A 72,089-nucleotide genomic window follows, 5' to 3' on the forward strand; every position below is an offset into this window, starting at 1 on the left:
CCCAGCCACAGGATTGGAAGGTGGGGAGGATCAAGCAGAGCCCCTGGGGGACTGATGTTGACTCCTGTCTTGCTTCCATGTTCCTATAGGCCCTGTGTCACCATTTGGCAAAAAAGGATGGAAATTAGGAGTAGAGGTCAAGAAACCTTATTCAAAGGATCAGATTTCCAGCATCTTACTCTTTTCATTTTTTACTTTTATTTTATTTTAAAGTAAACTGTACCAATGTGAGGCTTGAATTCACAACCCCAAAATCAAGATCTGCATGCCCTACTGATTGGACCAGCCAGGTGCCTCTACTCTTCAAATTTTTAAAATCCTTTCAACAAAAGTAATCGAAAATTTTCAGATGTCAGATATTTCAACTAAATTATATATTTAAATTTTATTATCAAATTTTCTTATAGAAGTTCACTGAAATTCAAAAGAGAAAGGCAAAAGATGCATAGCAAGAGGGGAAATTGAGTTAAGCATTTGAGGAGGTAATTTAAAAAATTTTTTATTTTGTGTTTGTGTGTGTATGTTTACATTTAAATTTTAGTTAAGTTAACATACCATGCAATATTGGTTTCTGGAGTATAAATCAGTGACTTGTCATTTACCTATAACACCCAGTGTTCATAACAAGGGCCCTCTTTAATACCCTACACCCATCTAGCCCATCCCCCTCCACTTCCGTTCCACCAACCCCGAGTTTGTTCTCTATCATTAAGAATTTCTTATGGCTTCTTTCGCTCTTTTCTTTTTCCCCTTCCCATATGTTCATCTGTTTTCTTTCTGAAATTCCACCTATGAGCAAGATGATATGGAATTTATCTTTCTCTGACTTACTTATTTCACACTTAGCATAATACATAATATACTTATCAGAATACACATAATCATAGCAAATGGCAAAATTTCATTCTTTGTGATGGCTGAATAATATTCCATTACATATATGCATGTGTGTGTGTGTGTACATACCAAATCTTCTTCATTCATTCAGTTATCAGTCAATGGACATTTGGGCTTTCTCCATAGTTTGGCTATTTTTGATAATGCTGCTATAAACATTAGGGTGCTTATACTCCTTCAAATCTGTATTTTTGTATCCTTTGGGAAAATACTTTGTAGTGCAACTGCTAGATTTCAAGGTAGTTCTATTTTTAACTTTTGGAGGAAACTCCAAACTGTTCTCCACAGTGGCTGCCCAGTTTGCATTCCCACCAACAGTGCAACAGGGTTCCCCTTTCTCTGCATCTTCACTAACACCTGTTGTTTCTTGTGTTGTTAATTTTGAGAAGCTAATTAAAAAAAAAATGCATGTACTTGTTATTGTAGCTTTTGTTTTGTCATCGTTTTAACTGCTGTCCTGGCATGTTAATTCTTACAATATCTTGACACAGATTTCTAACACATCTCACACAGGACAAAGCATAGGGCCTACATATAGTAGGTACTTGATAAATATTTTTGTTTTGATTTGGTTTTAAAAATCAGAGGGAATCAACACATGATATTTCTTTACAGTACTTTGAATGGGCTTGTTAGCCTTTTTCTACCTCCTTGGGAGTGCATTTTCTGGCAAAAAGATTATGCGTGATTATAAGAGGTAACATTTGTTGAGCATTTACTATGTGACAATTACTGTTCTAAAAACTTTACTTGTATTAATTCATTTAATATTCACAGCAACTAGATGTAGAAGCAGAGTATTACATGCCACATATTTCAGTTGTTAAAAATGCATATATTTTACAATTTTAAAGAGGCGGTTTTTTTTATACTTTCCACTAAATGCCAACAAAAATAATCCCTATATTTGGCCTTTAAAATAGCAAGACATCCTAGTGAACAACCATGAGTAAAAGGAATTTATAGAGATAAAGAAGAGAGAATTGTTCTTTTAGAGGCTGCAGAGTTAACAGAATTCCAAACAATGAAGCTAGTTTAAGCTGCCTATTCTAATAAGGCAGCAAGTTGAGAACATTCTGAAGAATACCTGTCTTTGCCTAATATAAAGATGCAATCGTGAATTTTTATTTAAAACCTACCTGTTCATTTTTCTGGTACTTTAAAAATATCCTATTGAGAGGTGCCTGGGTGGCTCAGTTGGTTAATCAGCTGATTCTTGATCTCAGCTCAGGTCATGATCTCAAGGTCATGAAATCAAGCCCTGCTTCAGACTCAGCACTGGGCATGGCCCTGCTTAAGATTTTAATTCTTTCCCTCTCCTTCTGTCCCTCCTCCTTCATTCACAGGCACCCATACACTCTCTCTCAAATAAATAAATAAATAAATAAATAAATAAAAATATCCTTTTGATATTAAAAGGAAAATATGTTATATAATATACCTGCACTTCAAAGATTGTAACTTTATCATGTGAAATGTATCCTATATTCTCTAAAGAGTTTTGGTTATTGAACTGCTTATTTCACTTATGAACTGGTTGTTTCCAGTAATAGTATTCAGATGAACATCTCTGATCTCTAGTAGAATGAACACTGATCCTCTTGGTTTTTTAGACAGAGGAGTTTGTAATTTATCTGTTTCCTTCTGTGCATAAAGGTAAAGGAAATCTATGGCTTTGACAGGTCCTTTATTTTAAATTGATGTGTTAGAATCTTTGTTACAGCATCTATTGTGTCGAGATAAGTAATAGTGCTTGTGTTTTTATAATTGGAGCTATTCAGGAATATTCCTACCCTCACAGAACTATCAAGGAATAGAACTAGAATTTTAATTCAAGCATGTTAATTCTAGACTTCAGTAACTCAACCACTATTTCATATATCCAGTCTCCTTAAGAGCAAGATTCTTACTATTCCCCCACAAACAGCCATAAAGTGAGTGCAATTATTATGACCTGAAAATCTCTCTACATCCTAAGAGGATCTCCAAAACTTAGCTACTCTGACGAAAAGGGTTGCTGCCTTTGTTTCTCCTCTAGGAATTTGATGGATTCTTTTATCCATTTTGAATTTGTCTTTGTGTATAGTGCAAGAGAATGGTCCAGTTTAAGTCTTTTGCATGTGGCTGGTCAATTTTCCCACCACCATTTATTGAAGAAATTGTTCTTTTTCCATTAGAAATGCTTTCTTTCCTTGTTGAAGATTAGTTGACCATAGTGTTGAGGGTTCATTCCTGGGTTCTCTTTTCTATTCCACTGACCTATGTGTCTATTTTTGTGCCAGTACCATGCTGTCTTGATGATCACGGCTTTGTAATTAGCTTGAAGTCAGGTATTCTGATGCCGCCATCAATAGCTTTCTTTTTCAACATTCCTCTGAATATTTGGTTTTTTTTCTGGCTGGATACAAATTTTAGGATTATTAGTTTCAGGTCTGTGAAAAATGTCAATGGTATTTTGATAGGGATTGCACTGAATGTATAGATTCCTCTGGGTAGCTTAGATATTTCAACAATGTTTGTTCTTCTAATCCATGGGCTGTTTTTCCTTCTCTTTGTGTCTTCCTCGATTTCTTTCATAGGTGTTCTGTAATTTTTAGAGTACAGATTCTTTACTTCTTTGGTTAAGTATATTCCTAGGTATCATGGTTTTTGGTGCAATTGTAAAATGAGATTGATTCCTCAATTCCTCTTTCTTTAGTCTCATTGTTAATGTATAGAAATGCAACGGCCTGCTTTGCATTGATTTTGTATCCTGCCACATTGCAGAATTGCTGTATGAGTTCTAGCAAAAGTTCTAGCAATTTGGGGGTAAAGTCTTTGGGTTTTCCCCATAAAGTATCATGTCATCTGCAACGAGTTTCTGAGAGTTTGACTTGTTCTTTGCCAATTTGAATGCCTTTTATTTCTTTTTGCTGTCTGATTGCTGAGGCTAGGACTTGTAGTATGATGTTGAACAATAATCGTGTTCCTGACTTTAAGGAAAAAGCCCTCAGTTCCTCCCCACTGAGAATATTTGTTGTGGGCTTTTTGTAGATGGCTTCTATGGTATTGCAATATGTTTCCTCTATTCTTATACCTTGAAGAGTTTTTAAAAAAATGATATTTTATTTTGTCAAGTGCTTTTTCTGCATTGGTTGAGAGGATCATATGATTGTTGTTCTTTCTTTATTAATGTTATATATCATGTTTATTGTTTTGTGAATGTTGAACCACCCTTGCAGCCCAGGAATAAATCCCACTTGGTCGTGGTGAAGAGTCCTTTTAATGTACTGTTGGATCTTATTGGCTAGTGTCTTGGTGAGAATTTTGGTATCCATGTTCATTAGGGATATTGCTCTAAAATTCTCCTTTTTGATGGGGTCTTTGATTTTGGAATCAAGGTAATGCTGGCCTCATAGAACGAATTTGGAAGTTTCCCTTCCATTTCTATTTTTTGAAACAGCTTTAGTAGAGTAGGTCTTATTTCTTCTTTAACTATTTGGTAGAATTCCCCTGAGAAGCCATCCAGTCCTGGACTCCTATTTTCTGGGAGGTTTTTGATTACTGCTTCAATTTCTTTGCTGGCTATGGGTTTGTTCAGATTCTGATTTCTTCCTGTTTCAGTTTTGTAGTTTATAAGTTTCTAGGAACACATCCATTTCTTCTAAATTGTCCAATTTGTTGGCATATAGTTGCTCATAATGTTTCTCAAAATTGTTTGTATTTCCTTGGTGTTCGTTGTGATCTCTCCTCTTCCATTCATGATTTTATTCATTGGGTCTTCTCTCTTTTCTTTTTGACAAGTCTGGCTAGGGGTTTATCGATCTTATCAATTCTTTCAAAGAACCAGCTCCTAGTTTCGTTGAACTGTTCTACTGTTCTTTTGGTTTGTATTTCATTGATTTCTACTCTAATCTTTATTATTTCTCTTCTCTTGCTTGGTTTATGCTATATTTGCTGTTCTTTCTTCAGCTTCTTTAGATGTTAGCTTGTGTATTTGAGATTTTTCTAATTTTTTGGGACAGGCTTGTATTGTACTTCCCTCTTAGGACTGCCTTTGCTGTAGTTCAAAGGTTTTGAACAGTTGTGTTTTCCTTTTCATTAGTTTCCTTGAATTTTTAAAAATATTTTATTTATTTATTTTGACAGAGAGAGACACAATGAGAGAAGGAACAGAAGCAGGGGGTGTGGGAGCTTCCCACCTAGCAGGGAGCCTGAAGAGGGGTTCAATCCCAAGACCCTGGGATCATGACCTGAGCCAAAGGCTGACACTAAACAACTGAGCCACCCAGGTGCTCTTCCATGAATTTTTTAAATTCCTCTTTAATTTCCAGGTTGACCCATTCGTTCTTTTGTAGGATGTTCTTTAACCTCCAAGTGTTAGAGTTCCTTCTAAATTTCCTCTTATGATTGAGTTTGGTTTAGCCTTGTGGTCTGAAAATACGCAAGGAGTAATCTCTGTCTCTTGGTATCAGTTGAGACCTGATTTATGACCCAGTATGTGATCCATTTTGGAGAAAGTTCCATGTGCAGTCAAGAAGAATGTGTATACTGTTGTTTTAGGATCCAATGTGTCATTCAAAGCCCTTTTCCTTGTTGATCTTCTGCTTAGATGATCTGTCCATTGCTGTGAGTGGGGTGTTGAAGTCCCCTACTTTTGTTGTATTTTTTTCTATCTATTAATTTGGTTATTAATTGGTGGATATAATTGGCTGCTCTTAAATTGGGAGCATAAATATTTATAACTGTTAGATCTTCTAGTTGGGTAGACCCTTTAAGTATGATTTAGTGTCCCTCTTCATCTCTTACTACAGTCTTTGGCTTAAAATCTAATTTGTATGATATGAGGATTGCTACCCCAACTTTCTTTTGAAGTCCATTAACATGATAAATCATCCTTCACCTGCTCACTTTCAGTCTGGAGGTGTCTTTAGGTCTAAAGTGAGACTCGGGTAGATAGCATATTGATGGGTCTTGCTTTTTTATCCAATCTGGTACCCTGTGTCTTTTGATTGGAGCATTTAGCCCATTTACATTCAGAGCAACTCCTGAAAGATATGAATAAGTGACATTGTATTATCTGTAAAGTCCATGTTTCTGTAGATTGTCTCTGTTTCTTTCCGGTTTATGTTACTCTTGGGCTCTCTTTGCTTACAAGATCCTCCTCAGTATTTCTTGCAGGGCTGGATTGGTGCTCGCACATTCTTTCAGTTTCTGTCTGTCCTGGAAGTTCTTTATCTCTCCTTCCATTCTGAATGACAGCCTTGCTGGATAAAGTATTCTTGGCTGCATGTTTTTTTCATTTAGTATCCTGACTATATCATGCCAGTCCTTTCTGGCCTGCACAGTCTCTGTGGATAAGTCTGATGTAAGTCTAATGTTCCTACCTCTGTAGGTTAGGAACCTCTTGTTTCAAGCTGCTTTCAGGATTTCTTTTTGTCTCTGAAATTTCCAAGCTTCACTATTATATATTGGGGTGTTGATCTATCTTTATTGATTTTGGGTCACCCTATTATTGCCCTTTACAGAGCTCCTGCCCTGAGAGTTGTTGCTACAGTCATGCATGCACCTGCTCGCCCCTCCCAGGGGAAGGCAGAGGGGCTTGTGTTCCTGTCTTTTGTGTGGGCCCCACATGGACAGCTGTCACCTGATGGAGCTGTGGTTTGCAGTTATGGCAGACAGAGCTGAGAGCCCCCTCCCAGGCTCATGGGCTGCAACCACTTTCAATGTTCCAATGCTTGGGAATTCTACCAGTTCAGGCACCCCCGATGTGTCTGTCACTCTAGGGATCCAGGCACCACACTGCCCCATTTAGAATGTTGCCCCTTTTCACCACGTGAGCACCTTTCAGGCAGGGATGTCTTCCTGAAGCAGATTTCTAAGGGTTCTGATTTTGCACCCCCAGGACTATTTCACTATCCAGTAGCTGGCTTAAGGAGCCCCCTCCCCAGTACCATTTATCTTCCAATATCTTCCCACAGATTCACTTCTCTGCACCTTCTCCCTTGCAGAAAGTGATCGCTTTTCTACTTGTAGAGTTTCAGATAGTCTCTTCTTACATCTCAGGTTGAATTCATGGGTGTCAGAATGATTTGATAGTTACCTAGCTAAATTCAACAGACCAGCTCAAACAAGGTCCCCTACTCTTTCACCATCTTGTTTCCCTCACCCATATTCATTTCTTTATATGACCATATTTGTACTTTAGAAAAATCACTCCAACAGACAACAAAGGGTCTATAGATATATCTAAAGATTTCTTATAATTGGCTGTTTATAGTTCATTTGGGAAAAAATTTGCTTTATAACGAAGTTAGTTTCATTTAATACAAGTAAACAACACAGTAAGTAGTGTGGCAATACTGGTGTGCTTCCACTATTTACTTTTTTAGACCTTTTGTGGACAAATATTGAGTGTTGCTATTCCCTTGATTGCTTAGTACTTATTTAGTTATTTAACAAATATTTATTAAGCATTTTCTGTATGCCAGAAACAGAGGTGAGTACTGGTGATACTAGGGTAAGATATTGCTCCCTTCCTTCCAGGAACATATAATTTAGCAAAAGACATTTAAACAAGCAATTTCAAGGTACCTGGGTGGCCCAGTCAGTTAAGCATCTGCCTTTGGCTCAGGTCATGATCCCAGGATCCTGGAATAGAGCCCTGCACTGGGCTTTCTGCTCAGCAGGGAGCCTGCTACTCGTCTCCCTCTGCCTGTCGCTCTGCCCACTTGTGCTCTCTCTCTCTCTCTCTCTCTCTGTCAAATAAATAAATAAACAAATAAATAAAATCTTAAAAATTATATATAAGCAATTTCAATTAAAAACAATAAGAACTATTATAGAACCCATTTATGTGAGAAGGAAATTAACTCAGGATAGTAACATCAGATAGATTTTGCCAGAAGAGGACAAGCTAGACCTGAGACATATATATGAATTCACTCATCTGGTGAGGCAGTGGGGGAAAAGCCCCAGGATAACAATATGTATAAAGACCCATAATCATGAAAGGAACACTGACACATTCAAGGAACTAGATGTAGTTGGTATGGCTGGAGAGGGGTAGGGATGTGTTGGTTTGCAACCCTGTTGAAAGTTTCCCTGGTGTAATCTGAAACTAGCCCCTATACTCAGAGGACAGGGAGAGACCAGAAGAAAGAGGCAGAGCACTATAGGTGGGTAGTAGCAGTTTTAATAAGCAAAGGGAACCTACATATGAGGCTTGACTTGGGTGGCAGCAAGATGATTAGATCCCTGCACACACCCACCAAATCTTAAAAGTTCATAGAAGCCTTAACTGGGCTTAGTCACATATACTATGTAGGTGTTCTCAATACCACATCACTACCTCAAGGCTATATCCTTGCGGCAACCTCTGGGAGTGGGGAAGCCAAGTGGAACCCACATTCCAAGGGCAGGGCAGGGGGTAAGGAACCTCCAAGTGCTGGGGACCAACTCACAGCCCAAACAGCAGTCCTATCTTTTTAATTACATTCAATGACATATCTTGATGGGCAAGATAACCAAGGATTTGGGATGTCGGAGAAAGGACTTTAAAATTTTTGTAGACAGGGCATATCATGGGCAGTTTTGCACCTTAACTTTGAACATTCTTTCTGGTAGAATGCAGGCCTTATGGATAGTCCAGATGACAGGTAACTTGAGGTAACAAGGCAACTTGAGACAAGACAAAGCACTATGATTACATATGACTGGCAATGAATAGCTGTTTGTTGAATGAATAAATTAATGAAGAATGAATATAGCTTAATGTTGGTAATTGGCCACACACACATATATACAGCTCTACAGACAAAGTCCTTTCTTTTTTTCTTTTCTTTTCTTTTTTTTTAATTAACACATAATGTATTGTTTGCCCCAGGGGTACAGTTCTGTGAATTATCAGGCTTACACATTTCACAGCACTCACCATAGCACATACCCTCTCAAAGTCCTTTCTTGAGAGGAGGGACTTGAGTGCTGACATGATCAAAACTACACTTTAGATGAATGATTCTGCTTGTAATGTGTAAGGTCAGCTGAAAAGGGAACAGACTGAAGTACACAGCAGCACCTGATCAAGGAAGCTACAATGGGCACAAGGAACTGAAAATATATTTAAAAGATACGTTGATTATGAAAAGATTAAGAGAATTTGGGTTGTTGCTAGAGAAGGATGAAGAAGTTCAGGATTTTTTTTTTTTTTTTTTTTTTTTTTTTTTAAGTAGGAGAATCTTGAGCATGGTTGCGTCCTAAGGAAAGGAATTGGATGGGAGGATATATTAAAAATGTAGAACAAGGTAGGATCTGGAATTTTAGAGTCTTCATTCACCAATTCTGTGACTGGAGCAAGTTACATCAACTCTTTGAACTTCATTTTATTCACTTATAAAATCAAGGTAATTCCTATCTTCTGGGATTGTTCTAAGCATTAGAAACTACAGTTGATCCTTAAATGGCACAGGTTTGAACTACATGGGTTTACATATATGCAGCTTTTGCATCCTACAGTAATATAAATGCATTTTCTCTTCCTTGTGATTTTCTTGATAATAGCTTCTTTTCTCTAGCTTACTTGATTGTAGGAATAGAATATACGGTATATATAACATACAAAATATATATTCATCAACTGTTTATGTTCTCAGTAAGGCTTTGGGTCAACAGTAGGCCATTAGTATTTCAGTTTGAGGGGAGTCAAAAGTTATATGCAGATTTTTAACAGCACATTTTTTTTTTTATTAAATTTTTTTTTTAAAGATTTTATTTATTTATTTGACAGGCAGAGATCACAAGTAGGCAGAGAGGCAGGCAGAGAGAGAGGAGGAAGCAGGCTCCCTGCTGAGCATAGAGCCCGATACGGGGCTCGATCCCAGGACCCTGGGATCATGACCTGAGCCGAAGGCAGAGGCTTTAACCCACTGAGCCACCGAGGCGCCCATTAACAGCACATTTTTGATAGCATGGGGTGCAGCTATCAGCCCTTCTAACTCCTGCATTATTCAAAGGTCAGCTCTAATTATGTAGGACACTTGAATAAGTAGCCATTCAACAAAAGGTTAGTGTTATAACTATTGTTATTGTTAAGAATGTGCGTTTCAGATAAGACAAAAGACAATAAAGGAGCAGTAAAAGTTAGGGAGCAGAAGGGAAAATTAAGTGAGTTCATACCTATTTTTCTGTGAAGTTGCCAAGAAGAGAAAGAGGAAGAGAGTCCTGGGGTTGGGGTTTGAAAGAATGGGGAACTCTCACAATAGCTTTAGTGGCCATTCAGAAAAGAAATTGACCAGTTGTGGACATCCACGGAAATTTGTGATTGGTTTAAAGGATTAGAAGAGAGAATTTTAAAGTACGAACATTCCTTTTACATAAAATAAAAATAGTGGAAGAGATGGAATTTCTCTACTAACTTCTTGACTTCTCTTATTATTTTATATCTTTTCTTAAATATTTTAAACCAGTGCAGAGAAGCTGATTTCAAATTGTTAACAGAACACCGTTAAAGCAGAAACGGGGAAAGAACCACAGGAAGAGAACATATTAAGAGGTATATGCAGGAAAGAGTTTTCCTTTAGAAATATTTCATACTTGGTTTCTTACTGTAAGATTTCTCTGTCCATTTATCATGCTAATAGTGGGTATTAGGAATCTAAAGATGGCTGAATATATGGCATTTTCCAAACATTTTTGGCCACAGAACCATTTCTTTTGTATAAATATTCCTTGGGCCACAGTTTGGGAAAGTTTGGTCTAGTATGTGTTATATATATGTCTTTCATTTTCCTAGATACCATAATCTTCAAGATAATAAGTCATTTTTTCCCAAAGTTCTCCATATGTCCCCATTCTCCTTGTTGGAAAGACTAAATTCAGTATGGTCCTTCAGTTCCTCTATCCATGGTTCCCAACTGGAGTTAGTGGAAATATATGGGGGTATGCCACTGGCCACCAGGAAGGTTAACAGCTCTGCAGTAAGCCAAATAGTCCTACAACATGGAGAATTACTTCCTTTAAAATGTTTTCTCTATGTCAAGAGCTTTTCAATTTTTATATTACCAGTTGAAAAAGGCTTCTACATGTCTGGATAGTAAAAGTCACCTTATCTTATATCTCAAATCTTATCTCTGTGGTAGTTTATGAACTGTGCAAAAAAACCCTCATCCCCTTTCTCCATTGGACCACATGGACTAAGTACAGTATACCTCTGCAAAGATACTTAAATAGCAAACATATAAAACAAAGTAGCTTTCTGGCCTAAGTGCTATTCATTCAGTCTACTTGCCCCATGAGCTTCTAAAGACTTATTTTTTTGAGAACTGTCAAGTATTACTATTTTCCTCATTTTGCAGAGAAGGACACTGAGACTTACAGAGGTAAGTTAGTTGACTGCTCAAGGTCACAGAGATAGCAGGTGCTAGGGTTGAGTTTCAAACCCAAGCATTCTGACTCCAAAACTCAGCTGCTTTACTGTTATTCAAAAGTTCCCGAGTCAGTACCTCATTACATTTTCCAGTCATATTTGGCTCCTTTTATATCATTGTGAAATGCATTCTAATGATTTCTGTTTTTTTTCCCCCTTTTCCCAAGTACCTGAAACTCTTCTATTCTCAGAATAAGATACTTACTATATATGTTAGCATGAGCAAGTCACTTCTATTTTCTGCATCCCATCACTAAAACAAAGTAATTGTGCTAGAAACTCATTCTCCAACATCTCTTTTGATATTAAATTTAGTAATTCCATTAACAGTGCTAAGACTTTTATTCTCAAGATATGTCACTTTCAATTATGTCATATCAAAACCAGATTGTTTCTTTTTGTTGTTATTTTTAAAACTTGTTTCCACAGGCAGGTGAAAGTGTGTGGCATAAGTGTGGGGCAGGATGCCTGGGTGGTTCGGTGGGTTAAGCCGCTGCCTTTGGCTCAGGTCATTATCCTAGGGTCCTGGGATCAAGTCCTGCATCAGGCTCCTTGCTTGGCCAAGAGCCTGCTTCTCCCTCTGCCTGCTCTGCCTGCTGTTCCCCTTGCTTGTGCTCTTTCTCTGAAAATAAATAAAACCTTTAAATTATTATTTTTTTTTAAACAAGTGATATCTGGAGGGCATTGGCCCACTGCAGTGATCTACAAACCCATAAACTAAGGACTTACACACCACTCCTTAGAACTATTCCCTGGGCCCCAAATTCCCTTCTAATAATTTCATTGGCAAAAACCTAAGGAAGAGCAAAACTTTTTTCCTTTGAGGTAAAACAAAACGGATCTAATAATTTCCTACATGTATACTGACAATAATAACATAGTATGTAGACATCCCTCACAGGTCCTTACTGTGTTGTTTTTGCTATGCCGTCACAACATCATTATCCACAGCCTGCCTTTAATGAGAGTAGTTTACGTCTTTCTATACACATGCAAGAAGTACAGTGACATTTTCATAGTTTTTAAAGAGTTTATATAATAAAATTAATAATAAACTTCTTGTTGTATAAGAGGATTAATGAGTAAAAAAATATAAAAAATAAGAAGTCTTCCATTTCCTCTAAAACACATGCCTTGCTGAATCCCAAGCTCGAGGGAAATTAATAGTTTTTCTGTAGGTATTATGATGCTATATTGTTGTTTACAAGCTAATTTACATGAAAAACAAGCACACATCCCAAACTGTATAGCATTTACTACAAAGCGGCTATCTTTTTTTTCTCTTTTTTTTTTTTAGAAAGCTTTTTGCTAAGTAACTTGCTTAACTGCAATTTCTAAATTAGGAGTTTTGTTATTATTATTGTTGAAAAGGTAAAATATCCCCATGGTATAAAACTTGAACACAAAAGTAAATAAATATAAAAAAAATTACCTTTCCACTACAGATCCAAGGTCTCTACTGCCAGAATGATTCTTTTTTTTTTTTTTTAAGATTTTATTTATTTGTTTGACAGAGAGAGATCACAAGCTGACGGAGAGGCAGGCAGAGAGGGAGATAGAGGGAAGCAGGCTCCCCGCTGAGCAGAGAGCCCGATCCCAGGACCCCGAGATCATGACCTGAGCCGAAGGCAGCGGCTTAATCCACTGAGCCACCCAGGCACCCCCAGAATGATTTCTATGCCTATTAAATCATGTATCTATCTAAAAATAATGCGACATGGTATGCTCCTTTGAAAAAAGGTAAAGCATTAACATGTACTTTGCTTTGCACCTTTGTTCACTGTCTCAGAAATTAGAGATCACGACATACCAGCTCATATTATTTTCTTCTTGCTTCTCTGCCATACTGTAGCCATCACAGAACTATACCATAACTGACTGACCAGTTTCCTATGGATGGACAGTTAAGCCGTTTTCCATTCTTTTGGAAATTCTTTTCCATTCTTTCCGTTTTCCATCTCTCTGCTTGTCCCTTGCCCTGCTTGTGCTCTCTCTGTCAAATAAGAAAATAAAGTCTTAAAAAACAAAACAAAACAAAACCAACAAACACCAACAAACAAGAACCTACTGGCTCATCTTCACCCAAATGTAGGAATACATGGGAAAGATAAACTCCTATGAGCAAAATTGCTGAGTCATAGGAATCCTCAACATGTAATACTAAGCTGCCATCTAATAAAGTCTCAATTTATAAGAGTAGAAAAGGGTATAATTTAGAGGATTCATATTGGTGCTATCTTTTAAAGAATCCTTTATTACAGTAACACTAAATAAAATATCCATATTTATATAACTCAGGTTTTAGTCACAAATATTAGGAGGTACTGTTTTAGACCCTCCCAGTCCCTAAACATGTCACATAAAAACATACATATGTACAGTTACATATACCTCGAGATGAGTTGCAGTTGACATGTTATATTTTAAACAGAAAAAATTTAAATATGTATTAATATCTATCAGTGTTTGGGAGTCTATCCATTTCTTCCCCCAGCCATAGAAATTTTGGTAGGCGTCTAAAAGCTCACAAGCCCTTTGTTAGGCACCGCTTCTCTAGTGCTTAATGGCTAAGTGTCCCTGAAGCCAATTTGAAAAGCAAAAGCCACAGTCCTTAAATTTTAAGAACTGATCATTCTGTATTCTCCTCTTTCTTAACTGGTTCAATAGTTTCAGATCTTTAGCTTATAGTTTGCAAGAACAGAAATGTTCCTAAATTCGCTAGTCCTAGAAAATAGTCACAATAGTAAGTAGGTCAAATCTGTATTGTTTAGGGAACAAGGAGATTTTTGTTGTTTGTTTTAAAGAAGTGATCCTTGAAAGTAGGTCTCTGGGTGCAGGTGAGAGGGAAATCGACACACGGATTGTTTCCCTTTTCCTACAAAAAGGGAAATTGTTGCTGCCAATTGTGCAACAATATAGGCATTTTGTTGAAGGATTTGAGGCTCCAATAAGGTTGTGTGTGTGTGTGTGTGTGTGTGTGTGTGTGTGTGTGTGGTGGTTTTTTGTTTTTTGTTTTTGTTTTTGTTTTTTTTTTTTTTTTGCCATAACAATCTTTTTCATCACGGAAAGCTTCTCCGGGTACTTCGAAAGATAATGATGCGTGAAAAAGCTCAAATTTGAACGGCTCTTACGCTGCCAGGGTTCTGATTCGAGATCTTCACCACAGTCGCTTCGCCATTAAGAAAAATACGACCCTCACTCCGGTTTCCATGACCGCAAGCGCTGGGTCATTCCAGATTTCAGTTTACCTTAAAAGGCAGGCCGCCGCAGTTCCTGAGAATCCAAGCTGCAGGTCTGGCAGGTTGGGCCATGGGTTTCCTACAAATCGCCTCTTGGTTGCTTGCGTCGGTCAGCACCGCCCTCAGGACAAAGGGGGTTGGGGGCAGGGGTCAGGGACACTGGCTCCAGTAAGAGCAGGCTATTTGTGTGGCCTGTTTACAAGGTTACTCGGTTTCAACACCAAGCCCGCGGTTCTCCGTGTCTCAGGCGAACCTCCGGCCTGAGGTCACCCAGACGCCGGGGTGGCCCCCCGGAGCGAGCACGGCAGCCTTCCCCTCCCCCGCCCGCCGGGACTCGGGAATTTCGCCTGCGGGGACCCACGCCCCGTGGACCCACCGACTCGCGCTTCACTCCACGGTCCGCACCGGGAAGGGCGGTCCCAGCGACGCTCCAGGCAACGCCTCCGCTTCCGGCCAATGAGGAACGGGGGCCGCGTCGGGGCCGTCGCTCATTGGGTCTCGCTGGTTCCGCCCGCGGCGAACGCCAACCAGCCGGCCGGCTACTAAAGTGGGAGCCACTGAGTCCCGGGGTCCGGCTTTTGTCCGCGCTGCCGGCAGGGTGGCGTGTCTTTAGCGCCCGTGCTCTGGGTTCTTGTGTCCCTTTTCAGGCCCTGTCGCATCAGTTTCTAGTTTTCTCTTCCTCGCTCTTTTCTCTTTCCCTCCTTCGCAGCTCAGCATGCAGGAACAAGACGCCTCCCCGTATGGTTTCCAGCCTCGCTTCCCACATTTCGCCACGCAGGCCATCCACGTGGGCCAGGAACCCGAGCAATGGACCTCCCAGGCTGTAGTGCCCCCCATCTCACTGTCCACCACGTTCAAGCAAGAGGCTCCCGGCCAGCACTCGGTGAGCTGGGGCAGGCCGGGAAGGTGGGGGCTGGGGCCGGTTTGGGCGGGTAGAGAGAGATGGCTTATACAAAATAAGGCATGCGAGTCCTTTGTAAGGTGGTTTATACATCAGGAAGGCACCCCAAACGGTTATTTACTACACCCGTAATGTTTTCTTGTACTTAATCTTCGTATTCTCTGGTCCAGTGATCACATTTCTTTTGATAAGCAGAACTGGAAGGAACAGTTTGTCCAACTTGCCATATAGATTTGGAACTGCAATTCATGTAATTTTGGCAAAGTTGCGGTTCAAAACTGAGGGTCATAACTTTGTTGAATTTTCTTTAGCAGCAAAAATTATAAAGACATGTCAAATAAAAAAAAAAATCCTCAGGGTCTTTTAACTTACCTAGAATCAAGGATAATCAAGATAACTTACCTAGAATCAAGATCAAGCCCAGTGGCTCACGGAAAGCTTCTCCGGGTACTTCCAAAGATAATGATGCTCGGAAAAGCTCAAATTTGAACGGCTCTTAAGCTGCCAGGGTTCTGATTCGAGATCTTGTTATTAATAGTGATTTACTTGCTATGGGCTAGATACAGACTTACATGAGGTATGTCAGATAAATGTGTACACGCTGGGATTCCAGCCTGCTCTAGAACCCTCCTCTTAGGCATTAGACTACACTCTGCTATACTCCAATAATACCAGTAATAGTCTAACCCATTGCATCATTTAAGCAGTGTGGCTTGGTGATTAAGAGCACAAATCACCTCGTCAGTGGGGCTAGGTTTGAATTCTGACACCACCTCCTCTGATCTGGGTGACCTTGAGCAAGTTGCTTAACCTATCCAAGCCTCAGGTTGATCCTGAGTAAATGGGGTTAATCAGTACCTACTACATAAATTGTTGATGTATATGTTAAGCTTTATGGTACATTGTCATTGCTCAGTAGTTCGGTATTTCACAGTGTTCCCATTTACATTTTTTCCCATTTGATCCTCACAACAACCAGGTCAGAGGGCAGGACTGGTATTAGACACTTTTTATACAAAAGGAACTGACCTTGAGTTGTAGATAAATGACTTCTAAGGTTTTGATAGAGCAGTTTTTGTTAATCCCTTTTGGCAACACACTAATGGGATCTTGGAGTACTTAAAAGTTGCTAGCTTTCAAGGAAATCAGTTCAAGAAACTTTGTAGGTCTAAAGCTTTGATTATACTTCAAAAACCTCTTTAGTTTGTTGTTACATAAGTCAAGGAAGATTCTTTCAAATGTAGCCCTTTGTTTTGTGAGGTACAGCTCTAAAGGGCTGGTTTAGGAATTCTAAGGGCTTCTAAGTTACTGCATTTTGGAATAAAAATGTATACACAGCCTGTTTTCCAAGCTTGCGGTCTGTTGCTGGTGTAGGGTTTTGTGAACGTGTGACTGTCCAAGCTTTAGCTCTTGGTACAAAAGTTAACCATTTAACCAGACATTAGTAATTAAATATTTTCAGAGAAAAAAAAAAAAACATTTTCAGAGAGCCAACAGGGTTGGTAAAATCTGCAAGTACGAGACACCCCTTAGTACCTTTAAAAACTCAGTGAAGAGCACTAAAGAGAATCTGAGGAGCTGAAGAGAAGCATCTGTTTCTCCTATTCCATTTGGAAAGCCATTGAATGGGCAAGAGGTGGGAATTTGCCACTGAAATACGCCTCTCCCCGACCCCAAAGTTAAATCTCTGCAGTCAATAATTACGGAAACATGGGTGCCGTTCAGTGGCCATAGCCACATGAATCCAAACAGATTTTCTCTGTCTGGGGAGTATAGGTCATATCAAGGAGGTGATGGTGAGGGAGGAATGAGGATATCCTGGAACCCTATAAAATATGTCTACTAAGTTTGTCAAAAACAAGGAAACAAAGCAACCCAACTTTAAATATACATATTTGAGTCAAATATATATATATATATATATATATATATATATATATATATATATAATATATGAATAATATAACATAATAATAAATAATATATAATATATATCATTTGTTTATACACACACACACATATCTATGGGGGCATGTGTGTGTGTGTATAATACTAGGAGCTCCCAAATTAGAACCAATGTGTAAAAAGTGGTTGTTGTGTTTTGTTATGTGCTATATGAGACATGGGGAGAAATCTATAGCATTTTCAGTCAATGTTTAAATCCTAGGTTTGACTACTGGTTCTGATGTTCCCTATAATCTTTTGCTTCACTTTCCTGAAAGCTGACTATGAGTATTAAATAAAATGACTGACTGAATACTCCTAGTATGGTAAATGTAGAGAGCAAAGTTTAAAAAATTGTGTATAGCCACTTTGCCAAGAATTACTGTCTATGTTTTGTTGCTTTTGTAGAGCCGAGATCTGAACTTTGAGCATTTGTAGGATCTGTTCATAGTTTCCTGTAGGGTGTTAAACAGGACTTGTATCATTTATTTCTTAGGAAATGAAATACAGGTTTGAAGTAAGTTCACTTTGTAGGTGCTAGTGATTCCCTTTTCATGATGTCCCCCTGGCTAAATGAGTAAAGGTTAGTCTAACATAAGAATAATACTAATAATAAAAACAACTATTTTTCTAGTAGTTAGCATGGCCAGGCACCAATGAGTAGAGAATTCATTATACATTGTATAATTTTGTCATCATAACAATTTTACAAATTGGTTTTTTGTATTTTATTTCATTTTATAGGTACTGAGATTACTTTAGGAAAGGTTAAGTAACTTACCTATTTGGCATACAGCTCATAAGGGGCAGCTATAGAATTCTAAAACAGGCGGGTAGACTTCAGTGTAAAGAGAGAATGCACTAGCAGGGGAAAGGGGCAGAAGGAGAAGTAGGCACCGAACTGAGCAAAGAGCCCGATGCGGACTTAATCTCAGGACCCTGGGATCTGAGCTGAAGGCAGACATGTTAAGCTCCTATTTAATGGCAAGAAATGTCATCAGTAAATAATAGAAAATCATTATCATAGGATGAACCTCCAGTTGTCGAGGTGTCTATGTTAGGACTCCGAAAAATAAGCTTAAATCTCTTAGGATAAACTCTAACTTCTTTTCTTCAGGGTTTTGAATATAGCCGTTCTGGAAACCCCACCAGGAACTGCTTGGAAAAAGCAGTAGCAGCACTGGATGGGGCCAAGTACAGTAAGTGATTTCCATTCCAGTCTGGGAAGTCGAGAACCCATTCCTGTATGTGCAGACAAAATCATAGAAGCACAGAATTTAGAATTGGAAAGGAATAAGAATTAGCTAATTCAAAACTTTTATTTTACCAAGACACTGAATTTTTTGTCCAAGGTCCCATAGATGATATAATATGCAAATGTGTAATTATTAGGTAAAAATAAATATGAATAGAGGGGAAAATGACCAAATATGCCATTTAGTACTCATGTAAATCCACTCTTATTTGAAGGTGTCAGTATAAATAGATAAATATTAACAGTTTTACAACACTACTGAGAATATAAGCTTTCTGATACTCTGGTTCATTGACCTGATAATGCTTGAGAACACCACCCGGTGTTCTCAAAGAACATTTACCCAGTGTCCTTGAAAATGTGTTCTTAGAGATTAGGGATTAACCCCTTGAATCTTTTCATGAAGGGAGTGGATTACTGTTAAATTATCCTCATATTTTTGTATATGAATGATACTGAATGAGGATAGAATAGTGAAGAGAAAATGTGTCTTATGAATTTTCTCATAGCAAGAATGCCGGGGTTAGAAATGTTCATATGGATTTTGGGGGATTTGGGGAGTTTGGTCTTTTGTTTTAGATGAGGAGAGTTCTTTTTGAACACTAAGCTTCTGTAATTCAGTACTGTAGAGAGATCATCATTTCCTGCAGAAGGTGTAAAGGCTGAGTATTCATATGGCAGACATTTTTTTTCAAGTGGGCTCCAGAAAACACAATTGTTTTTAACTGGGTTTAAAGTTTAACCTTCTAGAGGCACCTGGGTGGCTCAGTCGGTTAAGCGACTACCTTTGGCTCAGGTCATGATCCTGGAGTCTCAAGACTGAGCCCCACATTGGGCTCCCTGCTCAGTGGGGAGTCTGCTTCTCCCTCTGACCCTACCCCCTTCACATTCATTCTTTCTCAAATAAAAGGATAAAATCTTTTAAAAAATTAAAGTTTAGCCTTCTATATAAATTTACCATTAGACTAGAGATGTGCTGAGTAGAGAACTGTAATTCTGACCTAAACTTTTCTGAGAAGATTTTATAAGAATTACACTTTTCAAGTTAATTGAATTATCCCTTCTACCAGTCACAGGTGATTTTTATCATTAAGGTGATGCATTGATATTTTGTCAGGATATTATCTTTTATAGTGTTTAATGTACACAATGCCAGATGGTTCTTTTTAAATTGTTTTCATTATTTTTATTCTGTAAGAGATTTTGAGTTCACACTTGTTTAAAGGAGATTCCACACTTAAAAATTTTTAAAAACAAAATTTTTCAAATTTGCCAGATGCATCCCAGGTCAGATTTTGAGTTTTGTTAAAATATTTGCTCAGTTGTCTATCCATACAGTTAATGAGTGAATCATACCATAGCTCTCCTCAGGTTTGAAATTTTGTTTAAAGTTTGTTGTTTTTAAACTGTAATTGAATTGGCAGTTGACCTTTAATCTCAGAATTTTGTAAAGAATTATTTCTTTGGAGCACCTGGGTGGCTCAGTCGGTTAAGCAGCTGCCTTCAGTTCAGGTCATGATCCCAGGGTCCTGGGATCGAGCCCCACAAAGGGCTCCCTGCTCAGCGGAGAGCCTGTTTCTTCCTCTGCCTCCGCCTGCTGCTCTGCCTACTTGTGCTGCATCTCTCCAGTGAATAAATAAAATCTTAAAAAAAAAAAAATTGTTTCTTTGAAGCGTTTCAGAGAAATGTCACCACCAAAGCAGAATTACATGTTTTTCTCTTAAAGATATTTTAGTTTTGGAATAGAAAGGAGGAGTTGTCCATTGTATTTTCATCAGGGGACTTCTCGTGATTCAGTAGTGATGGCTGTCTTTATGTCCAGAGAAAACAACATAAAGTAACACAAGGAAGTTCTGTTGGTGTTTTTCAACCCAGAGGTTTGACTTTTTTGGCTTACTCTAACTTGGCTTTTATTTTAGGCTTGGCCTTTGCTTCAGGGTTAGCTGCCACTGTGACTATTACCCATCTCTTAAAAGCAGGAGACCAAATTATTGTTATGGATGATGTGTATGGAGGTAGGTGACCTCTCTCATGCATGTTTGTGTCAGCTGATATTTTAAAGACAGTGAAGAGGGTCCTGAATTATATTAACAATGTTACCAGGATTATTGATTATTTATTATCTTTTAAATGTATGATGGACACCTCCGTGTTGGTCCACATTTGATAAAGGAAGAGCATAAACATTTAGTGTTTATATTCTAGAATTGCCTGTAAGAGAGATTGTTTACTAATAATTTTATTTAAGGGGCGCCTGGGTGGCTCAGTGGGTTAAGCCGCTGCCTTCGGCTCAGGTCATGATCCCAGGGTCCTGGGATCGAGTCCCACATCGGGCTCTCTGCTCAGCAGGGAGCCTGCTTCCTCCTCTCTCTCTCTGCCTGCCTCTCTGCCTACTTGTGATCTCTCTCTGTTGAATAAATAAATAAAATCTTTAAAAAAAAATAATAATTTTATTTAAACTGCTGGAATGAGGATGTTGCACCTGATCAACTTTTTAAATATCCTACTCCAGAGAAGACAGTATCTAAAGAGAGAGTATTCTAGTGTCACTTAAAATTTTTGCCTGCAGTGAAAAGGAACAATAACCCAGGTCACTCTCAAAGAGATTGCCTCCACCCACCCCTCTATCTTCCCAACACATTTATACGCTTCAGATTTTAGCGAACCTTTGAAAAATCTGTTGGAAGTATAGACCCCTCTCCCCCAAAAGTAGAAAAGTGTGCTTAAGACTACACCCAGTGTTCATCATTTTAATTATAGGGTCAAGGGGTAAGGGGTCTCACCCCCTGAAGTCCATCATGGATCCAAATTTAAGAACTTGCATTCTAAACAGTGTAAATGCAAGTTATTTAAAGTGGTGAGGGGGAAGGTATAGAAGATGGGTTGCCCTTACCTTTAAGCAAGACTGACTTTTATGATCAATAACAAAAGATTTTGTTAATATACACACATATATATATATTCCAGATGCTTTCAAATAATTAAAATGTGATTTCTAGAATATTATCATTTTATCTACCTTCTATTAACAAAGAGTTGAATCTGTAAGTTCCTTGAAATAAGAGACTCCTAGTAGTCATTTTAACCTTTTAGACATTTGCAGAGTGCTTTGTATTTATCGTTGTTTCCTATGATAGTTTGTTGAATAGAAGTAACACACCTTTAGTTACGTTGATAGTGCATTATGAAAACCTCATGACACACATAGATACAAAATCTTGAAAATTGCTGTTGATTTTTTATAATTCTTTACAATCTTTTTCAATCATATTACTAGAGTCAGTCTATAGCATCAAAAGTTCAGTGTATATCTTTGATCATGGAATATTTTTCCTTTTCCTTTTCTTTTTGGGTTAGCTATCAATAAGAACAATTTTTCCATTAAATTTGCCTGTGTGAAAATCAAATCCAGAACAGTGTTTATAAGAGAAATTATTCTAAGTTGAATGATTTATCTTTTTACCATAAAACTGTAGTTGTTTGATTTACATTGCCTCATTTAACTATTAAAGCTTTAGAACCACATAACGAAAAGATTGAGAGATTACAAAGAATAATAACCAGTTTTTCTATTGCCAAAATATAATCAGACTAAAAATTTATTTTTAACATTTTATTGACATCAGTTCATTTATTTTAAATTTGAGTGCTAGGAAGAAGTTGTTAATATAAATTACCATTGGGGAACATGCCACTTAATGTGTGAAGGGCAGAAATTGTAGGTTTTCAGAAATATTTCTGCTTCATGTCATTTAGTGTGGATATCAGGTATATTTTATTGGACTCTTTTAACTTTCAGTTTAAAATCCGAGCCTTATATTCTTTACTATACAAGATAGCCAAATGATTTAACCAAGGTAGAATTTTTGTTAGTTTTACTTTTATTGGTGATTTTCACTTCCTTATGTTTTTAAAGTATTTATACCAGTAAGGAATGAACATTTCTCAGTACCACGTCCTTCCTATTTTGTCTTTTTTTTTTCTTCCTCAGGTACGAACAGGTACTTCAGGCAGGTGGCAACTGAATTTGGATTAAAGATTTCTTTTGTTGATTGCTCCAAAACCAAATTGCTAGAGGCAGCCATTACACCAGAAACCAAGGTAACTCAGTTTTCAGTTTTGTGTGTGCTGGGTTTTTTTTGTTGTTGTTGTTGCTTGTTTTTTGTTGTTGTTGTTGTTATTGTTTTTTAATCATTCTGTTCACTGGAGGACATAATTTAAATGTGAATAATACATTTTATTAGAAGCCATTGGAAACCATCAACAGGATTAAGATAGGTCTGGCTTCTTCAGAATATTCCTGCAGAATTGTTGGGTCCATGAATTCCACAGCAGGATCCAAGTTCTAATTCTGTGTCAGTTGATGTATGTTCATGGGCAAATTATTTAACCAAAGTCTCACTTTCTTCTGCAAGATGGGGATAATTGCACTTGCTTTATAGAAAGGTGGTTGTGTAAGTTACATGAGATAAGGCATATGAAATGCTCAGTACAGTACCCAACTCATAATAACTGGGAAAAAAATCATTTTCAAAAGCATATGATTCTGTACTGCATTACCACGCTGTTGTTGGTTACAGAAATCATCCCAGAGATGGGGTTGCAGAAAAGGAAGCTTGCCAAGACCCCAGACTCTAAGCATACTGGTTTTTTAAGAATTCTAAGCCATACTTCAACAAAATAATAGTTACAAGTAGAGAATGGGTCACAAGCAATCTTTAGCCTCCGTCCTGGAAAGCTTGCATGCCACCGGAAGGTGTTTTGTGTCGGAGTGAATGGCATATGTGATATTCTTTCTTGAGGCCTCATTTAAATTCTGCATGGGTGAAAGAAGGACCAGTGTCTTTTATAAGTCAGCCTTTTCCAACTTTTTGCTAATGATTAAAAGGTTTGAATTGTACTCAAGATGATGTTGTAGTGAATGCTAAGAAATGAAAACCTTTGCTCACACAAATAATTACTTTGAAGATTAACACAGGGTGAGCTTTGAGTGATTAAGGTTTGTTTTCAAAGGAACTTGTTTTTTATCTTGCTTAGGAGAAAAGATACTTATTAAAATAGCTGGTCTGAGTCTAAGGGAGGAAAGCAAATTGTGAGTATGTTAATTCTTGTCAACAGAACTTTATGTAGTGGCTCTTTACTGACTTGAATTAATACATTATTTTCCCCCTGAAATATCTGCCTCATCATATGAAGTAGATTTTTTAAGTCCCTGTAAAATCAACTTTGTATTTATTATTTCTATTTTGAATATGAATAATAGATTCTTACCCAGAAATAATTTTTTATATATTTTTAAAATAATTCATTTCTTGTAGAATATGCATTAATTACCTTATCTTTTCTACAGTGAGAATCTAGAGTAGGAAGAATATTCAACTAAATATCTTGCTCATTTTTATAGTAATAAAGAAACATTAACCCTGTAAAAAAGAAAGCTGTAGGTAATGTCATTTAATACAGTGGCATCCTGTTTAACAAACAGAATTCTCTTCTTTTCTTTGATCTTTTCAGTCACTGTCAAGCGTCTACTATGTGCCTGAGTTGTGCTAGGTTTTGGGATATGATACTGTCTCTTTCTTAAATGAGCTGTGACCAGGTTTTTGGTTGGTAACTTCTCTCCCTGCCCACTTTAAGACCCATGCTCTTCAAGTTCTGGGTACTTATTTTATAGTTTCTAATGCATCTGGCATTTTTAAGTTAATATTTAGGATATGTTTGGCATTGAAGGGATAGTTCTTTTTAATGAAAATTCTAGGCTGTGATCTTAATGTTCTGTGTTATTTAACTTTGAGAAAATTCCTAGACACTGAATTATGTCTTTGAAATCCATCCTCGTTTTAATGGAATATAATTACAATAATTAACTTGAGCACTTTTCTTCTTACACATAACATTATCTCATTTGATCTTTATAACAACTCTATGAAATATTATCAACCCTATTGTACGGATGTAAAATTTGAGGAATATGGAGGGTACGTTACTTAACTATGATCTCCCCGAAATTAATGAGGGCTAGGATTCAGGTTCAACCCTTACAACTTCATCCCCCACACTCTTCCAGTATAGTCTGCCAGATGGTTACAATATATGAAGCGTATATTGGTGCAATATGTTTTTATAAACTATTGTTATCTATTGAATTTTTTAGCTTGTTTGGATTGAAACCCCCACAAACCCTAGCTTGAAGATGATTGACATTGAAGCCTGTGCACATACTGTCCATAAACATGGTGACATCATTTTGGTCGTGGATAACACTTTTATGTCAGCCTATTTCCAGGTAAATGAAAATACTTTTTTTTTGGCATGAATAATAGAATACAGATACCTGTAACTAGGAGAGGAAAGACTTGTTTACATAAAATCATTTTGAAACTCATGGAATCAAACCATAGTTATTGATTAGACGAAGAATTAAAATTGGACCTTTTCTACCATTAACTAATATTGCTTCAACCAACCCTAGGTTCATATCTGGTATGGGACTTTGTGTGTTTTAAATGTTGTCTTAATTAAAGCTTTTAAGTTCTCTCAGGATATGGAAACTCTCTAAAGAGCTGGCCTTATTATGTGATTTTTATCTGTCAGTGCTTTATAAATAGTTGGGACTTTAATGTTTATGTGCTGTTATTAATCAGTTATGTTATTTTTTATATATATGATCTGACTGAAAAACATATGTTACATACTTAATGCATATATTATGTTTATTTTAAAATATATTGATATATAATATTAAATTATTAAAATATATAATGAAATCTTGGGCTATAGAATTTAATATATATTTGAATGTATTACATGATGTGTGTAATATACATGTTATATAATTAAACCTTGCTAACCTTTCAGATAGAAGGAAAATAAAAGCTATCCTGCGTGACATCTCAGTGTATGTCACACATATTATTTCTTCACTTTCCTCTCTAGTTTCTCTTCCCTCAGTGCCCAGCTCTCTCTATCTTTACCTTGTTGGTGTGAGGAATTTCTACTTCCTGTTTCATGTTGTAGCTATAAGTACCAAGTCCTTTATACTGCTCCTTTTAAACTATCTCTTTTCCTACCTACCCCTCTACATACATCTCTTCCCACCTCAAACCCTCCCATTCATCCTCCATTCATTTTCTTTTTTCTCTTACTTTTTTCCAGATGCTTCTTTCCATTTTGTTTTTGGTAGACCATCTGAGGATCTGTCTATAATTGATTAGTTGTCTGCCCTTTCCCCACATGTTCTCTATGTCTTTCCTCCAAGTAGCCCTGTTTCCTCTCCTTGTTAGGAGCTTACTTCTCCTCGCGGTATCCTTCCTGCTTCTACCTTTTGACCGTTCTTATCACACTTCCTGTACTTTACCTTTATTCTGCAGAATTCCTGAAAGCCCAGCTCATCTTCTGCTACTCTTAAGTTAGGCAGGTGTTTATAGCTCAGTTGTTTATATTCCCCCCCTCCTTTTGTTTTGGGTCCCTGCAGTTGGCACAGGCTGCTATCTTAGTTGGTATAAGTCTGTTCTTCACCTTCTTCCATTTTATTGAGAAGGGACTACCGCCTTTATTATGTTTTCCTCAAATACATTTCCTGACTATGTTGCATTCAGACAGCTTCATGGGCCACCTACCTTTGGCTCACATTATATCTTTGGGTGCTTCTTGTATCTGCTGAAGCAGTCTGTTTCCAAGTGAAAATCTCCTGGCATCATCTATTTTTCCCAGCTGATTTTCTCTCTTAGATTAGTTATCCCAACTCCTTATCCCATATACCACTTACATTAAAGACCAGTTAACACAGCATAGGGCTGGTCTAGCTGACTCACAGTGAGTCCTGTATATTCCCAAAGAGATTGCATGAATTATTTTAGCCCGGGCCTGCCCAGATTACTCATCAGGCCCGGCCCTGCCTCCTCCCCCTCCCACCCCGACGGTCACTATAATAGGTCCAATTTTTCTACCTTTCTGAAGCCCACATCACATTTCCACGTGCCAGGGACTGCAGTTTGCTTCCTTTCAATCTGGATTCATTCCAGCTGAGTTAATCAGAATCATGTTGTCCCTAAGTGGCCACATGTATTAGTTCCATACAGTAGATCTTCTGAAAAGGTCCTCTTATTATTTTTCCGTCATAAAAACTGGATACATTCTCTTTCTTCCCTGCCTTTTATCTTCTGGGTCTTCTATAAATGTCACAAAAGGCAGAATGGACATACTATCATGAAATTTCAGAGTTTGAGAGCAGAACCTCTGTATTTCCATAATTTAGATGTGAGTGCTAGTTCTATCAGCTTTTTAATCTGAATGACGTTTTTGCTTTTCTTTCCTTCTTTCTTTCCTTCCTTCCTTCCTTTCTTTTTTCTTTCCTTTTTTTTTTTTTTGTTAAGAGAGGGCAAGCTGGGGGAGGAGGCACAGAGGGAGAGAGAATCTTAAGCAGGTTCCGTGCCTAGTGCAGGGCCCAACATGGGGCTTGATCTCACCATCCTTAGATCATGACCTGAGCCTCAGATTCTTAACCAACCACTGTTTTGTTTTTCTTCCTCCCTTTACTTCATCTGTACAGTGAGAATCTGAAAGTACTGATTTTCTTGAGTTAGATAAAATATTTTGTATAGTGCTTCATTGGGATATATATAAAGTATTTAACATGGCTCTCAGCACATAATTATATCAACAGATGTTAGTTGTTCATTTTCATTTTTTGTTTTCTTTTGACCACAAAGTTTACAGAATGTTAGCATTGGAAGAGACCATCCTCTAGTTTGACTCCATCACTTTGGAGATGCGCAAACACTTGTGTAGAGAGTGCTATGAGTAATACCTGACTTAAAACATCCTATTTTTGAAACACCCCAAATGGAAAGTCCTGTAGTCCCTATCCTAACACCTTCCAAAGACTAAATGACTGGTGAGGTTAAAGCACACACACACACACACACACAGACACACACTTTCTTTTAAAGAAATTATAAATAGCCTCCTGGCTGGCTGTCAGTAGAGTATGTGACTCTTGATATGATTTTAAGCCCTGTGATGGGCATAGAGCTTACTTAAAAAAAAAAAAAAAAGAAACTATAAATAGAAAGATGTTGATAATCTATTTTTTTGGTGAATAAGTTGATTATAGCTCTAATTCTCACTATAAACAAAAACATTTTAAGACTAAAGGATTGATTTGCAGGAAAATTGGGTGAGAGAAAATAGTCCAAAAAAACTTCTAAGTGACTTTACACTTACACTGGTAAAACTAGTATAATAGAGTAATTAAGAGTCTAGATCATGGCACATCTAATGAATAATCACAACATACATTATCAGGTTTTAATGATCAAAAATCTAAGCGTGTCATATACTCACTTGACATAATAATTGCTTAGTGTTTATGTCTGCTACTTGGTGTGTTTACTGAGTCATAAAATGCCAGCAACTGCATTATAAAATTTAGTAATATCCTTAGGACCAGCCAGCAACTGCTCTAATGAAAAAAGTTCAGGAGACCTGTTGACCTGAGTTTACCTGCTATTTCCAGAAAATCTGTGCTATTGGACTGAATACTGGGTCCAGTACTTTCTGTTTTTATTTGGTGGGTCAGGGAAGGGGAAAGATACCAATTGAGATCCTGGAAAATTTTAAGATGCATGTATTTTTGAAAAGTTAGAATAAGAATGAAATTTACAATAGCAAATAGACATGTAATAAAGCATATTTTCAAGTGATTTACCATTTAAAATGAAAATCCTTTGTTCCTTTCAGCGGCCTTTGGCTCTGGGAGCTGATATTTGTATGTATTCAGCAACAAAATATATGAATGGTAAGACATACATAATCTATACTTTGAGTATTCCTTTCCATGGATAGATGAAAATACCACAGAGCTTGATATTTTGATCCTTTTTCTTCTATTATTCACGTTTTCTCTGTGACTCATGTAGAAAGCAAAAAATTTATACTTTGGTTAAATATGGGATTTCATTTATATCAGACAAAACTATGCTCATGACTTATGATCAGAGGATTAAAATTTACTAAAAAAAGTTAGAGTTTTATTTTACGGACAGCTTAAAAAGAAACATTTAATTTTTATATGATTTTTATTTCATTGTTAGGTATAGCTTTTGGTACTATCAAATTAAATACTGTTTATTTAAACTTATTTTATATGACTTTTTCCCAGAGAGTTTTTTTCAAGTGAAAGTTACACTTTAGAAATTTTTAGAATGAAGAATAAACATACATTGTTTTTAACTTAAACGTTTTTGTTTTGTTTTAGGCCACAGTGATGTTGTCATGGGCTTAGTGTCTCTTAATTCTGAGACCCTCCATAATAGGCTCCGTTTCTTACAAAATTGTAAGTATTAAAATGTCCAGAATTCCCCTTAACCTCTCAGAGGGACTACATTTGATATTTGTAGTTCTACTAGATGTCGTGAAGTGATAACATTCTACTAAATTAGGAAGAAATGAGAAATGGAGGAGAAAGTTTCTGGTTTTTATTTTATTTTATTTATTTATTTTTTAAGATTTTATTTATTCATTTGAGAGAGTATAAGAGAGAGAATGAGAACTGAGAAGGTCAGAGGGAGAAGCAGATGCCCCATGGAGCTGGGAGCCCGATGTGGGACTCGATTCCGGGACTCCGAGATCATGACCTGAGCGGAAGGCAGTCGCCCAACCAATTGAGCCACACAGGCGCCCAAGATTTTTTTTTTTAAGATTTTATTTATTTGAGAAAGAGAGAGAATGAGAGGGGAGAAGGTCAGAGGGAGAAGCAGATGCCCCATGGCGCTGGGAGCCTGATGTGGGACTCGATTCTGGGACTCCAGGATCATGACCTGAGTTGAGTCAGTTGCTTAACCAACTGTGCCACCCAGGCAGCCTAAGATTCTGGTTTTTAAAGGAAAGTAGAAAAATTAGAATATAAAAATATAGTCAGAACATAACAGGGCTTTGCAACATGACTCAAGGGATGAGTGTTGTTAAATTTTCAAATCCCTGTTAATTTTGACCGTAACTGGGTAAAGCCCATGTGATTTTTTTAATTTTTGGACTTACTAGATTTTTTTTCTTTAGATAAAACATTTGGAATGATGGCTTTCTTATGCTCTACTTTTTAACTTTAAATAGCACTTAATATTAATATTAATAATATTAATATTATTAGATATTTAGTTATCTAATATTATTAGATAACTAAACCATCTAAACAGGAAATGGTGTTTAGACATCTGTTGAAAATGTTAATATTAATATTAATTAATTCGTATTAATTAATACTAATTATTAACATTAATATTAATGTTAATATTAGCATTAATATTAATTAATTATTACTAATATTAACATTTTTCAACAGATGTCTAAACACCATTTCCTGTTTAGATGGTTTAGTTATCTCAAGTATGGGCAAGGATTTATTTGAAGATACTTAGTTTAACCATTGTGATTTGATAAATGAGATACAAACGTAATTAGGAATAAAGTAAATAAGTATTAAATAAATAAATAACCATTAAAATTTAAAAAAAAAAGATGGCACTGAGGAGGAAAACCAAAACTTACCACTTGATAAATTCGTTTCATTTATAAAACATTAAGGTGAGGTATACATCGTGGAGGCAAAGTAATTCCTAGGCTGCTCTAGACAGAAGCTAAATAGAATGTTGTAGAATGTTGGTAGAACTTTTAGTAACAGTAGGAGCTGAATGCTTTTTTTTTCTACATGTTCAAAGAAATGCAAGGTTCAACTGTGTGTAGTATGTCACTGAATAGAAATCATAGAAAGGACTATACGTTCATTTTGGAGACGTTCATACTGTGTCCCTCATTTTAAAGACCATTTCTAAAAATATATAAAAATTAAAAAATAATTTTATAAAAAGACCATTTCTTTGAGCACTTCATTCTCATGCTTCTGATTTGCTATATAATTTCCCCCCTGAAACTCAAACACTGGCCTTTGTAGCTTGTTGCTCAGAATCACTATAATGAAAAAGGCAGTGAGAGAATCTCCTGGGTCTCTCCCCACCTTTCAGACTAACCCAGCATATGTTCATTTTTCAGCTCTTGGAGCAGTTCCTTCCCCTGTTGACTGTTACCTCTGCAATCGAGGACTGAAGACTCTCCAGGTCCGAATGGAGAAGCATTTCGAAAATGGAATGGCAGTTGCTCAGTTTCTGGAATCTAATCCTCGGGTACAAAAGGTTATTTATCCTGGTACGTTGATATAATTTCTTTTTCTTTCTTTCTTTCTTTTTTTTAATTTGAGAGAGAGCATGCACAAGTTGCAAAGGAAGGGAGGAAAGAGAATCTCCAGCAGACTTCTCGCTGAGCCCAGAGCCAACACAGAGCTCAGTCTCACGACCTGAGATCATGACCTGAGCTGAAATCAGGAGTCACATGCTCAGCCAACTGAGCCACCTGGGTACCCCAATGTTGATATGATTTCTAAGTACATACGCTTACACTAGGATTTTATGGGTTATCCTAAGTATCCTATGTATTACACCTGTTGTAAGGTAGCTGCTTCCATCTATTTCTTTGTTGTTCATGTATTATTGGTCACTGCTGTATGTCAGGCTCTCTGGTGGGTCTGGTGGTGCAGAAGATAGATGTGGTCTGTGTCCTTGTGTTGCCTATAATCTAGTGGCTGCTTGGATGGTAGAAAATTGATTTTATGCCTTAGACCTTCCTGCCATGGTCTTTAGCTTGAAGGCTTGTGTTTACCTGTTCCACGATTGCAACATTGTACTTTCTAGTTGATTTACTTAAAGTCTTTTCAGGCTGCCATTCTATGTTAGCTCTTTAATCTGTTTTAGGTTGGGACTTGATACTAATCAGATACTAATCAAATTGAGACTTGGTACTTACACACCCAAACTCCCCTGAAGGTCTCTTAATTCCTTTTCAAATTTTTTCACCTCTGCCAACTCATGTGCTGTTAGCAGACTTTTGTATTACTCTTTGAATTTATTTGGCCAGTCTCTTAAATTGTGGTGTAGTCTTAAATAAATGGTTACTTTGAACCCTTTGAGGTTTTAGTCATGTGATCTAGGGTGGACAAGAGAATTAAGTTTGATTCCTGTCCTTAAGGAGCTTAGATAAGCCAAGACAGAACTACATATGAGATTAAATGCCCAATGTGTCTGTTGACTGTACTTATTTTGAATTGAGTGAGGGAGAAAAGTTTTGGGCTATGCCTTGAAGAATGGGAACCCTTTATTTAGAAGGACAAGGACAAGCATTCTGATTCATTCAGTAAACATTTATGACTTGCCCACAATGAACCAAGCTTTGAACTAGGACCTGGGATCCGATTATTAACAAAAGAAATGAATTTCTCCCCATGGAGTTAGTCTTGTGGATTAGACAGATGTTAAACAAGAAATTACAGAGTAATATAATTAATAGAGGGGCAGTCAGCAGATAGAATGTTCCAGGTTAAAGGGACAGCTTGCACAAAGGTCCTGAGATGAAGAAGTGCAGTACTGCTAGTTGATGTAGCTCGAGCATGGAGCAGATAGAAAAGATGGGTCAGAAGGAAGCTAAAGACCCAGAAACAGGGGCCAGAACACGTCATGAGTCATGAGATGTGGACAAGGTGTAAAGCTCATCATTATTAGGCTTATTTGCAGTTTGCTTTAGGCACATGGCATTTTTTGGTTATGAAATTACATGTTTGACTCTAAAATAAGACTTTTATTATGCCTCCTGATCACAGGGCTGCCCTCTCATCCTCAGCATGAGCTGGCAAAGCGTCAGTGCACAGGCTGCCCGGGGATGATCACCTTTTATATTAAGGGCACTCTTCAGCATGCTCAGACGTTTCTCAAGAACCTCAAGGTAAGCTTTCAAAAGAGGTTTTTAAATTGGCCAGGTAGATTACAGTAGTTCATGAGCTCTCCTTTCCACCCAGCCTCTGGTTCATGTCTTTGTATCTGCAGGTCATACCCTCAGACCTCTTTATCATGAAATGCTTTAGGCTGGAAAATGACTTTGGTGCAGTAGCAGACATCTGAGTATGTTTGTTTACTGAACTCTCCTTCGACCATCAGTCTGAGAGGGATCAACTGTCCTGATGCACTGGTTTTCAGATTTATCGATAATGGAACCCCTTTTCCAAATGCAGTATTGTGTGAAACCTCAAAGTAATGTGTGGCTAGTGCACTGCACAAAGGCTGCTCTGAAATCCAGCCTAGGAATGGCTTTTCAAATCCTGTGCCCTCCAGGCTGCATCTGCCTGCCCTGAAGGAAGGGAGGCCTTTGTTTGATTTTCACACCTGCAGGAGGCGTTCAGGGTTCCCGGGAGAGAGGCCTTTATTAACTCCATACAATGGGCTTGCAGAGCTCATGCAACAGACTGAGGGTTTTTTGTTTGTTTGTTTGTTTGTTTGTTTTTTAAGATTTTATTTATTTATTTGACAGAGAGAGACATCAAGAGAGGGAATGTAAGCAGGGGGCATGGGAGAGGGAGAAGCAGACTTCCCGCTGAAGAGGGTGCCCAATGCCACGCTGGATCCCAGGACCCAGGGATTGTGATCTGAGCTGAAGGCAACCACTTAACTGACTAAGCCACCCAGGCACCCGACAGAAAGTTTTAAATTACTGAGGTCTAACGCATAGGCTGCTGCCAGATTACTCAGCATCTACTGGTATCTCAAAGTTGTACTGACAGCAGAAAGATAGTGTATATTTAATTAAATACAGGTGTGAAAGTAATTTTAAAATATTTGTAAAATTATGATACTATAACACTAAATACAAAAATGGGGTTTTTTTTCCTACTCCAGGAGGAAGTTAAATGGATGTATTAATTTAGTAAGTGATAGATTTTAACAATTAAGTATGTATAGCTTCGTAGACTTGTAGAGATTTTTATTTAAAGGGTAACCACAAAACTAGGTCTTAAATGTAATAATTCTGAAGTTTTAGGGTTCATGTTAATTATTACTTAAGTAGAGGGCCAAATTAGGAAGGTATGAGAGATTCATCTTCCTCAACTTGTCATGTTTTAAAAGTTTGCACACCGCATGTCTGATTGGCGACTTCGGTATTACAGATTTTATTTTCATTTTTTCTCTGGGTTTCTTGCCCAAATTGTACTTTTTTTCATTATCACCACCATTTCTAACCCTATGTCCAGTGCCGTTTTGTTAAAAACATTTAGTTTTGTATTTTTGTGTTTTTACTTTAGTGAAAGATCTAAATGAATGTTTTCTTTACCAGTTATTTACTCTGGCAGAGAGCTTGGGAGGATACGAAAGTCTTGCTGAGCTTCCGTGAGTATATTTCTGTTTTTCTCAGTGTTGTAACTTTGATGTCTGCTTTAATAATTGTTTGGAGGGGAATATGGTAAAATCAGGAGTAATTCAAGACATTTGACAGTAAGAATAGCATCCTGCTATTGAATCAGAATGGACTCTTAACCCAGTAGAATGGAGACCCTCCTAAAATCTTGATGAGTTATATGTGTCCTCCTCAATTTTGCTTTCTTCCGTTCTGCCTGAAGGCAATTCCAGCAGAGTTATATTTTAGGATCTCTGACCTCTGATGACTTGTTCTATCCCATTCCACCCTGGAAGGGAGATTGGAAACTTTTATTAGAAGGGCGGATTTCAAGACTTGTTGGAAATGGGGACTGTGTCTCTAATGAAATACCTCCATGCCCTTGATGGTCAGAGGAGGACCCTACTAGATGCCTCCAGATCCGTTTACTTTCTGTTCTCTGGATACACCTTAAATAACTTCATGTCATCCGTAAGATGGACCCGAAAGCTAACTTGGTATTCCTGATCCAATCAGTTCATCTAATTGTATCAAAGCACCAGAGGATATTAGAACATGCAGCCCGAGATCAAGTGGTCCAACCGCTTATTTTCTAGATAAAAATTCAGAAAGTTTTGCTGATTACTCAGATGTCACATAGAAATGTGTCAGCAACTTCACTCTTGAGGTTTCTCATAGAAACAATGAGAGGAGGTAAAAGCAGCCTTGATCTGGATTTGAGACCTGCTAGGTCAGTTACTTACCTGAGCTACAGTTTTTTCATCCACAGAATGGGATGAATAATTAAAATAACAATCACCATTTATGGATTACCTGTCCCACCAAACATTCCAGAGCTGTATCCTGATTTTATAGGATATTACTCTGCCCATGTATTGTAAAGATCGCACTAGTAATTAACATCTTTACCTAATAATTGTCAAGAGTACTAAATGCACATGGCATGTTTCTGTGTTTTACTTTTCATAAACATTTCTGGAATAACTATGTTCTGGAAGCACTATGTTGAGGGCTGTCAGGGATTACCAAAATGTAGGCACATTTGCTGTCCTCTCGTAGTAGTTTGCAGCTTCTTGGGAGAGTCAGACAATTTCACATAAAGTTAAAAAAAAAAAATGTATGATACCCAAAGACTTACTCAGATGATTAAGAAAACACACATAAGTTTTTGTGCGTCTTTCAGAAGATGCCTGCTAGTAAGTCTGGCTGCACAAGAGGGCACACTCAGCATATGAAATTGGATTGTTTTTCTTCTTCGTGAAGTGTGTATTACTTTAAGGTGCTCTTAAAAATTGACACCTCCTGATTTCTTCGGGGATTTGGTTTAAAGTTGTTTGGCCCTCAGATGTACCAGCCAGCGAGGCCATCACCCCAATGCCTGCCAGTGGACGAGTGAATTTAGGTCAGGGCTTGTCTCTTCTGTTACCCTCATTCTGTGACTTCCAACTGCTGCAACGAGAGCAGAATTGCAATAGGGGAGGGAGGAAGCAGAGCCAGTATGCGCTGGGCTGGTCTTCCAGCCCGATAATGCACATTAACTCTGCAACCTCAGAAAAGTTACATGTTCTCTCCATCTGTTCCATGGTTGTAAAATGTGGATAACACTGCTCAGCTCTTAGGCTTGTTATGGGAACATGGGGAAAAAAATATCCCTAAGCCAAGGCCTTGATTCGTACTAAGGGCCCAATAAATGTTAATTACTAGTAGGAATTATTATGTTTTATTAGGCATCTATTACATTCCAGGTACTTGCTAAGGCTTTATATATATTCCTTCCATTAATGACTGTGATAAACTTTTGGGATGGGAGTTATATCCAACTTCTATTCATTAAAAAAAAAAATGAATTGATGCACACAAATGCCTTAATTCACTTACTGTATATATTCACTGTACACGAGTACAGTATCTGCCTCATGGTGAGCTTATAATAAGTGATAGCTATTATTATGATTTTAGGTCAAGAAATTCATGATGAGGACAGGTAACTTACAAGCCCACAAACCCGGTGTGTGAAGGAGAGGATTCATGTGCAGGTCTATTGCTCTCAGAGCCCAAGTTCTTATTTCTATGAGTACACTCTCTTTTGAGGAATTAAAAGTCTGAAAAGACAAAACATTTTTTACTTTATTTTATATATTTTTAAAGGAGAGGGAGCACAAGTAAGATAAGGAACAGAGGGAGAAGCAAACTTGAGCGGGGTGAGGGGCAGAGTGGGAGGTAGAAGCAGACTCTCCACTGAGCAGGGAGCCTGATGCGGAGCTGCATCCCCAGCCCTTCGGGACCGTGACCTGAGCCAAAGGCAGATGCCTAACGGACTGAGACACCCAGGGGCCCAAGGCAGAACATTTTAAGGAGGACGTTGGCATGTACAACTTTAGTGGAGTGATCAAAGAAGATACTCATTTCATGTTGACCGCATTTGAGATTTTCTCTCCATGGATCTGAAGTGAGATAGGGCAAAACAGCTCAGGCATTGATTTTGTGGGTGGTGTGCCCGAAAAGGATGAGTGTTGGTGGCAGTGTAAGTGCGTAGGGCTCAATAAGACTATAAGCCTCTTCTCTATGGTGCCTCAGTCTCTGCCCACAGAGTCTTCTGCTTCCTCTCAGCTCTGGCAGTCCTTGCTATCCGTTTCTTGTTTGGCATGTGCGGTAGACTATTCTGTTCTGTGAATGGTCATAGTCTTTGCCTTCTGCTTCGTTAATGTAGGATCGAGAAAAATATCTCGTTTTTCTTGGTTTCCCAGTTCTTACTATGGTGCCTGATCCCCCCCCCCCCCAGTAGGTGTTTTACCTTTATACATGTTAATGATGATGATGAGTTGCTAGTTAGTTCTGAAAATCCTTCCAGGCCTCTACATTCATGGGTTATGTGCTGGAATTCCTAATGCTCACTGGTTGCCACTGGTGGTACTCCTAAGTTGTCTTTCTCTGATCCGCCTCACAGGATGCCATTCTGGATCAATCCATTGATCAGGAGGGAATTAGTTTCTGTCTGGCTCTTGGTCCAACAGGCCTTTTATGTAAGTCCAGCTGGTTGGTCATGGAGCCTACGACTGCTGGCCTAGGCTTCATTCAGGCAGATGTTAAAATCCACAGCTGGAGGCTATCTTTTTCCCTCCTGCCTGGGAGTGCTTGATTGGCACCTTTGGTATTTGGACTGAATATATTGATGGTATAGAAAGGAGAAAAGATCTTAGTTTTTACTTATAATAATGACCAGAAAAGATAATTTTCACAATTCCTTGTTTTTTTGCCTGTGAAAAATTATAGGCATATGAAGAATTTAATATTTAGAATAGAAAAATCTGAACATAATTGTAATTTGAGACCAATACATTACCATAATACTGATTTGCTCATTCTTTCTTTCAGGGCAATCATGACCCATGCATCAGTGCCTAAAAGTGACCGAGATGCCCTTGGAATTAGTGACACACTGATTCGACTCTCTGTGGGCTTAGAGGATAAAAAAGACCTACTCGATGATCTAGATCAAGCTTTGAAAGCAGCAGTAAGTTTAATTATTTTGGTGTGTTTTGAGGCTTAATCTGGGTGATGGTGTATTTTTACGATGTATTTATTTATTTGAGAAAGAAAGAAAGTGAGGAGGGAAGGGGCATGGGGAGATGGAGAGAGAGAATCTCAAGCAGACTCCCTGTGGAGCACAGAGCCTGATGTGGGGCTGGATCCCATGACCCTGAGATCATGACCTGAGCCTAAATCAAAAGTCAGACACTTAGGATGCCTGGGTGGCTCAGTTGGTTAAGCGTCTGCCTTTGGCTCGGGTCATAATCCCAAGGTCCTGGTATTGAGTCCTACGTTGGGCTTTCTGCTTGGTGAGGAGCCTGCTTCTTCTTCTGCCTGCCACTCCCCCCGCTTGTGCTCTCTCTCTAACAAATAAATAAAATCTTAAAAAAAAAAAAAAAAAGTCAGACACAACTGACTGAGCCACCCCAGCGTCTGATGGTCACTGTTTTATAGAGTGACCTCACTGTGAATTCTGAAGGTTTCGTCTTCTTTCCTATGATAGACAGGGTATATAAATGTGTAGGGAACTCAGCTGAAGGGCAGATTTAAAAAATGGTAGTATTCAGAAGAGAGTTGTTGGAAGAAGTGAAGTCTCTGCCTGTAGTTTTAATGACGTATCTTTCTTGTGATTTTAATACAGCACCCTCCGAATGCAGGTCGAAACTAGCATTCTTGAACTGCTAGTGGAAGTTGCTTCCTGAGAAGACCAACTCTGTATAATTGAATGGACCATAAGTGAGCCTTTGCAGAATTCTCAAGTGAAAATGCAAAGGGACCTCATTACCTGTCAGAGCTGTAACCTTCCAGGGATAATCCTTATTAAAAGGTTTCCTCTTTCCCTTATTGTAACTGACAGGTCAATTCTGTTAATATGTTTTTGTTGATTTTCGTTTCCATTTGCCTCTGAAGGAGGTGGGATTTGTGCTGCTTTTTGGGATTGTGATCTTTTTTCATAGGTTAAGATTTATACTGATCATGTTTACAATATAATGATAATTCATTTTTTATGTTTTTCTGAAGAACTTAAATTATTAAATGAATGTTCTTAAATCAAGTGTGATTTTTGCATATTGTTGAAAACAGCCCTCAAAGCAATGGTTTACACGTAATTATCATAAGCCAAAAATCAAATACTTGGAAAGTCCACTGTGAAATTCTGCTGATATAAGGTTGTACTTACTATTAAAAAATAAATAAATAAATCTAATTACCAAATATATCCCATTGTGGTATTCCTATATTATGTGGTGTTAACTCATATCCCTGGGCCCTTTTAACCCTCAACTCTGGGAGGTCTCAGCTATTTGAAGTAATTTATAAATTAAGTTGTATAAATATCATGTCCAAATCTTAGTGTTTGCAGTTGAGAGATTCTATCACTGGATGTCAAAAGCCACTTTTATAGAGAGACAAAGCACTTTTTATATTTTTACCTGTAATCATAAGCTTAGTGATCCTAAAGAGAAATGCTTAAAACAGAAGCTCACAGTCAGCAAATTGTTAATAAGCCATAAGTCAAATGGATGTCTGAAGTTGTTTTTGTATTAAAGGATTTTAGTCATTTGTTTGCTATTGCCATTTGTTTTACCTTAAAAAAGGGTATTATTGAACTTGATTAAAATGCAGGATAGGAGGCGAACACATAGGCTATGTATTGTATACTGTTCACATTTTGAATTACATGACAGTCTGGAAATTCTGGCTCTGTGTTTTGAGGCTATATCTTAGTGCCTTGGCGATAACAGAACAAATCAGAAAAACAAGGACTGTTTATTCTAAGCTTACAAGGGAGTCAGCCACTGTCACTTGTGTGTTGACAGAGGTTCAAAGGGAAGCAGAGCATGAAGAATTGTAGAAATTTTCATATCTGTTTTTGTGGATGAGAAACTAAAATTTCCATATTTAAAACTGTCCGAGGACCTTTAAATGGATAACATTAAATCACTGTCAGAAATGTAAAAAAGGGGTGCCTGGGTGGCTCAGTGGGTTAAAGCCTCTGTCTTTGGCTCAGGTCATGATCCCAGGGTCCTGGGATCGAGCCCCACATTGGGCTTTCTGCTCAGAAGGGAGTCTGCTTCTCTTCCTCTCTCTCTGCCTGCCTCTCTGCCTACTTGTGATCTCTGTCTGTCAGATAAATAAATAAGTTCTTAAAAAAAAAAAGAGAGAGATAAATGTTCAAAAAAACAAAACAAAACAAAAACACCTGAAGAATTAAGGCTGACAGAGGAGTGGACAAGCTTTGTACTATAAGAGAGGGAAGGTTTGGGGCACCTGGGCGGCTCAGGTTTAGCGTCTGCCTTTGGCTCAGGTATGATGCCATTATGATCCCAGAGTCTTGGGATTGAGACCCACTTCAGGCTCTCTGCTCATCAGGGAGTCTGCTTTTTCCACTGCCCCTTCCCTCTGCTCTCTCTCAAAAATAAATGAATAACATGTTAAAAACAAATAAGGGAAGGTTTATAAATGAATAACATGTTAAAAACAAATAAATAAATAAGGGAAGGTTTCAGGCATGCCGTGATTGGAGGCTGCTAGCATGGGGAAGCTGTAGGCAGCCTCATTTTGAGGTAGGACGCTCACTGCAGTTGGTTAGGAAGGCATATTTGGCTTTGTAAGTTTGGTCCTCTGCCGAAAATAAATAAAAATTAGGGGAGCTGTCAATTATTAATCAAGTGCTGGCCATTTGGGGCGGATTGTTTCAGAAGTTAATGTTTAGTTTCTTGAATTGTGACTGGAGATAGCCATTGGGTTTCCTGCATGTAGGACAGCTGGCTGGCTGGCTTGCTCTGCTGTTTGTTGTTTGTAGATAAGAGTTTGGTTTTCAGGGGAGGTTGGCTGCAGATGGTAGGTCAAAATTCTACTTTTAGGTAGGTTCTATCCGCTGTCCATTTATCCTTCAGTCTCTCAGAGCTTCCAGTGAACAGTAACTGTCCTTGTATTAGATAGAGAGGGTTCTCTAGAGGAACAGAACAGAAAGACAGAGACACTATGTATGTGTATGTGTGTGTGCAGAGAGAGAGAGAGAAAGAGATTAATTAATAGCTGAAGAAACTGTGGGGCTGACGTATCCGAAATAGATGGGGCAGGCTAGAGACCCCCAGGGTTGTTGCTGTCTTGAGTTCAAAATCTGCAGGATGGGACCGCAACCTGGAATCTCAGACGGTGTTTCTGTGTCATGGGCCTGAAGCAGAGCTGCTTTGCCTTCAGCCGAGTGGATGAAGGCCACCCACATTATGGAGCCTGGTCTCCTTTACTCAAAGTCTACTGACTTAATGCTAATCACGTCTAAAAATCATCTTCCCCGTAACATCTGAACTGGTATTTGACCAAACAGCTGGGTACCATAAACCAAGCCAAGCTGGCACATAAAATTAGCCATCATAACCGTGTTTTGGGCACTGTTCCTTACTGCCTGAGGCAGCACCATCCTGTTTATTAGGGTTTATGTTTATCCACAACTTTTGGTTATCTGCAAGCACATCTCTCTCCATTAACATAGTTTACACTGAAACAATGATTTAGTGTTTAAACAATGCACGCTCACCTTCCACCCCCTTCATACTACATCTGGCTTTGTAGAAAGGAAATAATGAACCACGTTCTGGCTGGGTTAAGTGAAGTCAGGCTTCCAGAACACTAATGTTCACTGAAATGCATTATAGGTCATTTTATTCCACATTCCATTTTACCCTCATGTTTACTACATTCCCTGTTGAAATTCGGAGTGAAATTAGTATCTGATACCAAAGCCAGTGGGTACTACCTTAAGTAGCCACAGAGCATTGCGTTTATTATATTCAGCTTGTATAACATTTCAGAGAAAACATTACAGACATGGGAAAGTATAGCAAGCTCATTCATTTCTTTTGCTCGTGGTTCAATTTAGTCATGTATTTATATCTGAAAGCTTATTCATAGCTGACTTCTGGTTGCTTTCTATCACACAATAAAAGAAATGGCAATTGTTCATCTGCTCGGTGCTCTTGTATGTTTTCTTAGTGAATTCTGTCATTGGTAAGGTTGGTGAGGTGGTCCATTATTTTGGAATTTTGTGCCAAAGACTACTATACTAGTTCTGAGATGTGAGGGGTAAATAGAAAGTAACAAGGAAATCTGGAATATTTTTAAAAAAATTAAGATCCTTTTTAACCACAGAATAGCCTTAACTGACCTGAATTTCATGGAGAAGCTAAGAAACACCTGGGAACTACCAATTTATTTTCACAAAGATGGAAATCTAATACTCTGTAATTTTGTAAAGTGAAAATAGTACAATCACCTAATTACTCAGGTAGACCTAAAAAAAATCTCAGGGCAAAGGAAAGAAAGCTTGTAATGCATTTCAGAGAAGCATGAAAAGAACAGATCCTTCATAAGAAAACCATAAGGGCAATGGCCAAAAAAAAAAAAAAAAAAGAGAACGTGATTAAACCAAAAACTAAGTAGTGTTATTCAAAATAAGGAAACCTCTCTTAGAAATCATCCAAAGATTAAAAAATAAAAAGAATTTTCATCTCCACAATAATAGAAATACTGATACAATTTGCTTCATAATGCAAATACAAACTTAGAAAAAAATGAGTGTAATGAAAAATATAATTGCTTTGGGGTAGAAATTAAAGATTACTTGAAGATAGGATTGCTATATATCTTTTTTTTTTTTAATTAATATCCACCTTTGACTCAATGTTGACTTATTGCTCATAAAACCAATTTTTAAACTTGCTCCAGTGAGAATTGTCAGAAACTGCAGACATTCCCAATCTTTTGAGTAAAATGTCTCTGACCGAACACATAGAGCCTTGTGCTAAGGATTAGAGACTTCTCACTTCACTACTATTTTTATTATACTTTATATCTCAATGTCTTCAGTTAGAAAAAAGTTCAGGCCTGACTTTTCTGTATGTTTTTTGTTGGGCTGGCAGGAAGGGCTACTAAAGATGGCGAAAGTTCCCGTCACAAGACCTGAGCTCGGACAGGAGAACAAAGGCCCAAGCAGGAATCTGAGACCCCCGCCCTGGGCTCCCGTGGACCAATGGGATCCCGATGAGCAGGCGGGATAGCCAAATAAGGGAAACTTCCAAAGACCCCTGAGCTTCCTCCGAGACCCCTTAAAAGCCCCCTCCTCCCTGCCTTGGGCGCGACTTCCGCCACTCTGCTTTCCAGAGTGGTGAAACCTCGCCCGAGGGTGCCCACCTCCTCCCGGAGCAACTTTCCTGGCTCCCCTTCTCCTGAGCCCTGAAACTTCACCGGAGAGCGTTTTTAATAAATCTTGCCTTGCACTCACTTTGCCTGGTGTTGTGTTTATCTCGCCGGAAAAAGCTTTACATTTGGTGCCGAAACCCGGGAAGGAGATTGAGCCCCCACACAGTGGGGAGGCTCTCTCCTTTCCCTGGCCGAACTAGACCTGCCTTTCCAAACGCCACTTCCGAAGCTGTGGTGAGTTTCCCCGATTCCGCGTCTCCTTCCGGAAAGCCCTGCCCTAATGGCGGCCGCGTCAGGGTGGACCCCGCCGGTCACCAGGTGACCTCCATGACTCTGAGAGGCTGGGAGACGTCCTAACCTCTACGGCAGTCAACACAGTTTTTCCGCAACCCAGTGGTGGACGAGGGGACACCTTCCTCCAGGCCTCGGGTTGCCCGGCAACGAATCGTGGGGACCTCCCAATCCAAATTCGACCCTAAAACATCCCGGGGGTGTTTTAGGCCTGCTGGCCAATCTTAAAACCCTGGAACTGGACCAGGACCTGCGAAAACGACGTTACTGTACTGTCGCTTGGCCACAATACCGATTAGACAATCAGTCCCAATGGCCTCCGGAAGGCACGTTTAACTATCAGACTTTCATGGACCTAAATAACCTCGGCAGACACCAAGGCAGATGGGCCAAGGTCCCTTATGTCCAGCTTTCTGGACTCTGCACTCTCGCCCCTTCCTCTGCTCTCACTGCTCCACCTCTCAGGTCCTCTAGGCCCGCTCCCCTCCCCCTACCCTGCCACCCACTGCTCCCAAAGACTCGGACCTCTCCTCCCCATCTTCTCTCTCTGAACCCCCGGAGAGCTTCACCCACCCACTGACAAGAGGGCCTCTGGTTCCTCCTCCTCCTCTTCCTTACCGCGGTCCTTCACCCCAAGGTCCCTTAAATTCAGGATTTCTGAACCAGCACCCTCGTCTACCCCTTCTCCTCCCCCTCCCCACTCCTATCCGAACTCCTGACAAATTTATCCGCAGTAAATGGGAAACTCCAATCAAAGTTTACTGAAGGTCAAATAGGCTCTTGTTATTTGTTAAAATCTGCTAGCAAAGAGATGACTAGAACTGCTGGTTAATTGTGTGTCTCGGAGTTTTAATGGGTTATTCTTAAGGTAGCATTCAAAGTCTTTGGTAACCGTTAACAGAATGGGATAAAATACCCGAGCGCTGGTCGCCAGAACTAGGTTTACGCTTTTGAAATCTGCTGTTGGTAAACACCTTTTGTGCTTAATTGAATTCTGTTGTAACAGCCACAGGGCTACTGTTTGAGCTAGATCCTTTCGTAAAGAATGGAAGGGGAGACTGATCACCTCCCATTAGCCAGGGATACCCAAAGGGGAGGGTGTCCAATCTGTTTGAATCTGAAGAGTGCTTGACTGCGTGAATGTGTCTGTATGGCTCCAGCTGCACTAGGCCTCGAAAGCCCCCCGCTGAGTTAGTCTGCCCCCCAAGGGAGGTTGCTGGAGTTGAGGAAGTTTGAGTTCATGCGCCCTTCTCTCTACAGGACCTTTCCCAAATTGAGAAACATTTGGGCTCCTTTTCGGCCAGTCCTGATAACTATATTAAAGAGTTCCAATATCTGGCCCAAGCCTATGACCTCACCTGGCATGATTTACATGTGGTCCAGACCACCACCCTCACCACAGAGGAGAGGGAACGCATCCAGGCTGCTGCCCGGGAGCACGCGGATCAGGTCCAGCTCACTGATGCTGGAGCCCAGGAAGTCCCAGCTGTAGAACCAGGGTGGGATTATCAGGATGGCCAAGATGGCTACTGGCGCCGCGACTGCATGGTCCAGTGTCTCCTAGCCGGCATGCAGGCAGCCTCTAATAAGGCCGTTAATTACGACAAGATTAGGGAGATTGTCCAGGCCCCTACGACAACCCCACCATGTTTCTTAACCAGTTGACTGAACCTTTAACCCAGTACACTCGCTTGGACCCTGCCTCTCCTGTGGGGGCCACGGTACTGGCTACTCATTTTATCTCTCAATCGGCACCGGATATACAGAGAAAGTTAAAGAAGGCTGAGGAGGACCCTCAGATCCCCATTTCTGACTTGGTGAAAATGGCATTTAAGGTCTTTAATTCCCGTGAGGAGGCGGCTGAGCTTAAACGACAAGCCATATTCCAGCAAAAGGTTCAGTTGCAGACCCAAGCCTTGGTAGCAGCCCTGCGGCCGGCCGGCTCCAGGAGCCAGCAGAGAGGGGCAACCAATCGCACCCCCACCCGGGGGCCTGTTTCAAATGCGGGGCCGAGGGACATTGGGCTCGCCAGTGCCCCAATCCAAAGCTGCCAACTCGGCCTTGCCCTCAATGCCATTTGATGGGCCACTGGAAATCCGACTGCCCTAACCTCGGGGTATCTTCGGTGCCTCAATGTGGGGGACCCCCCGAGATAGTAAGTCTGGCCTTTCAACTGCTTGGATTGGAGGACGACTGACGAAGCCCAGACTCGGCCACCCCTCTCACCCAGGCCAAGCCCAGGGTTACGCTCCAGGTAGTGGGTAAGTCCATCTCTTTTTTGCTGGACACGGGGGCTACCTACTCTGTTCTGCCTTCCTACTCGGGACTTACTCGAACCTCACCAATTACTGTTATGGGGATCGATGGGACCTCCTCCAACCCTAGGGTGACCCTTCCCCTTACCTGTAGCCTGGATGGGTTTCCCTTCCCCCACTCGTTCCTATGATTCCTTCCTGCCTGGTCCCTCTACTGGGTAGGGACATTCTCCAGAAACTAAGGGCAACTATCTGCCTCTCCCCTTCCTCCCCTCTATCCACCTCAACCCATCTCATCCTACACCTCTCCACTCCCTCAACCCTTACTCCAGATGACCTACCTACTGTAGACCCTCAGGTGTCGGACACCTCGGAACCCATCATCGCGTCCCACCTTACCCCGGTTAAAGTACAGCTTAAGGATAACTCTAAGTTTCCCTCAAGCTCAGTTCCCTATTTCCTTAGCCCACCGCCGGGGCCTGAAACTATCATAGAATGGCTTTAACGTCAGGGACTCCTGATCCCCATCATTTCCCCCGTAACACCCCATCCTCCCAGTACGCAAGCCCTCAGGGGCTTATCGACTGGTACAAGACCTTAGGCTTATCAACGAGGTCGTGGTCCCCCTCCACCCAGTCGTTCCTAACCCTACTGTCTTGCGTTCCCCCAAACACCTCTCACTTTACTTTACTGGAGCTAAAGGACGCCTTTTTCACCATCCCTTTGCACCCTGATTCCTATTTTCTTTTTGTCTTCACCTGGGAGGATCCTGACACGCATGCTTCTGGACAACTAACTTGGACTGTTCTACCCCAGGGGTTCAGGGACAGCCCTCACATTTTCGGCCAGGCCTACAGACTTAACAGCAGTGCGTCCTTAAGGCCAGTACTCTACTACATATGTGGATGACCTCCTCCTCTGTAGCCCCTCCCTCTCGGTCTCCCAAGACGACACCTCCACCCTACTTAACTTTCTGGGGGCCAAGGGATATCAAGTACCCCCCTCTAAGGCCCTCAACATGACCTTAGGGCAGCCCATCACGGTCTACTCTCCTGCCGACTCACAGATCTCCTTAGACACTGATACCTGGCCCATCTGACTCCTCGTCTCCAGCTATTCCATCTGCTATTCCTAGAGAACCCGCATCTCTCTCTCTCTACCTCCCCCCGCTTAAACCCTGCAACTTTACTGCCTATACCCTTGCCAGATAAGGGGTGGATCTACATCCAGGACAGGATTGCCCTGCCAGGCAATCTGGTGCACACCTTGATTACTGACATCCACCAATCCCTCCATAGTGGCCCATAGGCTCTCCACTAATTTCTTCAGCCATTGTTCTATCTAAGGTAATTGAAGTTGTCCACAGGGCTTGCAAAACCTGTTCCCCCATGAATTCACAAGGAGGAATCTGCAGACCAGGGCCTAACCAACAGCTCCGAGGTCATCAGCCGGGGGAAGACTGACACCTGGACTTCACTCCCATGCCTCGCCATAAAATACATTCACAGGCTGGATCGAAGTGATGAAGTTCTAGAACCTAGGTGAGGTTTGGTGGGCTGAGGCCATAAAATACATTCACAGGCTGGATCGAAGTGATGAAGTTCTAGAACCTAGGTGAGGTTTGGTGGGCTGAGGTCCGGAGCTGATGACCAAGAAAGAATTCTTGAGACATCTTTGGTGCAAAATGGTGGTTTATTAAAGCACGGGGACAGGACCCGTGGGCAGGCAGAGATGCGGCTGCCCCGGATTGTGAGGGTAGGCATGTTATATACCCTGCTGTTGGGGGAAGGTGAGAGGAAGGGAGGTTTCAGTGGAGTTTTCATATGCTAAAGAGGGTCTACAAGGTGCCAGGATGTTCCAGGCCTGCCAGAGGCCTTGCCCTTGCTGCTGGATCAATGTTGTCTTTAGACCAGCCCTTAACATTAAGATAGTTGGGAGACTTTTTGGTGGGGTGTCACAATCCTGCTATCAATCATCTTTTGTTAGTGAGATTTAGGACATTTGTAAGCCAAGGGAGACTCCAGTCTAGCAGGATTGTGAGCTCTGCAAGTTAACTATTTGCTTATTGTTCATGGCAGTCAGGGCTGCCTGAGGGATGCTACACATATGGAGGGGAAAGGGTGAAGAGGGGGTGCAAGGCGCCAGCTTTTGCTTTGTCCTCAGCCAGCCTCCTGCTCCCTCATCAGAAGCATACCTCATGGCCCGGGAAACAGCGGACGTAGTGGCTACAATACTCATCGAGCGCATCATCCCAAGGTTCGGATGGCCCCGGACCCTCCAGTCGGACAACGGGCCTGCCTTCATCTCCAGTGTAACCCAACAGGTAGCTGAGAGCCTCAACATAACCTGGAAACTTCACATCCTGTACCACCCACAGTCATCGGTAAGGTAGAAAAGGCCAACGGGCTGCTCAAAGCCCAACTCACCAAACCTACCCTAGAAACCCATCTTTCCTGGGCTACACTTCTGCCTATGGCTCTCACCAGACTCCTGGCTACGCCCCGCAGGTCTTCAGGCTTAAGCCCATTTGAATTACTATACGGCCGGCCCTTTCTTAGAAATCATAGCCCTCCAGCCATTTCCCCACCTCTTTTATCCTATCTACCTTACCTCACTCTATGTCCTGGGGATACCCCTCCCTATTGACTGGCCACTCCCCAACTTCAGGGCCACAAATAATACGGTCCATATGGGCCCCATGGGGGGAAACATACCTATTATTAATGTGTCCTCCCTTACCACCACAGCTGCCATATCACTAATTCCTCCCTCCTGTGCTGTACTCCCTCGGGAATATTTCTCTTGTGCCCTCAGGGAATCTATCGCTGCCTGACCACTAACGAGTCAAGGAGTCAAGGGCGGGCTGCCTCAACCTGGGCCACCTTGGCGTGAAGATTATTTTTTTTTTAGTTAAAAAGCAGTCGAAACCTAAGGGCTTCAGGAAAAGCTTTTTACCAACCCCCTGCCCCTTATCTACCTGAAAAGAATTTAGATAGAGGACCTGCTCCAGTAGGAGACTTCTCACCATAGATAACTACAGTATACTATAAACTAGGAGTAATAGATAGGGAAGAATCTAGCAAGGCCTGTTTGATCAAAGTCCTCTATATCCCATTGTTTCCTTTGTGGTCCAGCAAACATTTATGTACCAAACATTTACTCTTTTTCATCTTCCTGTTAATTGAATTTTTTCCCTTTAAAATCCCACGCTCGGGCACCTGGGAGGCTCAGTTGGTTTAATGTCTGCCTTCTGCTCCAGCCAGGATCCCACCAGGGTCCTGATGTCAAGTCCCAGGTCAGAAGCCCAGGCTCCCTGCTCAGCAGGAAACCGGTTTACCCTCTCTCTCAGCGGCTCCCCTCTGCTTGTGCTCATTCTCTCTCTGTGTCAAATAAATAAATAAAGTCACAGACCCTACCCCTTTTCCTTAGTTTGAAAGACATATATATGGCATTTTACAAAACTTTTTGGAATTCCTATGTCTGTGTAAATACCCAGTAAGTATAAAATTAAAATTGATTTTCTCCTGTTAATCTGTCTTATATCAATTCAATCTTAGTCCAGCTAGAAGGACCCTCAACAGGATAGGAAACTCTTGCTCCCTGACTCCAGAAAAGCAGTTATTTATTTATTTGTTTGTTTATAAAGATTTTTACTTATTTATTTGAAAGAGCGAGAGCAGGCAAGAGTAAGAGAACATGAGCAGGGGGCAAGCAGAGGGAGAGGGAGAAGCAGACTCCCTGCCGAGCAGGGAGCCCAATGTGGGGCTCCATCCCAGGATCCCAAGATCATGACCTGAACCGAAGGCAGACATGTAGCCAACTGAGCCACCCAGGTGCCCCAGAAAAGCAGTTTTAAAAAAAGAGGCTTCCATTATAGAAAGGTGGAAATCAGACTGTTCAAAACCCAACTCACGTGTGTTTACCAGCTACTTGACCTTGTTTTGAGCAACTTATTTAAATGCTCTAAGCATCAGTGTCTGTCCGTGTAAGCAAAATGAGGATAATAACAATGTTTGCTTCATGGAGTTGTTAAGAGAAGTAAATGCCATAATAAATGTAAAGGACATGCAGTAGGTGCTCAGTCATCATTAGCTGTGGCTCTGGCTTAGGGATAACCCTTGTAAAATGTCTGTGTGTATGCCTTCAAGTTCTCTCTCTAATTATATAGACAGTGTTTTGAATATTGGAGTCATGGCATATAAAACCTGTGGGTTCAACTCCTGTCGCAGTTCAGAGTTAGACTACTATCGTTATTAACTAGCAGATTGGTAATTCTGGTAAGTGGGTGGAAGGGAATAGGTTTTCATTTTAGCCACAAGCTGCTTCCACCAACTGGTGTGGGGGAATTCTTTTGTTTGGTTGTTGTTTTTTTTTTTTTTTAATTGAATATTGCAGAAAGAAAGGTCAGAAGATCTGGCTGGGCCATATGTGGTAAATAATACAAATGATAACAGAGTATTTTGAAAACATAAAGTAAGAGTGTAAGTTTAATCATCACCAAACAGCCATAATGTTAATTGTAACATGGCAAAAAGGTTTGAAGTTGTTCTTGTTTTAAAGGAGTTAAGAAAAAGTCTACTGGTAAAAATTTTCCATGTTGAATGAGTTTACAGCATGGAAGATTTAAAAGATATTTAGTACCATGTTCCATGCTCCGGATTGGAAGAACAAATATTGTGAAAATGTCTATGCTACCTAAAGCAATCTACACATTTAATGCAATCCCTATCAAAATCCCATACATTTTTTTCAAAGAAATGGAATAATCCTAAAACTTATATGGAACCAGAAAAGACCTTGAATAGCCAAAGGAATATTGAAAAAGAAAGCCAAAGTTGGTGGCATCACAATTCTAGACTTCAAGCTCTATTAAAAAGCTGTCATCATCAAGACAGTATGGTACTGGAACAAAAACAGACACATAGATCAATGTAACAGAATAGAGAGCCCTTTAGAAATAGACCTCAACTCTATGGTCAACTAATCTTCGACAAAGCAGGAGAGAATGTCCAATGGAAAAAAGACAGTTTCTTCAACAAATGGTGTTGGAGAAATGGGACAGCTGCATGCAAAAAAATGAAACTGGACCATCTCCTTACACCATACACAAAAATAGAATCCACATGGATGAAGGACCTCAATGTGAGACAGGAATCCATCAAAATCCTTGAGGAGAACACAGGCAGCAACCTCTTCAACCCCAGCCGCAGCAACTTCTTCCTAGGAACATCGCCAAAGGCAAGGGAAGCAAGGGCAAAAATGAACTATTGGGATTTCATCAAGATCAAAAGCTTTTGCACAGCAAAGGAAACAGTCAACAAAACCAAAAGACAACTGACAGAATGGGAGAAGATATTTGCAAACGACATATCAGATAAAGGGCTATAAAGTGTCCAAAATCTATAAAGAACTTATCAAACTCAATACCCAAAGAACAAATAATCCAATCAAGAAATGGGCAGAAGACATGAACAGACATTTCTGCAAAGAAGACATCCAAATGGCCAACAGACACATGAAAAAATGCTCCACATCACTCAGAATGAGGGAAATACAAACCAAAACCACAATGAGATACCACCTCATACCAGTCAGAATGGCTAAAATTAAGAAGTCAGGAAATGACAAATGCTGGCGAGATTGTGGAGAAAGGGGAACCCTCCTACACTGTTGGTCGGAATGCACCTTGGTGCAACCGCTCTGGGAAACAGCATGGAAGTTCCTCAAAAAGTTGAAAATAGAGCTACCCTATGACCCAGCAATTGCACAACTGGCTATTTACCCTAAAGATACAAATGTAGTGATCCGAAGGGGCACATGCACTCGAATGTTTGTAGCAGCAATGTCCACAATAGCCAAACTATGGAAAGAACCTAGATGCCCATCAACAGATGAATGGATAAAGAAGATGTGGTATATATCTGCAATGGAATACTATGCAGCCATCAAAAGAAATGAAATCTTGCCATTTACAACGATGTGGATGGAACTAGAGGGTATTATGTGTAGTGAAATAAGTCAATCAGAGAAAGACAACTATCATATGATCTCCCTGATATGAGGAAGTGGAGATGCAATGTGGGGGGTTTGGGGGGTAGGAAAAGAATAAATAAAACAGGGCGCCTGGGTGGCTCAGTGGGTTAAGCCACTGCCTTCGGCTCAGGTCATGATCTCAGGGTCCTGGGATCGAGTCCCACATCAGGCTCTCTGCTCAGCAGGGAGCCTGCTTCCCTCTCTCTCTCTGCCTGCCTCTCTGTCTACTTGTGATTTCTGTCAAAATAAATAAAATCTTTAAAAAAAAAAAAGAAGAAATAAAACAAGATGGGATCAGGAGGGAGACAAACCACAAGAGACAATCTCACAAAACAAACTGAGGGTTGCTGGGGGGGTGGGGGTCGGGAGAGGGTGGTGGGGTTATGGACATTGGGGAGGGTATGTGCTATGGGGAGCGCTGTGAAGTATGTAAACCTGGCGATTCACAGACCTATACCCCTGGGGCTAAAAATACATTATATGTTTATTAAAAAAAAAAAAGAAAGAAAGAAATACAAAATTCCTTGGGGTGCCTGGGTGACTCAGTGGGTTAAGCCTCTGCCTTCGGCTCAGGTCGTGATCTCAGCGTCCTGGGATTGAGCCCCCCATCGGGCTCCGCTCAGTGGGGAGCCTGCATCCCCCTCTTTCTCTGCCTGCCTCTCTGCCTACTTGTGATCTCTCTCTCGGTCAAATAAATAAATAAAATCTTAAAAAAAAAAATTTAGTACCAGATATCCTCTTGTGGTTTTGGTTCTTAAAAATCCAATAGCTTTTGTAAAAGGAAGATAACCAAAATTTTATAAGGCTGATTTTATTAAGCTGTTAGAGAGGCCAGCTCTTGTTTTTGACTGCCTGGCATCCATTCACCCTTCTTTTTCTTTCCTTCTGTTTTCATTTGTTTGTTTGTTTTTCATTAAGCCACTTCCTCTTTCATTTCCTTGTTACTGATGCTCTGAACAGAAAGAATCCCATCTGATATTGAAATGAAAGAAACATTTGCTTACAATAGATAATGGGAATCTTACTTATGCTCATATTTTTATTTTTACAAATTGTACATAATATGTTTACAGGTTTGATATTCTATTATTCAAGGTTTCCCAGAGAAACAGAACCAATAAGATGTCTGTGTATGTGTGTGTGTGTGTGTGTGTGTGTGTGTGTGTGTATTGCCAGACTGGAAACACAGGGAAAGCCAATGTTGCTGTTCGAGTCTCAAGGCCATGTGCTAAGGAATTCTTTCTTTTTGGAAAAGGTCAGTCTTTTGTTCTCTTCAGGCCTTCAGCCGATTGGATGAGGCCCACCTGTGTCATGGAGACCAATCCACTTTGCTTGAAGTACACCAGTTTCAATGTTAATCTTGTCTAAAATACCCTCACAGAAACATCCAGAATAATGTTTGATCAAATATGCAGGCATTGTGGCACAGCCAAATTAACCCATAAAATTAGCCATCACAGATACCTAGTAATAATGGCCAATTTTTATTTTGTTCTTTCTATGTGCCGGATACTTGGCTAAACTTTTTACAAGCATCATTTTAATGAATTCTCATACAATTATTTGAGCAGATGCTATTAACTACCTTCTTTTTATAAATGAGGAACTAATACTAAGGGAAATGAACCTTTAAAGAAATGTGTCTAGGCCATCTAGTGCATGGTAGAGCCAGGACATGAATCTGGTTTGTATGATTCTAAAGCCATATTGCCACTTCAAGGTTACCAATTTGTCTGCCATAGTTTTGGAATTTTTAATAGAATGCTCTGGCAGCATGAGGGAAAGAGTCTGGGATTGGTAATCAGGAGTCATAACTTCTTTTTATTTTTTTCATTCAGTGTTTTTGAGTTATAGCTGCTGGCAATATGTTACATTTAGGAGATATTGTGTTCAAAAAGATAAAGTCCAAGTTCTTCAAAATTTAGTGGGAGTTCTGGGAAGTAGACACTATGCTAAAGTGTGCATGGTGAGCAATGACACCATAGAGTATGGATACCTAATAAGTCTTGGAGGGCCAAGGAAAGCATCTGGAAGAAAAGGGGTCCAAGGTGAATCTTGAAAGCAGAGTAGGTATTAGCCAGATGAACAGGTTTGGAAGAACATTCTAGAGCATAGCTAGAAAACAGTTTCTCACTGATTAAAACTAGGGATAAGCCAAAACATCTCCAAGATCCCTTTCATATTAGTTTTCTATTGCTACCATCACATTTCATCACCACAAAATTAGTAGCTTGAACAATGCAAATTTGTTATCTTACAGCTTGGAGGTTTAGATGTCTCACACAGGTCTCAGTGCACTGAAATCAAGTTTTTTTTTTTTTTTTTAAGATTTTATTCATTCATTTGACAGACAGAGATCAAAAGTAGGCAAGTAGGCAGAGGGCAGGCAGAGAGAGAGGAGGAAGCAGGCTCCTTGTCTGTGGGGAGGGACCCTGATGTGGGACTCGATTCCAGGACCCGGAGATCATAACCTGAGACGAAGGCAGAAGCTTAACCCACTGAGCCAGCCAGATGCCCCTGAAATCAAGATTTTTTTGTTTTGTTTTGTTTTAGAGATAGAATGAGAGAGAAAGCATGAGCAGGAGAGAAGGGCAGAAGCAGGCTCCCTGCTGAGCAGGGACTCAATCCCAGGACCCTTGGATCACGATGTGAGCCGAAGGTAGATGCTTAACTGACTGAGCCACCCAGGTGCCCCTAAAATCAAGGTATTATTAGCCAGGCTGTGTTCCTCTCTGGAGGCTCCAGGGGAGAATCCATTTCCTTGTTCAGTTCCTTTTAGTAGTAGAACTAAGATCCTGTTTTTTGGTGGATCTACGGTTGCTCCCACCTTCCACATTCCTTGGCTCACTGTCCCCTTCTTCCATCTTCAAATCCAGCAACAGTGGTTTGAGTGCCCCTCTTGCTTTGAATCTCTCCTCCTTTTCCCGTCTCATTTCTGTGACCCAGCTGGAGAAGATTTTCCATTTTTAAAAGCGGATATGATTGGATTGAGGTGATATCACTTCAGTTTATTCTGGAGAGGTTTACAATCTGCTTATGTGCTCTCTAGTGTGGTTTCTGGTCTTCAGATTGCGGAATGAAGGGGATTATGTTTTCTGTTGCTTATCCCTCACCGAAGCTGGCTGATGATGTACAACACTGCTTTCTTCCTACTCTCAGGTCATAATATAAGGTAGACTGAGACTTTAAGAGCTTCCTCAGTTCTTAGTGGATTCCTCCTTGCTCCTCAGACCTACAATAACCAGGACCTACCCTCTGTATTGAGCTGAATCTAATGTGATAGATAGGAGCATAGATAGATAGATAGATAGATAGATAGGATAGGAGCAGTGTCATTTAGACAAACGCCCCCATTTTGTGAAGGATAACCAATCTGAAATGATAAGCTTGATTCTTTCACTTGGATGCCAGAAGCCAGATTTCCTAAATTCATGGAAGAAGCAGGTACACGTGGAGAGGGGAAATTAGGACCCTCAGATCTAGAGGTCCCTCGACTGCCCTACCCTACTCACCAATCTGTTGGAAAATGTATTATCAGAAGTAGAGAAGGGGAAAATTGTGCTAAGCACAGTTTTAATATAATCATTAGGAAATACAATTTTAATGTATAAAACTTATATTTTAACTTGTAAGATCACATATTTTACAATACTGTGAAATACACTTCAATATTATACCTCATGTACTATCTCTAGGATATATCATACTTTTTTTCAAATACAAAATTGGGCTATAAATATGGACTCTGAAGCCATAGAGCCTGAATTTGAATCCTGGTTTTGCTTTTCATGGGGCTTTCAGCAAATTATTTATCCTCCTCTTGGTTTCTTCAGCTCTAAAATAGGGATGACAATGACACCTACTTTTCTGGAATATTCTGAATCACAGCTGATAGCATACTTGTCAAGTGCTTGGCACAGTGTCTGACGTACAAGGAGAGGTCGTTGTTGAAGGAGCACTATTATTACCTCCAGGGTATTGAAAAGGAACTTGGAAGTGGTCATATGGACAAGTAGGACCGTGCGGATCCAAGATTAGAGCTCATTTCGAATCTCCACGTAGCCTGTGTACTTTTGGATGTCGGGTGATTTTTTTTTTTTCCTTCCTGTCTTAGGGAAAATCTAGAAGAGAGAAGTATTTATCTTGTGTCTCCAAGTCCCAAATCAGTTATAACCAAATTTGACTACATTTTTGCTTTGCTATTACCAAAAAAACAAAAAACAAAAAACCAAAAACCAAACCTGCAATATCCCACTCTCTTCTAGCTTTTCACTTTTTCAAACTGTCAATGTTTTAAAAGTTGCTAGAAATTGTGATAGTGTGTTTTCTTGGTTCTTTGTTTTTAAAAAGACTTACTGAATCAATAAACCTTGGTGAATCTTTAAGAACATCTGGTCTGGTGCCAGAGTTTTATTAATAGCACCAGAAACAGCAAACTACAATTGGCTCATGAGGGGTTAAGGGCACTCCCTAACCAAAAGTACCCAACTTCAGATAGAGCAACCCACTGATGAGATTCATTTCACTGAATTTTGCAGCAAATATGTTCCACAAGATTATATTGTCAGTAAATTTGTTTCTACAGAAACATATCCTCACTTGTCAAGAGAGATTATTTTATGAGCCTCCTTTTATTTATTTATTTTTCCTTCTCCCTTCTTTTAATCATTCTCTCAGATAATTGATTTCAGCAGGTATTTTATATATATATATAAATATATATATGCATATATATATATGGAGAAACTAATAAACTATAAAACTGCAGTGTTCAGGAGGTCTACCAAGTTGATTTACATAAAACAATTGTTGCAAATAGTGACCCCCTTTATATAAATTCTCAAAATAAAAATATCTGAGATGATGATTTGTAACTGGAAAAGATAAAAATGTTACATTCTCTTCATATTACCTTAATTCTTGCTTTTGTTTCCTCAAGCCCAAGTTTTATCAATCCTGTGGGCATTTTTGTTTTCTTTTCTATCCAGCAGTAGTTCCACTTGCCCTAAATGTCTCTTAGCCCTCGAGTTAGCTCCGGCTTGTTACCATGGCAGCAGCAGGATTCTAAATGCCAGTGGAAATGTGCAGTGCCTCTTGAGACCATGGCCTCAAATTGGCACAGTGTTGCTTCCACCTCGTCCTATCAGCCAAACCAAGTCACAAGGCTAACATAGATTCAACGAATGGGAAAGAGACTTTGCCTCTTTATGGGGAGAGCTGAGAGTCTCATTGCAAGGGATATGGGTACAGGGAGGAGGTAAATGATTGGGGACTTTTTGCAGTTAATATATCACAATCATGAAGAGAGTTGTCTACTGTATCCCCTGAGCCATCTATATATTCCTCTATAACCTACCAGGTGCCACTTCTGGCCATGATCGACTTCTTAGGACACATTGATAAGGGATGGTGAACTAATCTTTCTTTTTTTAAAAAAGATTTTATTTATGTGTGAGAGAGAGAGAGATTGAAAGAGAGAGTGGGAGGGGTAAGGGTAGAGGCAGAAGCAGGCTCCCTGCTGAGTGGGGAGCCCAAACTGGGACTTGATCCCAGGAACCTGGGATTATGATCTGATCTTAAGGCAGCCACTTAGTGGATGAATGACCCACGTGTCCCTGAACAAATATTCCTAAAAGAGCTAGGCCTGACAGGGAATTCCCCAAAGGAGATTAATGTATAGCATATCTATAATTTTAATTCTTTTTATTAAAAATACTTACCTTTATTAGGAATCATCAGAAATGATGCTAGTACCAGTCTTGACTCATCAATGGAGAAAAATCATATTATGAAAAAAAGACCACTAAGTATGCATCTTTTATAAGCTAATAAACAGCGACTCCATTTGACATAAAAAGATATTACTTAAATAATTAAACTAACAAAAGTATAACTTTGACATCTCTACTTTCAAATGATGCTCTGGTTACTTTCAGGTAGAACTCATAGCTCTCATTTTTATTTGTTTTTAATCCTGGAAAAACTTTATCCAACATATTTCAGAGCTTTTTTGTTGTGATTGCTGGCCATCTCTTATTTACAGTATCTCACCTTGTATTTTCCAACCCATTATCCTCTAAGGTCTAGAGAAATAAATATAGATTTGCTAATTTCTCTGTCTGATAAACTCTGATTTGTTCACCAACATCATCTAAAATGTTATGATTCCTTAAAAAAAAAAAAAAAAAAAATGTTATGATTTCTGAGAACATATGCATAGGAAAAAAGCCAGGGGAATGAGTGAATTTTGTGAAATGCAGTTGACAAAACCAAAGGGGTTCACAAAACATAAAATAGTGACTTTATGAGCTAGTGAGTTTTGGCATCTACGATGATTTTTATTGAATGTTTTTGTTGTTGAAGATGAGCTTCCTTCCCTCAGAGCACAATTTCTTTCTTGTTGAAATGACTCTTGGTAAAGAGATCATCTGGTGTTTATGACGTGAATGTCTGCTGCCATTTCAGGGAAAGTCACATTGAGCTTTAATAATCCTTCCTTTTGCTGGAGAATCAAAATCAATGTGAAAGAAAATCTGTGAGATGGTTTATGGGGAAGGCAAATTATTACTGCAGCTGACAAGAGGACTGATATAAGAAGGTCATAGATAAATGATTTTAAGCCATTTAAAAATTATATTTTGTGTGCCTCCTTTATTCTGAAGGAACTTCCTTAAAACTTTCTGAAAGATAGAGAAGAAAAAGGGAAAAATCACCTAACCTGACTTGTATATTGTAGTTCTCAAGATCATATATAGTTCTTCTTTTTTTAAAAAAACATTTTATTTATTTATTTGACAGAGAGAGAGATCACAAGTAGGCAGAGAGTCAGGCAGAGAGAGGGGGGGGGGGAAGCAGGCTCCCTGCTCAGCAGGGATGCTGAGGCAGATGCGGGGCTCGATCCCAGGACCCCGAGATCACAACCTGAGCTGAAGGCAGTGGCTTAATCCACTGAGCCACCCAGGTGCTCCCATATATAGTTCTTCTGAACAAACTTTGTAATTTTTTCTCCTTTCTTTTTATATCCCAGAGTCTATTCAGGGTGAATGATAGTGAGAAACCAAAAGACCACTTGGTCTGGGGGGTTCATTTAAAAAGTCTTAAATTTATACTTTTTAATAATTGTCTCAAAATAAAACAGAGATGTCTCAAAATAAACCAGAGACACATATATAAGACTGAATATTTAAACTATTCTGTATTTTTGTAACTATATCTAGTTATGTATATGTAGATATCTAGCTATATATTTGATAACCTTATATTTTTTTCATTTCTTTACTTTTTATTATACTGAGAGCCTCAAAATTGGAATCTCTCTCTCTCTTTCTGTCTCTCTCTCTCTTTCTTTTTAAAAAAGATTTTATTTATTTGCCAGAGAAGAGAGACAGCAAGAGAGGGATCACAAGTAGGGGGAATGGGAAAGGGAGAAGCAGGCTTCCTGTTGAGCCAAGAGCCTGAAGTGGGGCTTGATCCCAGGACCCTGGGATCATGACCTGAAAAGCAGACACTTAACAACTGAGCCAGCCAGGTGGGCCTCTGTCTCTTTCTCTCTCTCTCTCTCTTTTTTTAAAAAAGTAAACTCTACCCCCAAAATGGGGCTTGAACTTATGACCCTGAGATAAAGAGTTGTATGCTGTACTGACTGAGCCAGCCAAGGTGCCTCAAATTTGGAATATCTCTTGACCTATGAGAAGTATTGCTTTTCTTTGAATCTCAGTTTCTGGTTCTTATTTTTATTACTATCTATTTTAAAATTTAATCTGTCCTTTAAAAGCCTGTTCAAATCATACTTCCATAAAGCAATCTCTGGTCTTTTAAACTGGAAATAATCTCTCTCCTCTGTGATCTCATACTTCTGACATACACATCTTCTATCTTTCTAGTAGGCTTCATGTGAGCAAGGCTTCATCTTATTCTTCTATTACGTACTTAGAAAATAAAAAAATTGATTGTTTTTGAATAGAGGTCAGTGGTTGTTTTATTAATATGAATCATTTTTTATTACTTTTTATTTTTCTATTTTCTTCTTCTCTCACTTTCTTTTCTCTGTCTCATGGCTAGTTGGAACTAAATTAGGGCAAAATGCTTTACATGCTGTGAAGCCAGCATTTCTGAGCTCAGAGTAGTTTTCAAAGTAGAACATAAGATTTGTTAAGAGCAAATCAGCCTTTGCAAAATTGGATTATGTATTCTATCTATTTTCAAATATTTTCATTACTACACCCTCTCTAATATTAGTCTAATTTTGTGGGAAAGCTCAAGAGGTCTCTGCTTAACTAGAAAATCATTCTTCTGGATATACTCTGGGCTACTTGAAACGTGGTTAGTGACATCCTTGGTTCAGTGGCTAAAAACCATTCCCTGGAGCTCTCAAAGATCATTAAGCAGATGTTCAATTACGCTCTAGATTGAATTTGGCAATATCACTGCCAGATGGTTTCATTATGATTATGTTTCCATTTTTATTTCTTTACCCCTACTCATCTGTATGGGGTTCTGTCTTCAGTAAACAATTATGCCTCTAGGAAATCTTTGTATCACACAATATATTGATCCTAAGTTGAGTTTCTCAAGATAGTAATTTTAGCACAAAAGCCAGTTCTTTGTTGTATAGGTGACATTTCCTCAGGATCTTTAAAGACCCAAGAAGGTGATCTTGTGTGTTGGGTGAATGTGTTATCCACTAGAAGGGATAGCAGTTTCCCTTTGGACAAGCAAATTCATTTGCCTTGCATAACCCTGGAAAAGCTCTGTTGGAATATCGGAAAATTCATAATGTAGGCATAAGTGGTATTGAAGGGGCCCCACGATAAGGGATTATTTAAAAGTCTGTAAACAAGAACCAGTTAGATTGACCTTGTCTTCTCCCCCATACTGGCTAATTAAGTTTCTAATCCTCTTCATTCCTACAGGAGACTAGAAATTTAGTCTTTAGAGAAGGTGAAACCAAGGTGTTTACAAAAATAGGCTGTGGGATGCATTTAACTCTAGGGGCCACCCTGATAGTTAAGGAGCACTAGGCATCAAGACAAATCAAGAGAAAAAAGGAAATCACTGGAGGAAGCTGAGATGATACACAGAGCAGAAGAAAACATCAAAGGAACTAAAGTAATTATCCTCAGAGAGGTAATAAAAGCATGACATCCATTAATCAAGAACAGGATATAATAAAAAAGGTACAAGTAGAATATGGAAGAATTCCAAGAAATTAAAACTAAGATACCTGAATTTAAAAAAAAATTAAAAAGTCAGGAGATAAAGTTAAGAGAATCCCTAGAAAAATAAAAAGACAGATAATAGGAGGGAAAGGATAAGAAAATGAGAAAGTAAAGATAACCTTATTTCTGAATGTTTAACATCCTACTAACATTATCCCAAAAGAAGAGAATAAACAGAAATGAGGAAATTTTCAATTAGATTATATTGGAAAATTTCCCAGAGTTGAAATACCTGTGACTCCAGATTGGAAAATCTCACTTAATTTCTAGCACAAGAAATAATGATGAACTTTTATCGATGCTACTCATGATGGCATTTTAATACCAGAAGAGAAAATGCTTCAAAAGTAATATTTTGATCAAAAATTAGAATTGGTTAAAACAATCTGTTGGGGGAAAGGTTCTGTGCATAGTTGCCTCTTGCTGATTTCAAATCAGTTCCACTCAAAAAAAAAAATGGTGGTAGAAATTTAGCAATTACTCCTAGAATATTGATGTAAAGGTGCATTGGATAATTAAAAACAAAACACAAAATCCTAGAAAAGTCAATTCATAATAGGTAAGAGCCTCCACACACTTTTCATGTCTTTTAGCAAAATGTACTAAAATGATCAAAATCTCTATGTAGAAGATTGCCTTCTAGAACCATTTGGGGGACGCCTGGGTGGCTCAGCTGGTTGGGCGGCTGCCTTCGGCTGGGGTCATGATCCCAGTGCCCTCAGATCGAGTCCCGCATCCGGCTCCTTGCTCAGCAGGGAGTCTGCTTCTCCCTCTGCTTCTGCCTGCCTCTCTGTCTGCCTGTGCTCGCTCTCTCTCCCTCTCTCTGACAAATAAATAAAATCTTAAAAAAAAAAAAATAGAACCATTTGGGATCTTAAAATCCTTTCGTATTTTATCATTTGTTCTTTAAAAATATCTTATGTTGAAGAAATGTCTACTGCTTTTGAATAAGATGTTGTAAATTATATTTTGTTTCACAGACAGTAATTGATTGTTTAAGGGATCAAGTGGTTTGTTACACAACAGTACCACTGAGGGGCTAAAAATCAAGGTTGCACAAGTCAGTATTTTGTTCATTTTATTAGTTTATTCTTTCTTACATAGCATTAGGATTGATTTGCTCATATAAGAGCTGCCCCTCTCGCTGGGATTCTGTTTTAGTGATCCAAGAATGAAGGCCGTCTTTTAATCTCGAGTTGTTCTAACTTGGGCTCTTGGATCACTGTGAGTAGCTTACCAACACTAAAGACTTAGCTCTTCAGGAAGCCTTTAACTGAAAATACTCCCCTTCCTCCTTCGTTGGCTGAATCAGGATCTTGTTTCTGGTACTAGAAATGAAGTGCCATCCAGTGACCACGTCCAGATGGCCTGAGGTCTGAAGGGGACTGTGGATCTATGAAAAGACTGTGTGTTGCTCTTCAAATTGGAGAATTGCTCTTGGCAGAGGAGGGCTTTGAAGTTGCAATGTGAAGTCAGTGAAAAGCATTAGGAAGCACCCACATGAAAGGGCTCTTTTCTTCATCAGGTCTGCTGCCCTCCGAGGGGATGATTACATTTCATTATTCATCTCCTTTCCCTGTGAAAACCAACTACGGAGTTCGGTGCCATGCTCAGCATGTGTCTTCTTCCTAGGCCACCAAATCTCACAGAATGTTAATTGTGCTTTTATGAGCACAGGGCTGTGTTCTTCTGTGGCTCAATTTAGAAGTAAGACCTGTTAAAATGAATTAGTGTTTTTTAGAAAAATGGCATAGTTTCACCCCCGAAACCATGGGGAGCAAATTGAATTTAGGAGCTGACATTTCTCAAGGGATTGCTGAAATAGTGAAAAATGAAGAGACCAAGAGCCAATAGCTTCCCTAGACACGGAAAGGGTTCTAAAAGCAATAATAGTCCTACAGGGGGCGCCTGGGTGGCTCAGTGCGTTAAGCCGCTGCCTTTGGCTCAGGTCATGATCTCAGGGTCCTGGGATCGAGTCCCGCATCGGGCTCTCTGCTCAGCAGGGAGCCTGCTTTTTCCTCTCTCTCTGCCTGCCTCTCTGCCTACTTGTGATCTCTCTCTGTCAAATAAATAAATAAAATCTTAAAAAAAAAAAAACAATAGTCCTACAGTTTGGTTTCTAGAGGTCAAGAACCTGCCCTTTTCTGGAAGGTAAAAGGTTCTTGGGGAAAATAAAATCCCAACTTTGGTATGTTTGTGGTCTGAAAGAGATGAGGAAAGTTGTGGTTCTTACTTGGGGTGCAGTTGCTGTAGAAGCACAACCTGCTCTTCTAATCTGAAGAAACTGGTTTAAAGAACTGAGAGTCCATTGTGGAATGAAGTTTTAGTTCCCTTCCTGCAGGAAAGGCAGCCTGAAGTCACTGTAGAGTCAATGAGTTAGGTCTGTATGCACCCTTTTTCCACTCAGGGCACAGTGACTCAGGTCTGGGTTCCAGGTGCCAGTCTTTCCATCTACCTTCCCCAACACTTCAAAAGCATTATACCTTCCTTCCTTGCTGCTTTCTTTTCGCAATTATTTGCTGCTCTACTACACACTGACTTTGAACTTGAAAACGTGTTAATGTTTTCAGCTTGTCTTAGACATGCTATTCTTGCCTCTATAATGAGATTGTTCATTTTTTTTGTTGCAAGGAACCTGCCTTATTATTATTTTTTATATTTTATTACTGCTTAGTTCAACTGGCAACATGGCAGGTGTTCAGGGTTCTCATGTAATTTATATCCAAACGGAAACACTTTCGAGAGTAAAAGTGGATGCTTTCCAGTTTTGTGCTGAGACAGCAGGTGCAAATTGTGACACAAGGTCAGTTTGTCAACATATCTTTGTAAAATGAAATTAATTTCTCCAGTGATCTCCTACCCATAATTCTTAACGTTTATACCTTCCTTCCTTCCTTCCTTCCTTCCTTCCTTCCTTCTTTCCTTCCTTCCTTCCTTCCTTCCTTCCTTTCTTTTCTGTAGATTTTTAAAATTTATTTGAGAGAGAGAGAGAGAGCGAGCAGGAGGAGGGGCAGATGGCAAAGCAGGATCCACACTGAATAGGGACCCTGACGTGGGCTTGATCCCAGGACCCTGGCATCATGACCTGAGCAAAAGGCAGATGCTTAACCCACTGAGTAACCCAGGCATGCCCCTTCTCCACCTTCTTATCTCAGGAAACTTCCTGCTGGGACTTGAACAACTTCATTCCCTTTAAAGTCTTTTTACGGAGATTGTGCTTCCCGAGATCATATTAGATGTCTCATGACTTGTTCCCTTTTATGAGCTATTACATTCTTCCCCACTCCTCCAATTTGTTAAACAAAACAATCCAGCAATATTTCTTCCCAACAAAACTCTTGAAAATAGAATCCCCAGGAAGTCATTCTATCCAAGATATTTCAAATTATACCCTTTTCGTGGATATTGGTTATTAAACCATCAGTCTCTGTCTTGAACAGATTTATAATTCTGGGTGGGAGAAAACAGTTCCTGTTTATGGGGGCCTGATTAGATTCTAGGCTCCTTACTGCATATCTCTGATTATCACAAAGTATCATACTCTTCCAAAACTTATCTTGTGAAATAGTAGATCTTTCTGTGTATCATCGAACATTATGTGGGGAAAAAAAGAAAAAAAAACCTTTCCCTAATCAAGCACATTTGAGAAATGCTATGCTATGCTCAATGACTGAGCCACCCTGGGTGGCTCAGTCATTGGGCTTCTGCCTTTGGCTCAGGTCATGATCCCAGGGTCCTGGGACCGAGCCCTGCATTAGGCCCCTGTTCAGCGGGAAGCCTGCTTCTCTCTCTCTCCCACTCCCTCTGCTTGTGTTCACTCTCTCACTATATCTCTTTGTCAAATAAATAAATAAATAAAATCTTAAAAAAAAAAGATGTTTGTTTACTGCAGCAACTCCATCATTAATAAGCTAGTGTACTTTATCAATTTCCAAGAAAGGGCTATAGTAAGCATTTTTTGAACTAAGGAACTAATACCCTGTCTTCTTCTTTGACCATCCCTCTTTTACCCCCAAACCAGGGAATATCAGCCATGTATATTAAAAAAAATACTGTTTGGAAAAATCTAATATTACCTTTTACCTTTCCAGACTAGGTTTCATTACAGTTCTTCAATGCAGGCTACTGCCTGATTTGCAACATAGTCAGCAGTCTTGTACTACTTTGATATCTCTAACTGGGGAGTTAATAAAGATAATAAAATGATTTGTCAGGGATAAATGAACAGACTCTGAAAGAAGAAATGTTTACCTCATGTACTTACATATAACGGACTTTAAAGCATTCTTAGTTGTTTCAGAAATAATCCTCAATTCCCTTGGCTAAGAATCTAGTGACATCCATTATCTATTGTAGCAAAGAAATAGTTTCCATTCTGGTTCTATCTGTATTCTGCTGAGTATCCCCATATGGGTCTTGTCCTACAGAATACGATCTGGCAGTTTCTTCCTTTAGGGCTCTTACTAAGGAAGCCAGCCTTTGATTATGCACCTACTTGAAGTGCAGTCTTTAAGGATCAAGCCCTTATTAATAGTCTTTTACAAAAGGATATGCTTTCTTCTAATATGTTTGGCAAACCACCGACTGCCTTTTTATTTGCATTAATATATAAAAATGACTTCTTGATGTTTTGGTTCTCTGTTTCACATGCTGTGTTTGTGGATGGGGGATATTTTAAATTTGCTTTGGCAAATTCCTCTTGGACTCCAAATCAAAAATAGGCTCCTGCTGTCCCTTTGCAAGATCACTGATGTCATAAGATTAAAAATTCCATGTCTGCAGTAGTTCCTCAGTGTTTCTTAAATCCCTTCAGTCTCTAGATTAATTTACCAGATTTGTATGAAACCCTCAGATGTGCTATGCTTGTGCTAGGCACAGCAGTAATAAAGACAAAAAAGATATTTTGGGTCCAATATTGTGTCTCCATGGGTATGTACTGTCTCTGTTTTTCAGATGGGGTTGCTAGGTCATTTAGGAAAAAAAAGACACATTTGGTGTGAATTTATAGCCCAGATGGGAAAAACTATGATGTGGAAACTTCAATCTTGACAAAATTTATATCACTTAAATTTTATATTAGATGGGATCTCTTATATTCATACAATTATATTAATAGTAAATAATCTATTAAGAAAAAGGACATGTGTGATTGGCATTTATTCCCAGTGAACATAAATTTGATATACTATACTGAGCAGGCTATACGTATTAGCTCGGCCAAAGGCTAGGTGCTTTTTAACCCACTGAGCCACCCAGGCGCCCCAAGGCAAGGTGCTTTTTAATTGTGAGAGATATTGCCCAATTGTCATCCATAGGTGTTAGGCATTAATTCGCTCATCCATAGCAAGGAACAAAAATGCCTCTTTCCCTAACACTTGCGGACACAGAGGAAGTTATCAGATTTTTTAATCTTTTTAATCTGGTGCCTGAAAAATGCTATCTCATTATAATTTTAGTGAACATCTTTTCATATATTTAAGAGTCATTTGTTCTTTCTTTCTTTCTTTCAATCAACTCTCTGTCTTTCCCATTTTCCTTCTGGAGAAGAAACGTCTTGGCAAAGATTTTCGGTTCAACTAATGGCATTATTATTATCCTATATTCAGACACAACATTAACAATAAATATACATGTATAGAGCCTGGTGATTTTTTAAGATGGAAGTGCCAAAGAGTGAATTTTACCCTATGGATGATTTATAGTTTTATTATAAATTTTTAGGGATGCCTGGGTGGCTCAGTCGGTTAAGTCACTGCATTCGGCTCAGGTCACAATCCTGGAGTCCTACAATGGAGTCCCACATCCAGCTCCTTGCTCAGCAGAGAGCCTGCTTCTCTCTTTGCCTCTGCCTGCCACTCTGCCTGCTTGTGTGCTCGCTCTCTCTAGCTCTTTTTGACAAATAAATAAATAAATAAACAAACAAACAAACAAATAAAATCCTTATTATAAATTTTCAACCCAGGTTAAGTGGATGTATGCTACTTCACAGTTATTTCTTCTTGTGCTGTATAAAGTGACACAATTATTCACTATTGTATCTATTGCCAAATATTTTTAATGGAGTTTAGACATTTTATGATTTTACTCTTTATCATGTTCTAATCAAAGATAATATAGATAAAATAGCTTTGCTTTATCTTCCTTCTTTTCAAACTTTGTAACTGGCAGACTATTTTTTTTTCTGTTGCTCTGAAGGAAGAATCAGCCAAAAGGCAATGAAAACCTGAAATTGAGAACTGCATATAGTACTAAGGTTCCACCCAAATAATTTTAGGGATACTTATGATAGTAAGTCTTTTCTAAATATTTATTAAAAACCAAAAGTATTCTCATGAAATAGGGTTACCACAAGTATGTTGTAACTTTTGCAGAAACTGAGATAAGATGAGTTTATTTACTCAGAATCAATCTGCGTCATCACAGCACTGTGAGGTTTCGCTTTAGGATCTGGTTTCACTGTCTTATTTCGTTTGCCAGTGCTACTAATTGTTGTGCCACTGTCTGCTTACTATGTAGCAAGGGCAGGCAGCATCCAGAACTCAAGGATACAAATATAATTAATATTTGGCCCTTATCCCTAAAGAAATACGTTGTTTTAACAGACCTATGGAGGTATAACTGAACCCCCCCTTTTTTTTTTGAGAGAGAGAGAGAGAGCCAGCCCACGAGTGGTGGGGAGAGGGGCGAGGAAGAGAGAGTCTCAAGCCGACTTGTGCGGGGTGTAGAGCTCTATATGGGGCTCGATTTCACGACCATGAGATCATGATTTGGAGGCTTAACCAACTGAGGTACCCAGGTACCCCATGGAGGTGTAATTGAACTTTACATAAACCACATATATCTAAAATGTACAATCTGAAGTTTTGAGACCCACAAAACCATCACTGCAATCAGGATGATGAATATATCCATCACTCTCCCAAATTTCCTAGTGTTTTTTTGTAATGCCCCTTCTTTTTCCCCCTTCCTCAAACAACCTCTGGTTTGTTTTCTGTCATTGCAATTTACATTGTATTTTTAAAAATTTTATATGAATGGACATATTGCATGTATTCTTTTTGTTTGGCTTCTCTTGCTTGGCACAACTACTTTGAGATTTACTCATGTTTCTGTGTGTATCAATAGTTATTCCTTTTTATTGCTGAGAAGTATTCAATTATAAAGCTAAACCCTAATTTATTTATCTGTTTATTTGTTGTTGAACATTTGGGCTGTTTTCATCTTGGGGCTATTATAAATAAAGCTGTTATCACTATTCGAATACAAGTTTTTATGTAAACAGATGCTTTCATTTTTCTTAGGTAAATGCCTAAATGTGGAATGGCTGGGTTATACGGGAGGTGAATATTATACTTCTTAAGAAACTACCAAACTGATTTCCAAAGCCATTGTACCATTTGACTTTCCTTTCACCATTATATGAGAATTCCCCTCACGCTATATCTTTGGTAACATTTGATATGGTCAGTCTTTTTAATTTTAGGCAATCTACGGGGTTTGCAGTGGCACCTTATGATAGGAATTTCCTTTTTTAATTAATAATAATGAGCATCTTATCAGGTCTTCTTTGGTCAAGCATTAGTTCAAATCTTTTGTCTATTTTTTTATTGAGCTTCTTTCTTATTATTGTATTTTGAGAATTTCTTATATAGTCTCATGTAAGTTCATTGTAAGATAGGTAATTTACAAATTTTTTCCCACTGTGGCTTGCCTTTCCAATTTGCTATTGAGATAATTTTAGCTCTAGTGAGAAGGGGCATTTACTCAGTGATGGGTAGCTCAGAGAGATTTTTACACACTGAAAATTGAAGGATGAATTAGAAGTCCCCTGGTTAAAAAATGTGTGTGTGTGTGTGTGTGTGTGTGTGTGTGTGTGTGTGTAGAATAAAGTAGTATGTCATGAAAATCTCGACATGAATTTATCAGATTATTTTAGTCCAGGACAGGAAAAGAGTCTAAAAAACATGAAAATTTGAAAAGGGCTACTGGATGGGCCATGTGGGAAGATTGTAAAAAAGAGACTGAGGGCTGACAGAAATCTCATTTGCTTCTGTTTGACATTCTGTACCCTCACTATTCTGCTTTCCTTATGTTTCAGACTGGCAGGTGACAATTAATTGACAACTGGGAGTTAAGTACCCAGATATGATGGAAATTTGGAGATGTCATATTGGAAGTTAAGGATATTTGTCTTTCTGAGCAGTAAATGAGGGGATTTTCCTGTGAGTACTTGAGGTTATTGACTATTAGGCCGGAAGGAGGAAGACCAATAGGATGCACTAGAGGTTTCTGACTCCATTGCCCATAGTTCACGGACAACCAAACAAGTGTACAGATAATATCTTCAGATCAAAGTACATCAAACTGAGCTTGTGAGCCAAGGATAAGAAGGAGATTGCAATTTCTATCTCAGTAAATCGAATTATCTAAACCCGTCCACCCTGCTTTCCCTGCCAGATTTGAGTAATTTTACCCTGAAGGAAGAAGCAAGAATTCTGTTTGTTGAGTTGCCATTTGCTTTAAGATCAGTACACCCAGAAATACCCTCTGCCTTTGGATCTAGAAATCAAGGACATTGATTATATTGGTGGCTTTAAAGTTGAAATCAGGTTCATGGCATGTCACTGATTATGAATTAGGCATTTTTTTAGACAATAAATAATGTATATTTCTTCTGAAAGGAATACAACCTGGTTTGAACACAAACTTTTGATGCTTGAATAAATCTTTGGTTTATTTAAAAAGTTTGTGAAAGCAGGTAATCATTAAAAAATGTTAATATAATAAACAATTTACAAATTCACATTTAACTTATCAGTATTTTGTGTAGGGTTAAGGGTTATTCTTCATTCCTTCAATATTGATTGAACTCTTACTAGGTACTATTGAAGGTTTTAGAGATAACACAATAAGTAAAATAGACACATAGCTCTGTCTTATCAGTTACTTAGGAGGGGAGTCAGGGTATGTGGGGGTCATGGGAATGCTCCCATGAGCTTCTTATGACAGGAAGCATAACTGAGCCCCAGCTGGTTATGCCCTCCCTACTTTTCTTGTTCTTTTCTTCACATACTTAGATAATTCCTCTTACAACCAGGCTTTCTGGGAGTTGAGGTGATTGTGAGAAGCAAAGTACAATAATTGCCTTAAAAGAATGCCAAAATTCAGAAACACAGACAAGTAAATGGTTAATTATAATACATAATATTTAGATCCATATAAAAATATGAATGATGAATTATAAAAGCCCTTGAGAGGAAGTAATTCACTGTATTTGGGAGAATAAAGGAAATCTTCATAGAAAAGGTAATATGGGACTGAGTTTTGAAAAGATGGGGGGAAAAGGAGAGATTGAGCATTGCCTTCTCAAAATGATATTTCGTGAGAGTTCCGTAGTTCAGGAGACAGTGATTGGGCCCTTCCATGTGGCAGATGCTGTGTAGGAGTGGAGACTTAGAAAATAAATCATGATTAAATGAAGCAGTTGCTTTTAATATTTTTATGATAGTGCCATTATGGTCATGTGTTTTTAAATAAATCTTTATCTCTAAGAGATCCGTTCTAAACTCTTTACAGGTACAATTAAATGATATCTGGATTTTCTTCAAGATGTTATTTTGGGGAGAGCAAGGGACCGAGAATAAAACAAGGCCAGATCAGCCATAAATTGATAATTGGTGAGGCTGGGTAATGAATACCAGAGGTTCATGAGACTATTTTTCATAATAAACTGTTAAGAAAAAAACAGTAAGATTTGGTTTCTGACTTTGAAAAGCTCATAGTCTATCAGGAAGAGAAATCTAAACACAAGTTTAAAACACTGTGAGGAGAAACACTTAACCCCATAGAAAGGATGTATAATGTTACAGAATGAAATAAAAGTTATTTATAAATAAAAACTAACTCCAACTGGTTTTACAGTATGAGGGTTCATTGGTAATTCACTTCAGTGAGCAAATAAATCTCCATTCAGCTCCCTTACCTTTAGGGACTGGGAAGGAAGAGAGAAAAGTTAGATTCAGATAAAATGATCTATGATTATCAGAGTATATCGATGAGTCTCTGGATATATAAAGGGAAGCCAGAGGTTGTATTTTTGAAATGCTGGTGTTTGGTGACAGTGCAAACTGGTGCAGTCACTCTGGAGAACAGTATGGAGGTTCCTCAAAAAGTTGGAAATAGAGATACCCTACCACCCAGCAATTGCATTACTATGGATTTACCCCAAAGATACAAAAGTAGTGATCCAAAGGGGCACGTGCACCCCAGTGTTTACAGCAGCAATGTCCACGATAGCCAAACTATGGAAAGAGCCCAGATGTCCATTGACAGAAGAATGGATAAAGAAGATGTGGTATATATATTTATACAATGGAATACTACTCAGCCATCAAAGAATGAAATCTTGCCATTTGCCATGGTGTGGATGGAACTAGAGGGTATAATCTTAAGCAAGATAAGCCAATCAGAGAAAGACAATTATATGATCTCACTCATATGTGGAATTTAAGAAACAAAACAGAGGATCATAAGGGAAGGGAGGGAAAATAAAACAAGATGAAACCAGAGAGGGAGACAAACCATAGGAGACTCTTAACCATAGGAAACAAACTGAGGATTGCTGGAGAGGAGGGGTAGGGGTAACTGGGTGATGGGCATTAAGGAGGGCACGTGATATAACAAGCTCCGGTTATTATATAACACTGTTGGAATCACTGAACTTGAATTCTGAAACTAATACACTATATGTTAATTAATGGAATTAAAATATAAATAAATAAATAAAAGCTGGTGTTTGTGAAGAGGTGAGCAACATTAGAAGATGCCTCTCTCAAAGTTGGTGGGGATACTATTAAACCCTCTGTATGTGTTGCTGCTACCTAACCTCATTCATGTCCCTAGAATGTCACAAAAGGTTACCATACAAATGATTTGTGTGTTTTTCATTTTTCTGTTTTTTCTTTTGCAGAAAACAAGGAAACAAAGCTGAGTTTCACATGATGGAACACCACAGTCATGGGAGGTGATAATGAAGGATTCTGGAACAAATGCATTAGTGGCAGGAGAGGGTTAACCACAGAAATCCTGTGAGAAAGGATCTAGGATTGGACTGAAGGTTGTATATGCTGACCTGTGGGTAACAATTTGATTTGGCTATACCAAAAAGTAGGATGAAGCTAATGTATTTAAGTCACTAATGTTTCTTTGGATAGTTTATCAGAGGCTTCGAATGTTAAGCAAGGAGTAAGGGTCCTGGGCAACATTAATGCCCCATGTGCCCATGAGGAAGAAGAGCCTTAGGAAGGGGAATGGATATTTCTGAGAAAGGGATAGAAAATGCTTTAAGGAGAGTGATAAAAGACTTACTTCCAAATGTGATGCTCCCTGGATCCTTGGCCTCCATTTTATTTGATACTAGAAAGAGACAGGCAATTGACTCTGAGGGCCTAGCAATGATCCCTGGAGAAAATTGTAATTATCATCAGTAAGATATTTACTTCAATGCTTGTTTGCTTTCAATTGTGCTTTTTTTTAAAATAAAGATTTTATTTATTTATTTGACAGAGAGATCACAAGTAGGCAGAGAGGCAGGCAGAGAGAGAGAGAGAGAGAGAGAGAGAGAGGAGGAAGCAGGCTCCCTGCTGAGC

The 72,089-nt window shown here is 39.2% G+C and overlaps 1 protein-coding gene across 2 annotated transcripts; it reads left to right on the forward strand.

Annotated features, from left to right (window-relative positions):
• The first annotated feature begins 15,052 nt into the window (after nt 1-15,052).
• CTH (cystathionine gamma-lyase) lies at nt 15,053-38,654 on the forward strand. 2 transcript variants are annotated; one of them, XM_082688007.1, is made up of 12 exons: nt 15,053-15,421; nt 18,501-18,582; nt 20,558-20,653; nt 22,630-22,739; nt 24,793-24,924; nt 28,380-28,437; nt 28,897-28,974; nt 30,687-30,839; nt 32,344-32,465; nt 33,849-33,901; nt 37,284-37,422; nt 38,080-38,654. In XM_082688007.1, the coding sequence occupies exons 1-12, from the start codon at nt 15,254-15,256 to the stop codon at nt 38,104-38,106; spliced, it is 1,218 nt and encodes a 405-aa protein (XP_082544133.1). In that variant the 5' UTR covers nt 15,053-15,253; the 3' UTR covers nt 38,107-38,654. The 2 variants fall into 2 exon arrangements, with proteins under 2 accessions (XP_082544133.1, XP_082544134.1); XM_082688008.1 differs by lacking the exon at nt 18,501-18,582 and having other exon boundaries at nt 15,062-15,421.
• Nucleotides 38,655-72,089: the final 33,435 nt, after the last annotated feature.

This window comes from Mustela nivalis (assembly GCF_964662115.1).
Source record: "Mustela nivalis genome assembly, chromosome: 10".
In the NCBI taxonomy this organism is placed as follows: domain Eukaryota; kingdom Metazoa; phylum Chordata; class Mammalia; order Carnivora; family Mustelidae; genus Mustela; species Mustela nivalis.

Bases quoted from the DNA above. Each gene is read 5' to 3' on its own strand.
- CTH (XM_082688007.1), top strand. From the start codon at position 15,254: ATGCAGGAACAAGACGCCTCCCCGTATGGTTTCCAGCCTCGCTTCCCA. The intron at 18,583-20,557 runs GTAAGTGATTTC...CTTTTATTTTAG, and splicing joins ACTGGATGGGGCCAAGTACA to GCTTGGCCTTTGCTTCAGGG. The intron at 37,423-38,079 runs GTAAGTTTAATT...ATTTTAATACAG, and splicing joins ATCAAGCTTTGAAAGCAGCA to CACCCTCCGAATGCAGGTCG.